General features: G+C 40.9%; 3 protein-coding genes across 5 annotated transcripts in view; 1 reads left to right on the forward strand and 2 right to left on the reverse strand.

Annotated features, from left to right (window-relative positions):
* Positions 1–8510: 8510 nt before the first annotated feature.
* Positions 8511–47111, reverse strand: LOC124121741 (macrophage mannose receptor 1-like). Of its 3 annotated transcripts, none has more exons than XM_048402606.1 (21): positions 47060–47111; positions 43026–43204; positions 41371–41513; positions 38246–38376; positions 36980–37149; positions 36452–36582; positions 34164–34294; positions 32046–32219; positions 27010–27182; positions 24993–25135; positions 23303–23430; positions 22195–22367; positions 21330–21463; positions 20980–21110; positions 18789–18946; positions 17318–17451; positions 16416–16543; positions 15363–15526; positions 14195–14331; positions 12366–12493; positions 8511–8709 (listed from the first exon to the last, which is right to left on the reverse strand). In XM_048402606.1, exons 1-21 carry the CDS (start codon positions 47103–47105, stop codon positions 8621–8623), a joined length of 2925 nt encoding a protein of 974 aa, XP_048258563.1. In that variant the 5' UTR covers positions 47106–47111; the 3' UTR covers positions 8511–8620. The 3 variants fall into 3 exon arrangements, with proteins under 3 accessions (XP_048258563.1, XP_048258565.1, XP_048258564.1); XM_048402608.1 differs by lacking the exon at positions 47060–47111 and adding an exon at positions 45430–45481; XM_048402607.1 differs by lacking the exon at positions 47060–47111 and adding an exon at positions 44181–44240.
* A 16369-nt stretch (positions 47112–63480) lies between these two features.
* LOC124115925 (palmitoyltransferase AKR1-like) lies at positions 63481–65109 on the forward strand. The gene is made up of 2 exons (XM_046477091.2): positions 63481–63487; positions 64712–65109. Exons 1-2 carry the CDS (start codon positions 63481–63483, stop codon positions 65107–65109), a joined length of 405 nt encoding a protein of 134 aa, XP_046333047.2.
* Positions 65110–67729: 2620 nt separating this feature from the next.
* The window catches only part of LOC124115904 (macrophage mannose receptor 1-like), a 14730-nt gene continuing 10370 nt past the window's right edge, over positions 67730–72089 (reverse strand). The window contains exons 12-14 of the mRNA XM_046477066.2: positions 71347–71480; positions 70272–70408; positions 67730–68194 (exon numbers count right to left, since the gene is read on the reverse strand). Coding sequence (XP_046333022.2) covers positions 68121–68194; positions 70272–70408; positions 71347–71480 — 345 coding nt within the window. The 3' untranslated portion in view covers positions 67730–68120. The remainder of the gene's footprint in view (positions 68195–70271; positions 70409–71346; positions 71481–72089) is intronic.

Raw genomic sequence — 72089 nt, forward strand, 5'->3', positions numbered from 1 at the left:
TCTTACAATGGCCATCTTAAGAAAAGACAGCACGCAACATCTTAATGATTATGCTCTTTGCAATGAATACACGTGGCTATAACACCTAGACTGTCATCCATCATACACCACGATTAACAGTTATTTACGATAGTTTTCATGCGAATTCTGTCGAATTCATTGGTAATTTGCACATAACAAAATGCTGCAAAAGATTTATTGGAGAAAGGATGATTGATACAGTGTTATAAATAAACGTATTGCGTTCTGTAATTAAGCCTTTGGAAATTGTCAAGTTCATTTCATTCATTTTTTCTGCAGTTATAAATCTATTACTGTTGAGGGTTGACATGAAATAGTGACATTTGTAACAGAACGGGGCTATAATTGTCTAGTGCTCACGAAATCGGAATGATTCATTAACACAATGTAGAATTATCTAATGTCGGTACTCAACTGGTGATTGTTCTGACAGGACAATCAGTCATTTTGAATAAGATATATCAAACCGTTTCAAAACGCAACGTAAGAAATAGATATTGCTGACATCATCGTCCCAAATAATCACTAATTGCTTATGTAATATGAAACACTATACGAAATTAAAAGATGGACCTATTATTGGTTGAGTGACATAACACTTTGTTATTTTTCTTTTTCGTCGTGTGTTATTTTATTGATTGATGGTATCCCATTTCTCTGGCATATCTTCAACAGCCGACGTCACTGGGATGGTTTATGGCCCGTGGGGATTCTGGGTTGGAGTTGATGCTAAGCATTTCACCGTACACCGATTATGACTCACAATATCAATTATTGGATTGTCTTGTCCAAAATCGATTATTGACAGGTCATATAACTAGAATATTGCCGAATACTCACTCACTCACTCACTCACTCACTCACTCACTCACTCACCCACGCACTCACTCACTCACTCACGCACTCACTCACTCGCTGCTTATCAACATCTAAATTCCAGTTAGCCTATAATCTCAAATCTGGCTTTAAAGGATGTTTTACTAAAGCTTTAGGTATTACTCCAACAATAAATTCCTTCGATGGGTTTTTCTAATATCCCGGCGAAGGAAACACAGAAGGATGTAAGCTGAACAAAGCACTTCAGGTAATGTCACAGCGAGAGAAACAAGGAAAGGGTAAGCTGAACAAAGCACTTCAGGTAAAACTGGTACCACAGCAAGAGAAACAAGGAAAAGGTAAGCTGAACAAAGCACTTCAGGTAAAACTAGTATCACAGCAAGAGAAACAAGGGAAAGGTAAGCTGAACAAAGCACTTCAGGTAAAACTAGTATCACAGCAAGAGAAACAAGGGAAAGGTTATCTGAACAAAGCACTTCAGGTAAAACTAGTATCACAGCAAGAGAAACAAGGGAAAGGTAAGCTGAACAAAGCACTTCAGGTAAAACTAGTATCATAGCATGAGAAACAAGGGAAAGGTTATCTGAACAAAGCACTTCAGGTAAAACTAGTATCACAGCAAGAGAAACAAGGAAAGGGTAAGCTGAACAAAGCACTTCAGGTAAAACTGGTACCACAGCAACAGAAACAAGGTAAAGGTTATCTGAACAAAGCACTTCAGGTAAAACTAGTATCACAGCAAGAGAAACAAGGGAAAGGTAAGCTGAACAAAGCACTTCAGGTAAAACTAGTATCACAGCAAGAGAAACAACGGAAAGGTAAGCTGAACAAAGCACTTCAGGTAAAACTGGTACCACAGCGAGAGAAACAAAGAAAGGGTAAGCTGAACAAAGCACTTCAGGTAAAACTAGTATCACAGCAAGAGAAACAAGGAAAGGGTAAGCTAAACAAAGCACTTCAGGTAAAACTAGTATCACAGCAAGAGAAACAAGGAAAGGGTAAGCTAATTAAAGCACTTCAGGTTAAACTGGTATCACAGCAAGAGAAACAAGGGAAAGGTAAGCTGAACAAAGCACTTCAGGTAAAACTGGTACCACAGCAACAGAAACAAGGGAAAGGTTATCTGAACAAAGCACTTCAGGTAAAACTAGTATCACAGCAAGGAAAACAAGGAAAAGGTAAGCTGAACAAAGCACTTCAGGTAATATCACAGCAAGAGAAACAAGGAAAAGGTAAGCTGAACAAAGCACTTCAGGTAAAACTGGTACCACAGCAAGAGAAACAAGGAAAAGGTAAGCTGAACAAAGCACTTCAGGTAAAACTAGTATCAAAGCAAGAGAAACAAGGAAAAGGTAAGCTGAACAAAGCACTTCAGGTAAAACTAGTATCAAAGCAAGAGAAACAAGGAAAAGGTAAGCTGAACAAAGCACTTCAGGTAAAACTGGTACCACAGCAAGAGAAAAAAAGAAAAGGTTATCTGAACAAAGCACTTCAGGTAATATCACAGCAAGAGAAACAAAGAAAGATAAGCTGAACAAAGCACTTCAGGTAAAACTTGTATCACAGCAAGAGAAACAAGGGAAAAGTAAGCTGAACAAAGCACTACAGGTAAAACTGGTACCACAGCAAGAGAAACAAGGGAAAGGTAAGCTGAACAAAGCACTTCAGGTAATATCACAGCAAGAGAAACAAGAAAAAGGTAAGCTGAACAAAGCACTTCAGGTAAAACTGGTACCACAGCAAGAGAAACAAGGAAAAGGTAAGCTAAACAAAGCACTTCAGGTAAAACTGGTACCACAGCAAGAGAAAAAAGAAAAGGTTATCTGAACAAAGCACTTCAGGTAATATCACAGCAAGAGAAACAAAGAAAGATAAGTTGAACAAAGCACTTTAGGTAAAAATAGTATCACAGGAAGAGAAACATAGAAAGATAAGTTGAACAAAGCACTTCAGGTAAAACTAGTATCACAGCAAGAGAAACAAGGAAAAGGTAAGCTGAACAAAGCACTTCAGGTAAAACTAGTATCACAGCAAGAGAAACAAGGAAAAGGTAAGCTGAACAAAGCACTTCAGGTAAAACTAGTATCACAGCAAGAGAAACAAGAAAAAGGTAAGTTGAACAAAGCACTTCAGGTAAAACTGGTACCACAGCAAGAGAAAAAAAGAAAAGGTTTTCTGAACAAAGCACTTCAGGTAATATCACAGCAAGAGAAACAAAGAAAGATAAGCCGAACAAAGCACTTCAGGTAAAACTAGTGTCACAGCAAGAGAAACAAGGAAAAGGTAAGCTGAACAAAGCACTTCAGGTAAAACTGGTACCACAGCAACAGAAAAAAAGAAAAGGTTTTCTGAACAAAACACTTCAGGTAATATCACAGCAAGAGAAACAAAGAAAGATAAGCTGAACAAAGCACTTCAGGTAAAACTTGTATCACAGCAAGAGAAACAAGGAAAAGGTAAGCTGAACAAAGTACTTCAGGTAAAACTGGTACCACAGCAAGAGAAAAAAAGAAAAGATTTTCTGAACAAAGCAGTTCAGGTAATATCACAGCAAGAGAAACAAAGAAAGATAAGCTGAACAAAGCACTTCCGGTAAAACTAGTATCACAGCAAGAGAAACAAAGAAAAATAAGCTGAACAAGGCACTTCAGGTAAAACTAGTATCACCGCAAGAGAAACAAGGAAAAGGTAAGCTGAACAAAGCACTTCAGGTTAAACTGGTACCACAGCAAGAGAAAAAAGAAAAGGTTTTCTGAACAAAACACTTCAGGTAATATCACAGCAAGAGAAAAAAAGAAAGATAAGCTGAACAAAGCACTTCAGGTAAAACTAGTATCACAGCAAGAGAAACAAGGGAAAAGTAAGCTGAACAAAGCACTTCAGGTAATATCACAGCAAGAGAAACAAGAGAAAAGTATGCTGAACAAGGCACTTCAGGTAAAACTAGTATCACAGCAAGAGAAACAAGGGAAAGATAAGTTAAACAAAGCACTTCAGGTAAAACTAGTATCACAGCAAGAGAAACACAGAAAGTTGTAAGCTGAACAAAGCACTTCAGGTTATGTCACAGCGAGAGTAGGGGAGTGACCGCTTTTACGCCACTTTAAGCAATATTCCAGCAATATCACGTCGAGGGAAACCAGAAATGGGCTTCACATTGTTCCCATGTGGGGAATCGAACCCGGGTCTTCGGCGTCACGAGCGAACGTTTTCACCACTAGGCTACCCGACCACCCCAACAGCACTTCAAAATTAAAAAAGAGAGCACTTCAGGTAATGTCACAGTGACTATATATTTTGAGAATGCTCAATATATTTAAAGGCATGTCAATATAAGAAACCTTCTTCGAAAGAAGAAGAAATGAAGAAGATGAAATTGTCAGATTTATTATTACTATTCTAATTTTGGATTTTATTGGGTTTGCTTGCGTGATTCAAAACAAGATGAGCTACATGCCTTACGGAGGAATGCTCGAAGCGCCAGTGACAACAAGGTAATAAAGGCAGTCTATCATAAATTGGAGATGCCCTGTCGTCTTTTTCTCTGACAAAGGAAACAGCTGACACAAGAGTACAAATGACCCACGTGCACTTTCGAGACCTCTCAAACGACTAGCTATTACGTATTACAACACTACCACTAAATAGTTTCAGTACTGTATATGTTTTCATCAAAATAACAAGTCAATCTGACACACTTGTATCTTAACTTATTATCAAAACATGTGCCCATCCTTTGCAAGAGTACCAGTGTGCGTGTCAGCCAACAAACACCATACATTTTAGGCCAATTGTGGGAGTAGTGGGTGCTACTGGTAGGGCATGACATCTTTACCCTTACCACGTGATTTTCATGTAATGTAAACATATTTTATTCCCATGAAAAGGATTGGGCACAAGTTATCACCACTTAGAACACCCTATCATCAATTTACTTATCATACCTTCATGTCAGGATGATTAGATCTGATTGGTCCACGTGATTTTGATAAAATAATGTGTAACACGACCTGGAGGGGAATAATTTTTTCAACGGGGGAATAAATCTCTTATACCCCGCCACGAGCACTACAGGTTGCACGTGCATTTGCGGGGATCAGAATAAATTCTTTACATCCCGCTTCAAAGTAAAAAGCCGCACGCTTTTTTCGAGCAAATGGATGTCACGCGACATAGCGCAAGCCAACCTCAGATCAATCGAGCAGCTGTTTTCTATCAATTTTGAATTTATTTGAATTATTTTACAATGTCATATTAAAACATGTCGGTAAGATAAATTCGATGTAGCAGGATCACTCGGGGAAAATGGGGTTTTATGCTCCCTCTTTAGGTTTTATAACACTCGCCTTCGGCTCGTAATATAAGACCTAACGCGGGATGCATAAAACCCCATTTACCCCGAGTGACCCTGCTACAACTTACAGTGTATGTTTAATACAGTTAATACATTAAATGACAGAAAGAAAAGAAGAGGAATAGTGAAACGTGGGTACATTAACATTGCACGCTCAGACCATTTTGATTTGTGAGTTGTGTGTACATTCTTAAAAATGTTTACGTTCACATGACTAAGGAAAACTGCGTTGCCAACAAGCATCAAGTCGGACATATGTTTCGCTTGACATTCGAGACTGGTTACTAGTATTCTCTGGCGTTGACGTTATATTTTCAAAAGAGCTGTATTTGTGCCGGTGGTGGTGTAGCAGAGAGACAGACAGACAATTGTTTATTTGAGTCTCACCCCAGTAATACAGTATAAAATTTACAAACATATATAAAACAACATAAAATTATTACTTATGCCACCCAATACAGATTTGTGAGAGACTAAAAAGTTTAAAATGATGTCCAGCAGACACCTGATCAACCTACCTGTTACCTATGGGCTAACGAGAGGTGAGTGCGTAGGTAAAATATGTCAGGATATTCTGTAAAAAGGTCACAGAAAGAAAAGAAGACTAACACACATCGGCGCCTACGCATACTACCCACTACCATGATGCCAAGGTTGTGAAACAAAACATACATGTTAGCAAGGCAGTCTATTGTACCAGCTGGATCCTTATACCATTTACACCCAAACACCCAAAGTCATTTCTGGAGTGTAGCAATCCACAATGATCCCCCATGGCGTGTCGGCTTACTGTGGGTGTGACAACACGAAGTTTACCAGGTGAAACCTGCGAGAGCGAGCATGCCGCCAGCAAACCAAGATTCATAACCAGGGCGCATCTGGGATTCGACTCGAAGATCCACTGAGTCTGGCACGCCTTGGCGAGTGAGTTGGGTTCAACGCCGCTTTTAACAGTATTTCAGTTATATCACGGCGTGTCAGTGAACTAAAGGAGAAAAGCCCGAAGTGATGCAGATTCAAGCCTTTCACCACTTTCGTGAAACCGTTTGCTGACAAACCAATGAGCACGGGGAAAGTGCTGACAATCGGGTCCAACCAGGACTCGAACCCCCGATCATAGGTTTCTGGCGTGTCCAAGGGATGCAACTCTGCACAGCGAATGCGGCGCCTCAGATGAGTGAGATACCCGTGTCACTTGGTTACGCAACTTTGAACAGCCAATTCCAGTGTTATGGACGACCAGGCTTCCTTGAAACACACGCACACGCACAATATACATACACGTACGCTCTCTCACTCACACACTCTTCGGTGGGCACGGGTGGCCCAGTCGTCTAAGTCGCCGCGATTCGCTGTGCAGAGTTGCGTCCCCTGGGCACGCCAGAAACCTATGATTGTGGGTTCGAATCCAGGCTCGCCCCGATTATGTTTCTAGGTTTGGGTTTCACCGAAGTGGTAAACGTCTGAGACCTGCATCACTTCGGGCTTTCATCCAACATTAAGCTGACACGCCGTGATATAACTGGAATACTGTTAAAAGCGACGTTAAACCCAACTCCACCCACACACTCTTCACCTTTGAGCTTCTATCTATATTAATGCGAACCACAGTGTGCATCTTCTCTTAAACCATGGCGAATGTTTTACCAGGATCTTGTCATGATGAAGTAACAAAGACACAGCGGTCGTAAATGTCAACAACAACGATGTGGGACTGATTCATTGCCCCATGTCACGTGATACGAATATAAAATTCACACGGGCCAAGTGACTGCACTCATGTGGACGTGCCATGACACGTGAAGGGAGACGTTTTTGTGACGCGAGTCACTTTCCATTAAATCGTCCCTCACCCTTGACCAGTCAGCGTGACCTCTACGAGTCTAAGGGTTACGGACATGGACACGTTGACCTGTTACGTAGACTCCAAGTACCCCTATTGTGAACTCCTGGGGTCATGAATCCAATAACAAAAGTTCTGAAGTGCACTTTTTCCGTTTTTGTTGGAGTTCATTTTCCAGTGACGGAGATACGATTATGAGAGGGTCGGTGAGTTAGATAAAGCGCTTTGAACAGTATATCCGGTAACTAAAGGAAAGGCGGAAAGGAGGAAACCCAAAGTCATCCCTTTTCGTAGACGTTTCTCAATTTGGAGAAAACCACGAGAGTATGGTTCCAACAAACAAGGATTATCGGCGGACCCTGGTGCGTCTATTGCCAGAACCCAGTACTGAGTACGACGGCGTCTCAGAGGGTGCCAACCCACTCTTGTGACGCGGGATGCCGAACCCTGATAAGTGGCATCCCGGATCCCCCAGTGGAGCACGCTGGATGCCATGAAATGTTTAACTGATACGCGGATGCCAATATTTTAATGGTGAGATGTATTTTTCGTCTTTTTTTATTGCAAAGAGTGCATGGTGCAAGAGACGATATCACCAGGTAAAACTATTAAAATTGAAACTATTTATTCAAAACAATGAACTGAATGAGCACACAGAGCTAAATACAAACAAACACGAAGCATAGATAGATAGATGTAGATAAATGTAGATAAGTATTATATTTGTCACCATTAGATGCACAAAGAGTGCATGGTTCTGAAGCACATCCTGGCACTATAAGCATAAGCTGATGAAGATAAGAATGAACTCTCTTGAGACCGTGTTCTCGTCCCAGACTTTGGTGTTACTTATATAATCCAACGAACGTCATCGACAGAACTAGCATCACAAAGTAGAGATAATTTATGGATAACAACTTCTTTATTATTGTTAAGGCGACGTTTCGGAATAGATCCGTATAACGTTGTCAAGCTTCTTGTCTTTGTCGCCTATCAACTTCCAAGTAATATCAAACAATTCAGAACTAGCATCGAAAACGTATTTAAGCAAAGGCAAACATGTTCTCTTTAACTGTGATTGTCTTAATTGTTAAGGGAAGCTACTGACCAATGTCTTAGAACAGGTATCGTTGGATTAGAGGTCAGCATGTCTAGACTGAGTATGAGAATCTTACAAGAACATCGGGTTTACTCGATTACTAGTATTCGATTTCCGTCAATATTTACATATTTCGTTTATCAATCTAGGCAATCACAAGCAATATATGGCAAGGCGACCTATGAAGGTAGTTGTCAATGTCCCATGGATAACGTCAAGATGGCCATTAAGATCAAGGTCAGTTTATTGAAGGGCAAGGAAATTAATCCGGCAGTAGAGTAGCCTGCAATAAAAATTATTGTCGTCAATACATATATTAAACAATTCCATCTGATATATCGACAAAATACGAACATCGGGTTTACTCGATTACTAGTATTCGATTTCCGTCAATATTTACATATTTCGTTTATCAATCTAGGCAATCACAAGCAATATATGGCAAGGCGACCTATGAAGGTAGTTGTCAATGTCCCATGGATAACGTCAAGATGGCCATTAAGATCAAGGTCAGTTTATTGAAGGGCAAGGAAATTAATCCGGCAGTAGAGTAGCCTGCAATAAAAATTATTGTCGTCAATACATATATTAAACAATTCCATCTGATATATCGACAAAATACGATTGTGAATGTAAAGCAAACGCAAATCCGTGTGACTTTACTGTAAATTTAAAGTAAATACGCCAGAGAATGACCAGTCTTGATTATCCGACGAAACAGATTCCATTGGGCGTGAAAGGCAAAATAACGGTGAAAATCACATGACCAGATGACTGAACATGACTGATGACACCAGGTGTTCACGAAAAGGGTAAGTATGTCAGGTCATGCCCCAGCTGTCACTGGAGTAGAGAAGGCTTGTCAAAACATATGACCTTTACCCTTTTTGGTAATGGACATGTCCTAATAGATTTAATCCCCATTATTATGAACTATTAAATAAAGACGTTTGAAGTTAATGGGTAAAATATTTGATTTACTCAGATACAAGAATTATGTGTATCGTTTAATTTTCTACCCGTATAAATGTAACAATCGAACCACTTATTCATGAAACAGCTTAAATTTGTAAGATCTGATCTAAGCTTCTTACGAGAATATTGATTTTTTTCAATTCATATGATTTTACTACGTTGTACATATTATCAGAGATATCTGAATGGGTCACAAACATGGCAGGTTTGGAGAAAGTTGACCCAGGTAAACTTTCAACATCACCTTAAATGTCAAATGTCATATCTTAATTAGTTAGAAATAATCTCAGAATTAGTTCTGCTGAAACTTGCAGTCTGGTTATTTAAAGTTTGCTGATATAGAACATGATTACAGACTCAATACCAAAGTGCACACCAAGGTGACTAGGTCACAAATGTGATAATGGTCTAAAGTGTTTGGTTTTACATAAAATAAATTTTAAGATGTGTTTAAAGCAAAATGAACTTTTAACTAATAACATCAAATTCTTTTCATAAAACAAGGGGGCGGTAGGGTAGCCTTGTGGTTAAAGCGTTCGCTCGTAATGTCGAATACTCGGGTTCGATTCCCGGCATGGGTACAATGTGTGAAGCCCATTTCTGGTGTCCCCTGCCGTGATATTGCTGGAATATTGCTAAAAGCGGCGTAAAACCATACTCACCCACTCACTCACTCATAAAACGAGACAATAGCATGTTTTAGTCAGTGACAACTTTAATAAGTCTTATGTTATCATGAGGTATCTGACAGATGGGGTATGATCGGGACTAATCCATTTTACCACTCGGGTAACAAGCATTGGATAGAACTCAACCGTGGCATTTGTGATTTCACAGGTATCTGACAAATTGGGTAGCAATATTGTAATCCTTTTTTCAATATTACTCACTTGTGTGTGAATTACATGTACCTCAGCCTTGTAACATATGTAACATATGTAACATATGTAACAATGTAACATATGTACATGTACACGTTGGTAGAGCTACACGTACATTGTCCCCTTAAGGCATATACGTAACATGTCATATATGTGAATAAATGAGTTAAAAGATTTACTTGTCCTTAAGTGCTGACACTATACGTTTAATACAACACCAAACAAACAACCATATGTGTCCAGATGTACGTGTCAACATTCTTATATTCTATTCTCAACAAATTTTAATTTTCTTTCAAAGTTACCAGTCATTGTATATCTACATACAATGATATAATTATTTTCTGAATATTCTTCCCGCAAACATGCAAAATGGTTACAAATATGACACCCTGTTCGTGTTTAAAGCACACTCTTGTATCCCATAGAATGTTTTAATGAAATGACTCCCGTGGCTTGAGGAATCTTGCAATAAAATTCTGACTTCGCCTCCAGCAGTATGTCTCTGATATTGTGAGCAATAATGATGTCATCGTTATGACAAGAGTCTGAGATCACAAATACCGGGGGCAGGTATAGAAAGAAAAATGAATAAGTGAAAAATGATGGCAGTTGTGTCTCGGGTAATAGATTCGAAATACTATTTCTCACTGAGGAAGTTCTTATGTTAATGTACTTGTTGTTTATGTTGTTTATTGACTGAAACTAACAACTAAGGCACATACCTAAGTGGATTATGGCCACAACTAACCCATCTACAGTGAACTCACTGTTATAAATGAGGACTTGAGTGGCGCTTTAGTGAGTAGAGTGCTACCGGCAGAGCAGGACATGAGTACCGTTTTACACGAACACCTGGTGTCATCACCGATTTTCGGGGATGCATTCATGTAATGTTAACGCCCAAGGGTATCTGTTGGGATAGTCGACTGGGTATCCTCTTGCTTTGAGTGAGTGAGTAGGGTTTTACGCCGCTTTTAGCAATATTCGAGCAACATCACGGCGGGGGACACCTGAAATGGGCTTCACACATTGCATCCATGTCGGGAATCGAACCCGGGTCTTCAGCGTGACGAGCGAACGCTTTAACCACTAGGCTACCCGACCGCCCCTCTCTTGCTTTGACGTAGTATATTTACTTATACTTATCATATATCATAAGGTGTCTCCCGCCGTGATATTGCTGGAATATTGCTAAAAGCGGCGTAAAACCATACTCACTCACTCACTCATATATCATAAATGCAGGTAACCAAATCTGTATAATTAATCAACGCACAATAAATAAGTCATCAGGAAATAAATATCTTCGTCACAACATACAGATTAAACGCAATAATGTCTAGCAATAGGTTGTTCCATTGTGCAAGTAACAAACTAAGGATATTGCGATCTTTAACCACCTTTGGAGTTCATATGACATATACTATGTTTTTCTGTCGATGCATGAAGTCTGACAGCCGATGCTGTTTCCTTTTTAGCGTATCCAGACAAGAGTTACTTAAACAAAGAATGTGATGATGACGAGTTTTTTGAATGTATCCAAACTAAGCATTGAATTCAAGACGCAGCTTGCGTACGCGTAGCCAAACAACACATTACTTCATGACGCAGCTTACGTACATGTAGCCAAACAACACATTACTGCATGACGCAGCTTACGTACGCGTAGCCAAACAACACATTACTTCATGACGCAGCTTACGTACATGTAGCCAAACAACACATTACTGCATGACGCAGCTTACGTACGTGTAGACAAACAGCACATTACTTCATGACGCAGCTTATGTACATGTAGCCAAACAACACATTACTGCATGACGCAGCTTACGTACGTGTAGACAAACAGCACATTACTTCATGACGCAGCTTATGTACATGTAGCCAAACAACACATTACTTCATGACGCAGCTTACGTACGCGTAGCCAAACAACACATTACTTCATGACGCAGCTTACGTACATGTAGCCAAACAACACATTACTGCATGACGCAGCTTACGTACGTGTAGACAAACAGCACATTACTTCATGACGCAGCTTATGTACATGTAGCCAAACAACACATTACTGCATGACGCAGCTTACGTACGTGTAGATAAACAGCACATTACTTCATGATGCAGCATACGTACGTGTAGACAAACAGCACATTACTTCATGATGCAGCATACGTACGTGTAGACAAACAACACATTACTTCATGACGCAGCTTACGTACGTGTAGACAAAAAACACATTACTTCATGACCCCGCGTGCGTACGTGTAGACAAACAACACATTACTTCATGACGCAGCGTGCGTACGTGTAGACAAACAACGCGTCCGTTCATTGTGCAGATGTACGTACCTGTAGCATACTTCTCACAGATGTAGCCCGACTTGTGGGAACACGTGGCGTCGTTGAGGCGGCCACCGAATGCGGTGCTTACGCAGTGCTCGTTGTGGTGCCAGTTGTTTGGCTCCGAGTTCCATTTGCTGAAAAAAACATCAACGCTCTTCATCAGCTCAGGTCCCTTGCCCCCTCTACACGCAGCCCAGACAGCGAATGGGACTTCTCCCAGGAAGCGCTGCCTAGTCGAACCCACCCAGAACTTTTCGGAGAATGTAAAGACTCCCCAACACTGAAGCCTTCTGCATTACCCAGATTGTCAGAAGGGCTGTATTCCTGGTAGCAAACCCGGGTACTCTCTCAATGTCAGTCAACAGATTGGGAGGTACCAAACCTAAGGCACCGAGAACAATGGGGAGTCGAACAATCTGTTACTTGAGATGCAAGCGTGACATTTCGAAAATGAGGTCCGCATATTTGCCATGTATTTTCTCAATCTTGTCAATCATATTACTGTCAAAATGGACAGGAAATTCAATGATATAAAGGATTTCATTGGATTTATCAAAAAGGACAAGATCAGGTTTATTGGCCTTGATATGTCTGAGGCTGTATACGGGCCTATTCCAAAGTAGTTTATATTTATAATTTTCCATAACGCCCTCTACATATTTCGGGTCGTACCATGGATGGACCTCTGTGTCAAAACCACAAGCATGGAGAAGACGGTAATAAAATGATCGAGCCACCCCATCATGTCGTTTAAGATACTGTGTCTGTGCCAAAGCTGGGCATCCACTGACAATGTGTTGGACGGTCTCATTGAATTCATTACATAATCTACATTTCATATTCTCATTTTGATGCAAAATCACACATTGGCGGTTTCGAGTTGGAAGTGACTGGTTCTGAGCAGCAAACAGAAAGCCTTCTGTTTCGTCTCAGGCCAGACGACTTCATCCAAGCAAAGGACTCTGCAGGATTGCTGATCTTCTCAACACACTGCACATAAACTCGATGCAGTGGTCGTTCGTATAGCCTCTCCTTTAAAAACTGAGTCTGGTCCGACTTGATATGGCACTTCGCATGGTTGACACTTATTTCTGCACCATCCAGCGTACAGAACCATCAACAAAATCAACACCGACATACAGATTATGTCCCACATCCTTGGCTCGTTTTAGAAAACTGTGGAATGCCTTCTTTTCATCATGATTCTTGACATGCTTCACAAGAGGATCATCAGACAAATAAATATGTGCAAAACTGCACAAAACAATTCTATCATGAAGAGCCCCAACGTTAATCAAACCACGTGGTAAGTTTCAGCCTCTTCAAGGATATTATTATTATTATTATTATTATTATTATTATTATTATTATTGGGGGCGGTCGGGTAGCCTAGTGGTTAAAGCGTTCGCTCGTCACGCCGAAGACCCGGGTTCGATTCCCGACATGGGTACAATGTGTGAAGCTCATTTCTGGTGTCCCCCGCCGTGATATTGCTGGAATATTGCTAAAAGCGGCGTAAAACCATACTCACTCACTCACTCACTATTATTATTATTATTATTATTATTATTAAGTTAGAATAAGTAAGGAGAAGTGATTGTAGAATTAGTAATAATAGTCCAGCCAGGATCTTTAATGTTCACCACGCCTGCCCTGACAGTTATTTTGCAGTCAAACCATCTAAAGCGGCACCGGGCTTTTTTAAACATCCGGAGCCTTTGTTGTATTCCGGGTTATAAAATTTACTTTAACATAGTGACAGGGCCGAGTGTTGTGTGTGGATTGTCACTGATAAATGTCACTGAGTTCCGTATAGAATGACGAGGTATACTTACATCAGCCCGAGGGATGTTTGTGTGTTGTCAGCGCTGGAGCTGTACTGCCACAGGCCCTCAAGAAGACTGTCCGTTAGACCCGTCCAGAAATAGAAGGGTGCTGTAAACACGATGGCCAGCTGACCCAGGATGAAATCCTATAATTATAACACCGATCAATTGAAGGGACCCACCATTTTTATATAGCTGAGATTTTGAGTGGAGACCAGATATCTTTTCAGATACAGTTCCAAAATCACATACATATACGCTCACCGCCAAAACAAACTCGAATACCATACATTTTGGTTAATGTATAACGAATTACTCCTCTGTCATATTCAAGAGATATTAGATTGGTTCGATGCACAAACGAACATAATGGTATGTAATGTGAACTGACGCTCATAAATGCATCATATGTGACGTCATAGATCCATGACTCGAGATACACCATTTGTCTCGTGCAGGATTAGCGTGTAAAGTTTGAAAATCATGTGCAGCATATCGTGATAAGAATAGACACTGTGGTAACACTTGACTGATTGTTAATTTTGTCATTAATTGGTACACATCTCTTATTAACGTACACTTTTCTCTAAATGTTCCTATGGTTCCCGTTTCTTTTGGCGATGAGTATATTTGCTTAATTGAAACTTCGGGCCTACTTTTTCTCTCTTTTTACAAAAAAACCCGTCTTGCAACAATTTTTCTTCTGGGACTATATATTTTTTCGATGTGGTCATCTGGCGGTACGCGTCGCTCTTCTGGACATCTGAATTCTGACTATTTCACCTGGCTATCGAATTTGACCTGTCTCACATACATCTCCGCTTGTTGATGCTAGTTACGAGTTGAACTTTTTTTAAATCAATCGATATTTTTTCAATCTGCAGTGCCTTGATTGCCCTGACCTGTTTCTCTTGCCGTGGAACTTGACCTGTCCTTGACGAGCAGCTATCAAATATTATTACAACCGATCAATACTTGCTCAATTCCTTAACTAATTACCGGCCAGTTTTAGCCATTCTAATTTGGAGGCACTATTTAAATATCAAATGTGGTGGCCATTCATTCCTGTTTTTAAACAGTTGAGATATAAAAAGCCCGGAGTATACAAACATTGGGAACTGGGGAACAGGCAATCCCCACAGAGGATATTGCGTCAAAAAGGCCCCCAACGACCAACCTTCTCCGCCTGAGTGTCTATAGCGAGTAGGGCGCCAGAGCCATCTCCCGATAAGGTGACACATTTCCCCGAGGCCTCTCGCCAGGTGGTCCAGTTCGATGCCACAAGATAGCACTGACTTTTATCGCTGTTGGCCACCCAGTTTGGAGGACATGTCTGATTTTCTGAAAAATAATGATCTGTGAATGAAGGGATAAATATCTTAAGAATATCTTCCAAACGAAACCCAAACACTGTGCCACACCCACTTCCCCCCTTAACTTTAGCCTCAACCATACGAATGATTTTTTTTGTTTAACGCCGCACTCTGCAATATTCCAGCTATGATCTCAATGAGTGAGTGAATGTTGTTTAATGCCGCAGTCAGCCGTAATCTACCTATGCCATCGTGGTCAGTTCATATTCGAGTTTACACCAGGCTTACAGTAATCTGTAACACTAGTAACTAAAGGATCCACGCCATCAGGGCATGATGACACACTCAGCGAAAACCAAGCGGCCCCTTGCTTAAAGTAATGACTGCGTGGATCTTTTCTGACATGGGTTCCATCGACGGCAGGAACAACGAATTACCGGTTCCGGAAGAAATGAAGAGGATTTTTGGTAGAAATGATATGGTACTCGGCGATGCGTTAGGAATTTCCTTTTTCCTTTTTCCATTTGCACTGACAGATTCAGTTCGTGGGTAAGATAATCCAGACTTAAACTTCGGTGACAGGGTTCCACCAGTGTGTTTGGTGTCATCGTGCTTGCTTGTTACGAATCATAAAACAATATTCACAAACCAACTTCCTTCACATCTGAATAATGATAACGGTGTGGGACTCTACATCGAAACGTCGATAAATTCAATAAACCAGAAGTCGTTATCCATAAAGTTGTACGTTTTCTTATTTACTTAACTTGTAGTATTCCAATGAAACAGTTACTATGAAACATGAAACATGTGGGGAAACGGCGGAATTCGGCGTGATGAATAAACGCTTTATCCCCCATCCCTAAAAAAGGAACGGAAGCAATTTACAAAATATAAAACAGCTGTGGCCTCCTCACTCTTCTGCTTCTCACAGATGAATCCATTGTGGAAATGATCGCAGTTCCAGTCGGTGTAGACGCCATCGGTTCCCATTGCGGCGCAGTCCTCATCACCGTTCAGGTCGTCGGGTTCCTGATTCCACACTCTGGACACACAGGATGAGCGAGACATTAGCTTTAACTACAGCATATCCAAGACACACAGGATGGGCGAAACATTGGCTTTAACTACAGCATACCCAAGACACACAGGATGGGCGAAACATTAGCTTTAACTACAGCATACCCAAGACACACAGGATGGGCGAAACATTGGCTTTAACTACAGCATACCCAAGGCACACAGGATGGGCGAAACATTGGCTTTAACTACATCATACCCAAGACACACAGGATGGGCGAAACATTGGCTTTAACTACAGCATACCCAAGACACACAGGATGGGCGAAACATTAGCTTTAACTACAGCATACCCAAGACACACAGGATGAGCGAAACATTAGCTTTAACTACAGCATACCCAAGTCACACAGGATGGGCGAAACATTGGCTTTAACTACAGCATACCCAAGACACACAGGATGGGCGAAAATTAGCTTTAACTACAGCATAACCCAGACACACAGGATGGGCGAAACATTAGCTTTAACTACAGCATACCCCAGACACACAGGATGAGCGAGACATTAGCATTATCTGCAGCATACCCCAGACACACAAGATGGGAGATACATAAGGTTTAACCACAGCATACCATGGACACGTGGGGTGAGCGAGCCATTTCATATTGAAGTCATAACAAACACATTGTTTAATACAAAACCCACTCCCGGAACATCTTGAACTACCCTATTTCAACCAATCAATCTTGAAACCTCCTATTTTAACCAATCAGCTACAAAAAATAATATCGCCTTACAGGTAGGATGTATCGGCCTTGCTCCCATCCGCCCAGTTCCAGTTCACGTGGTCCATGCTGGACTGGTCATTGAGGCCAATCCAGTAGCCGCCATAAGACATCTTGGCCGTCTTCGACTGGTAGCTCAACCAGTGCTGAAAATATGTTCAGACTTGTGTTTGATTGGTTAAATTGCATGTGTTTCTTACGTGCGCCACCGGTAGGGCAGGGTACGCTTACCTTTTCGCGAACATCTGCTATCTTCATTATTTGATAGTGATTCATAAACACATGTTTATGACATAGTCAAAATCGTACAATCGACTCTGCTTTATGTAAAGATTTCTGTTGAATATGGATAGGATTTTGTCGCTTTTTATTAAAGCGATACCATGGTCAAGGGTCTCAGACCCAGGGGACTCAATGTCTTATATATGTATACCAGGGTAGTTCTTAATTGCGAGAGAGGCGGTCGGGTAGCCTTGTGGTTAAAGCGTTCGCTCGTCACGCCGAAGACCCGACATGGGTACTGTGTATGAAGCCCATTTACCCGCCGTGATATTGCTGGAATATTGCTAAAAGCGGCATAAAACCTCATTCACTCACTCACTTAATTGCGAGATTAATATCATCATACAAACTAAATGTGTGTACAATGACTTGACTATAACTTGCTGGTGACACCTTGGTTTCATACACTAGCTATATAAGTACATGTTACACCGCGTTTTGGGTTGGTGTTTCAACATAGCCCCATTGTGTTTGAACTTCCGGTCAAAGGAAAGATTAAACATGAAAACTGATTTTGACTGAAAAATTCAGACGTTACCAAAATGTTACTAGCCTACTGTGGTCTACAATGGACAATGGATACTATTTCGGGTATCTGTACCCTTTCTCCCAATACCAATTGTCATATCTCGCCCTCTTTTGGATGCGATCGTTCGGCCATTGCGTTTATTTGCGTTGCCCAGTTACATCTATGGGAAGCAACTCACTTCGCGCATGTTCGTATCTCCAGAAATGACGTCATGATAGAACAATGTTTTATCGTGACATAAACCACGCTTCGTTCTTCATTGTTCTTTACGATTTATCGCGTAGCTATCTTATATTTAAGAATTGACTTTCACTTTGTGTGAGTTCATTGGAGTATGAACCTTCATAGAGTGAGGGCCAAACTGTATGAACGTCGGAGCTTGCGACCAAGAATAAAGGTTCTAAATGATCAGAAAGAACGCTTATGCATGTTTTCGTGGTAGGGAATTCCCAGGGGTTTCCCCAGGAATGTGTAAGTAGTCCGTCAGTGTTTACGTCATTTCAAGAACACGGTCTCGTGAAAAACGTATGAACGTCAAATTGTGTCGTTCATACACTTATGAACGTCAATTTCGCGGTCATGTGACCGACCTCTCGTCCTATGGAAAAGCCGTATATCGTAAACTTCAAATCTAAAAATTATTTCACTATAAAGGGGGTGGTGTACACAAACCATTTCATCCTGATTCTCTATCTTCATCAGGTTACCACCTAGCGCCTTGCAGGATGTCTGTGCGTCTGACCAGGACTTGGCGGGCTTGGCGATGGCCTGATAACACTTGTGCCCAGCCCTCTCCCAATCCCCGCAGCCAAAGTTGACCGTATACTGCTCTGGAAACGGGAAATATGTGGGGATATCACTTCCGGTATTACTGGCTGCTGACACGTGATACAGTGAGTGAGTGAGTGAGTATGGTTTTACGCCGCTTTTAGCAATATTCCAGCAATATCACGGCGGGGGACACCAGAAATGGGCTTCACACATTGTACCCATGTCGGGATTCCAACCCGGGTCTTCGGCGTGACGAGCGAACGCTTTAACCACTAGGCTACCCGACCACGTGATACAGTAGTGACCAGAGTTAACACTTGCATAGACGTCCGAAGTTTGACATTGTCAGTCATCACTGTCTTTGCTCACTGCCCTTGCAAAACCATGCCAAACGTATAGACGAAATGTCGCATTGTTGCCCTTACATTTCTTACTGTAGATACAAAAATTTTAACAAATCATGATCTGTTATTACAGATTTGTTTGTTGTTTAACGCCGCACTCCAATATTACAGCTGTATGATGGCGGTCTGTAAATAATCGAGTCTGGACCAGACAATCCAGTCATAGATATCATGAGCATCGATCTCCGCAACTGGGATACGATGGCATGCGTCAACCAAGTCGGCGAGCCTGACCACCCGATCCTGTTAGTCGCCTCTTACGACAAGCATTGTTGCCTTTTCGACCAGAATCATGATGGGTTGCCGAAGACCTATTTAACCCGGATCTTCACGGGTCAATTACAGATAAACTTAATGACAAATGCGCATACATAACAAGAGGCTGTGTGTTACAGGGTTGTCGGTTATTTGGAATTTGATGTACAGTAAACTACGGTTATAACGAACTCATGGGGACTACTAATTGTAGTACGTTACAACCGTAGTTCGTTATAAGCATATATGCAGCATAACTACAGCAAATAGTCGGGACCAAAAAAGTAAGTTCGTATATCCGTCAGTTCCTTATAAGCGTGTTCGTTATAACCGTAGTTTACTGTACTATGTAGAGACAAAACAAAAACATTATTGTGAAAGGTGTCCTTAATGTACCAAGCTGTCAAAGCATCTTTTCACCAAAAGTATATAATGGGTGAGTGAATATCGCTAAACGCCGCTTGGACAGTTTCAGTTATACTACAGTAAACTACGGTTTAAAACGAACACGCGTATACCGAACTGACGGATATAACGAACTGTTTGGGGGTCCTTTCCATTTGCTGTATATAGGCTGTACATGTGCTTATAACGAACTATGGTTATAACGAACTAAGTAGTGGTACTTTTTAGTTCGTTATAACCGTAGTTTACTTACTGAGTGTCAGCTTGAGGTGGGAGGAAAGCCCGAGTTGATGCAAGTCTTAGACTCAACATGGGTCCGCTACGTGGAACCCACGGCTATGGTACAAATACGTGACTCTACTCTGCACAGCGAGAGGCGCCGCCTGAGACGACTTGGCAAACCATGCTCCTTGTATCAAACTGTTCGGGACTGGAATTATGAATCGAAATACCCAGAGTTTGTTTCTCTTTGTAAAAACACGTTATTTTATTAAACGACACAGACAATAAAGCTATATGAAATCATTTCTTAAGGATGAAGAATTCTGTTTTCACTTTGAGAAGGATCCCCATGTTCTCACTGGTACTCTAATAGTTTTAGCATCACTGGAGTAGAAAAATGACCACTGGAGAGTTGACCCATTTCAGCGCATGCGCAATAAAATTCACTTGTTTTCCATATGCACCTATGATGGGAAAGAGTGGCAATGCGGCATAATCAATATGCGGACATTTTAACGCCTATTTTACCCATTTTTAGATGCGGTGGTAATGCAACAACGTTGTGACCTGGAAAAATATCGCAATGTCGTTCGTTGGTAAAAATATATTATTTAAGGCACGACAATGCGACAATTGGTCAAAATGTGGCTCTGTCTTATTATTCCGATGTGGCACTTTGGTTAATTTTGTCTTGTCTTGCTTTTGTTTTTGTACGGGTGACAACGCAACACTGTCCCTTCAAAGGTGTCATAGATTACCAAAAGTGAATTAACAAATTCTGAATGGTGTCTTTTGCGACGGCTTACGAGTGGGTATCTCCTTCCTGCAGATGTAGTTGTTGGTCTGTGTGCAATCCCTGTCGCTGAAGGTGCCTTTCTGTAGCATGGTGGCGCAGTGCTCCCGACCCTTGATGTTGTTAGGCTCTTGAGTCCACCTCCTTAACATATAAAGTATTTATTTATTTATTTATTTATTTATTTATTTATTTATTTATTTATTTATTTTTATTTATTTATTTATTTATTTATTTATTTATTTATTTATTTATTTATTTATTTTAGTTTTTATTTATTTATTGTTGTGTTTTTGTTGTGTTTTTATTTATGTTGTGGCTATGGATTCGCGCATGGTAAAATCAAGGAAGACAATCACTCACACAAGGCTTTGGTTGAAAACATCGCCATTCATCCACTTGTACGACCCCTCTGTTTGCTTGTCCGTCAAGTCTGTCCACCACTTCTGGGTGGTCGTCAAGGACCATGCTGTCGGTATGTATTCAGCGAAGAAGCTCTGGCAATACAAAAGACAATTGTTCTTTTGTTTGTTGATGAACGAACACCACAGTTTGTTTATTGATAATGTATACTCTCTCTCTCTCTCTCTCTCTCTCTCTCTCTCTCTCTCTCTCTCTCTCTCTCATTCAATCTCTCTCCACCTCTCTCACAATATCTTTCCCTCAACCTCTCCCTCTTTCTCAATCTCTCAATCTCTCGCTCAATCTCTCTCTCCCTCAGTCTCAATCTCACAATATCTTTCAATCTCTCTCTCCCTCTCTATCTCCCTCGGTCTTTCTCAATCTCACAATCTCTCTCTCTCTCTCTCGGTCTATCTCAATCTCACCATATCTTTCAATCTCTCTCTCAATCTCTCGCTCAATCTCTCTCTCTCTCCCCCTCGGTCTATCTCAATATACAATCTCTCTCTCAATTTCTATTTCACTCTCTCTCTCTCAATCTCACATTCTCTCTCTCCCTCGGTCTATCTCAATCTCACAATATCTTTCAATCTCTCTCTCAATCTCTCTCTCAATCTCTCTGTCTCCCTCGGTCTATCTCAATCCCACAATCTCTCTCTCTCTCTCTCTCTCTCTCTCTCTCTCTCTCTCTCGGTCTATCTCAATCTCACAATATCTTTCAATCTCTCTCTCAATCTCTCTCTCCCCCTCCCCCTCTCTCTCAATCTCTCTCTCTCTCTCAATCTCTCTCTCTCTCTCTCTCGCTCTCTCTCTCTCTCTCTCTCACCGCTTCCTCCGCCGTGTTCACTGTCAGCAGGTGTGCTTGACCTTTGCCCACGGTATTTGCGTCTTGGCACAGTGAGCTTGCTGCATCCCAGGTTACGAATTTGGTGGGATCACTGGTGTTGCTCACAAAGTAACAATTTGACGCTCCTGGAATCCAGCCGAAGGGACACATATCTACAAGCACAAAACAATCATCATCACCCCTGACGGCGAACAGGCAGCTGTGATGTACACTGCTGTTACTGACAACACCTTCGCATTCACTGACAGATCGGCAAACGTTTTACTTGATGGATAAAGTGTTCACTCGTCATGCCGAACAATAGGGTTCGATTCCCTAATTGGTACAATGTGTCTGTCTAAAGAGCCAAACCAAATACTAACTGATTGACAGGCTGGCTGTTTGGTAGACTTATGATAAAAACGCTCGACGTTACCCCAGGGGAAAAGAAAGTATACACTTAAAATTAGATTTGACCAAAGATTGCAAACGTAAGCAAAACGTTACTAGGCTGAAAACATTCGCCGAAACACTACAAACTTAGGTCCAAAACAGGTATCACCATCGAACTGTTTGTTTCATTTTTAGCCAGCATCAACTCTGGTTTTATACTTTCTACTATCCGGCGGGTTGTCAGTATAAATTCCCGCCGTGGTGCTGCGGAAATTAAACAAAGGATCAAACCGACGTAAACCACACTCACTCACTCACTCACTCACTGTCCAAGTTCAATAAGGGTGCACAAGCGGCCCAGTCGTGTAAGGCGTCGCAATTGTCTGTGCAGAGTTGTCTCCCCGTTCATTCACTCACTTACTGGCACAAGGGGAACGGGTGGCCCAGTTGTCCCAGTTGCGTCCCTTGGGCACACCAGAAACCTACGATTGTGGGTGCGAATCCCGGTTCGCCTCGATTATGTTTCTAGGTTTGTCAGCACCATACCCGTGCTCGTGGGTTTCACCGAAATGGTAAACGTCTCAGACCTGCATCACCTCGGGCTTTTCCCCCACCTTAAGCACACGCCGTGATATAACTGGAATACTGTTAAAAGCGGCGTTAAACCCAACTCACTCACTCACCCAGTGACAAGCTACACCGCGTGGGTACGTACCATTGTTTAGTTCACAAATATAGCCCATCTTCCTGGAACAGTGCTCGTCGCTGAGTGTGTCAGCGAGGTTGATGGCAATGCAGTCTTCGTCGTCGTTGTTATCTGGTTCTTTATCCCAGTTAGACTTTCTGGATAAAAGAGCATGAATTCCTTTAAACCCGGTCGTCCCCGTTCCCAGTGAAATCGTTCAAATTAATACAAGGCCGAGTTATAGGTCATGGATATGGTGTAATGCCCAATGTGTATAAACAGACATCCCAAACACATTCGCCACAAAGGTAGGTTTCAGGACTGACGGGGTTTCAATGTATTTGAAGCTACCTATTATCTCTCTGGTCTTACCAAGCTGACCGCCTCCGTGGTACAGTAGATAATGCGTTTGTCCAGAGAGCGAAAGTTCGGGGTTCGATGCCCGGCCGCGTCATACCAAAAGACGTTAAAAGATGACACTTCTTGTTACCGTGTCTGGCGCCCGGCGTTAATTGTCTAAAACAAGGACTGGTCAGCTCAGAGTCTGTTTCCTGTGTCTGAGTGGGGTATTCGTGTTAAACTGCGGCATGGTATCTCAGTGGGCTAGCACTATAAGATCAGCACTTGTCCGGACTAGTGCACACACGCGCGCGCGCACGCGCATTTTTGTCTCCATATAAGTGCAATAATTTGGACTTTGAACCCTATTTCGGGGACACGGGTAACCTAGTCGTCTAAGGCAGAGTTGCCTCGCTTGGACACGCCAGAAACCTATGATTGTGGGTTCGAATCCCGGTTCGACCCAATTATATTTCTAGGTTTGTCAGCACCATACCCGTGCTCGTGGGTTTCACCGAAGTGGTAAACGTCTCAGACCTGCATCACTTCGGGCTTTATACTGAATACTGTTAAAATCGGGGTTAAACCCAACTCACTCACTCAATCACTGACCCCTATTTCACCTCCCCTCCCCTTACCAAGCTACCGGGGTATCCGAATTTACGTACACCAGATTACACTTTGTCAATTCGTTGGCGCTACCATAATCATCATTGTTGTCACATAAAACAAACGTTCTTCCGAGGTAATGGAGAGAGAAAACCACAAGAATAAGACGGCATGTTGATTATACTGTTACGGGCTCAAACTACTTTTAAAAGCATAGTCTGGAATGGAAGTCGCCAGTTTGAAACTGGTACCGCAATGCTCAAGAAAGCTGCTTTCTTATTGGCTAATGTCGACTTCCTGTTAGTCATTTAATTGGTCCGTCAAAGTTCGGTAATGGTCGTTCTGACGTGACCTGTAATGGGATGTCCTCAGCTGAAGCGAGAACTTGTTTCTGATTTTAATGAAATTGAGGTAATCAAAGGATGTTATTAATCCTGTTTTGTTTATTTAAAGCAGTAATTGTTTATTGTTAAGCAAGTTTATCTCTGCAGCCGTTGTAATATGCAGCTACTCGCATCAAAACACGGGCTGTTTACTCGCGGGCAGATGACCACGGCGTACATTGATCACTGTCTTGGATAAACGAGACTGATTAATGAGTGATTTCAGCAAGTCGTAGCAAATTAGGTGTGTCGGAGTCGGAGTGCGAGACTGTCGAATTAACGGGTCTAAACGGCACTGATTCTATCGGTTGCCATCATTAGTGTCGGATAAAGCCGATTGTCAGATTAACGATTGTCAGATTAACGACTGTAATTTACATTGTACGTACACAATTGCATCAATTGGATATTCATCATTGCCCCACAGCCAGATTCCGGTTCCAGTGCCTGTGCCAGACGGGTCAATGTCATTCAATGCTGTCCAGAAACCGTTGCCACTTTGGTCAAAGGCCATGTTGTTCTTCACAAATGTCTAATTCAAAGGAAAGGGACATATTTATATTAGAGTCTGTATATCAAAATACATTTACTACACATTCCACTAATTTGAATCTTAAGATAAATATCTTAAGGAGCATCCATTTGCTTTCTATGAGGGAGATTATTTATGTACATAATTTGTTCAGAACCATGCCCAAAATGAACTGTTTGTTAGCAGTGGTGAAAAAAGGAAAGGTTTGTTGGAATTTTCAATTTTAGTTTTTATTAACTGTATTTTCGTGAAACTAAATAAAATTTTGTAAAATACCAAACGTCAAAAATATATGTTAATGATGGTGCTCAGTAAATATATACCAGTAGTTTGTTGGTTATAGCTTGAGGGTGGTGGGGTAGCCTAGTGGTTAAAGCGTTCGCTCGTCACGCCAAAGGCCCGGGTTCGATTCCCCACATGGGTACAATGTGTGAAGCCCATTTCTGGTGTCCCCCGCCATGATATTGCTGGAATATTGCTAAAGCGGCGTAAAACCATACTCACTCACTATAGCTGGAACAAAAATAGATTGATCTAAAAACAAATCCCTCGCCACCATACACATCAAATAGATGCTCCCTTACTTCTAATGTTTCGCGGGCATGGGCATAAATCAATGTAACGGGATGTAACATAAACATGCAGTAACAATAGCTCCTATATAATTCTTAAGGGTCCCGGTAGTAACGAGAAAAAAACAGTTTGTAATTATGTGACTGTAACGACGACGGTATCAGGATACGCTGAACTGCAATGCACCAGTCACAGTGAGTCTAACCGGACAATCCCCTGCGTCGAGTTTTATGGGGGGGGGGGGGGGGGGGGGGGCTAGTGGTTAAAGCGTTCACTGGTCACGCCGCCGAAGACCCGGGTTCGAATCCCGACATCGGTACAATGTGTGAAGCCCATTTCTGGTGTCCACCGCCGTGATGTTGCTAAAAGCGGCGTAAAACCATACTCACTCACTCACTCTTACCACTGGGGACCTGTTATACCCAATTTACCCAATTCTACCCTATTCTACCCAACTCCAGCCCGACGCTGCACTGCATACGTATAGCATTATGACAAGGAATCGGGTGGTAAAAATGGCCACTGCATGTCGGGGTAGAAAATTTATGGATGTCAACTTCTATATTATGGGGAGCACACCGTTCAGGAGTATATGCTTACTGCTTCATCATTTCACCTGATGAAGGAGTAAGAAGTAAGTATAAACCCCGAAACGTTGTGTTCCTCGTAATAAAGAAGTTGACATCCTTAAAGTCTCTTCCTTATGTGGACCGCCTCCGTGGTCAAGTGGTAGAGCGTCCGCCCGGAGAGCGGAAGGTCCGGGGTTCGATCCCCGACCGCGTCATACCAAAAGACGTTAAAAGATGGTACTTGTTGTTACCCTGTCTGGCGCTCGGCATTAAGGGGCTAAAACAAGGACTGGTCGGCTCGGAGTCAGTATACTGTGTCTGAGTGGGGTATTCATGTTAAACTGCGGCATGGTATCTCAGTGAGCTAGCACTTTAAATCGGCATCAGTCCGGACTAGTACAAGCAGCCACAAAAACACACACACGTACATGCACGTCGCTATATAAGTGCAATAATCTTGGACGCGACGTTAAACCCAATTTCACCTCACCTCACCTCACCTCACCTCTTCCTTATGTGTATCACTTCTAAATGCCCTTCAAAGTCTTCACTGCATGTTGATTTGAACAGTTCACAAACTGGGAAAAGCAACGGCGCCGGCTATACTCAGTCAGATATGTCTATCACGAGACTCGTTGCTTGGTTGGCCAACCAGGCCTAAACACTGTCTCTCGAAGCTTGCAAGGTAATAGCTACAGATCAACATCTCATATCAAGGAGGTTCCTACGTACCCACTCATCAACACTCTCCAGTCTCAGCAACTTGGCCATCCTCGTACTGCATTCGTCGTTTGCATCGGCCCACGACACGGTGTCTTTGTTGTTGAAGTAGTAGCAGTAGTTCGTCCCCGTCACCCACCCTGGTCCCGTGGGGCAGGGGGAGCTGGTGTCAGCCCCGACATACCCTGGAGTGAGTGAGTTACGTGTTAGTGTTGTATCGGTATTGTTTTAATCATACAGCGGTGAGAACAAGTTATTGGATTCAAAACAAACTATCAGTATGTTAAATTAATATTTACAATCAATATGTGATGTTGATTTTTGTTTAACGCCGCACTCAGCAATATTCCAGCTATATGACGGCGGCCTGTAAATAATCGAATCTGGACCAGACAATCCAGTGATTGACATCATGAGCATCGATCCACACAATTGGGATCGATGGCAGGCATCAACCAAGTCAGCGAGCCTGACCACCCGATCCCTTCAGTTCCCTTTTACGACAAGCATGGATCTTCACAGATCCAATCAATATGTGAAACATATTCATCCATAGAAATAGAGCGGCTTTCAGGGAATGTTTTTGGCATTGAATTTATTTAGTGTTATTTGATTATTAGTTTTGTGAACATACCCAAATGCTTACTTTTCACTCCATGGCATTCTCTTTATTCAAAAGAGCTATATTGTTCCCATTGGAAGCTACAATGCTACTGAATGAAAATGTCCTGTTATCTCAGCATATCTTCATAATACTACTACAACAGATGCATTCACTTTGACATCAACCATTATTACATATGCGCAGTATTGCCCGAATCGCGCGTGGTGTTGAATCAGGTGAGGTGAGGTGAAATTGGGTTTAACGTCGCGTCCAAGATTATTGCACTTATATAGCGACGTGCATGCACGTGTATGTGTGTGTGTGGCTGCTTGTACTAGTCCGGACTGATGCCGATTTATAGTGCTAGCTCACTGAGATACCATGCCGCAGTTTAACATGAATACCCCACTCAGACACAGTCTACTGACTCCGAGCCGACCAGTCCTTGTTTTAGCCCCTTAATGCCGAGCGCCAGACAGGGTAACAACAAGTACAATCTTTTAACGTCTTTTTGTATGACGCGGCCCGGGATCGAACCCCGGACCTTCCGCTCTCCGGGCGGACGCTCTACCACAAGACCACGGAGGCGGTTGTTGAATCAGGACACGGAAGCTTAGATCGTTCACTTTGTCCCAACCAGGACCTATTCTACGCGAGAAAGTACAAATAAGTATGCAGCGCACACTGTAAATGCAGTAATTGGGATACACACTGCCAATTTACACTTACGTCGAAACTACACCTGTGTGGAATACTTGATGTTTCAATTTTTATTGTTAAACCAACCAGAGAGACAAAAAAACGATTGGTGCGCATATTCGTCGATGGGGGATGGGAACTGAGAAAGGATTAGAAGGTTAATGGAGCACAAACTTTCCGTTAGTGATAGATGTAGTGTAATAGTATGTGCACACTAAACAACATGAAGTAGGAGCAGCGACTGACAGAGATAGCGTATGGGACACACACACACCGTCCATGACGTGTCTGTTTGTGTGTGTGTGTGTGGGGGGGGGGGGGGTGTTTATAGTACCAACTATAACGAGCATTCTCTATGTTTCTCTGTCATTTGAGCGTTTATCCTCTGTACTAACGATAAGTCATTCGACCAATCCGTGACAGCGTCGAGACACATTCGTGACCAACTCGTGTTATTCCGGGACAAGCCGAATAGCGACTCGTGCCCCTCTAGATCTCGTGGCCATTTTTGCAACCGGGTTCCGTCTTAGCGCAAACGGGCATACCTAAAACAATTGTCAACTCGTTGCGCAATGATTCACACATATTTCCCCATATATTATTAATATTTCAGATGCAATTTAAAGCACATGCGAAATTGTACAGTATGATTGAACACATGTAACTGCGTCTTGGGTATATTTTTAGATGCAAGACATATGTAAAAACAGAAATTATTTCTGAGGGATTCTTTGACGAAGAACTTGAAATCATACGCGCATTCTGATTGTTTTGTCGTATTTTCGCACATAACATTCATCGATAGGGGGACGAGTCTTCTTGCAGGTTACGGAAAGGGGCGAGTGGTGCCGAATGCGTCGAGACAATGTTCAGTACACATTACAGCAACGGAACCGGAAGTAGTCAGTGTATGTAAGTAATGAATCTCGGCTTAATGAAATATATCACCTAAAGTGACAGTAACAAACAAGTTATCTAGGATCAATACTTGGTGACAATCATACATGTTCTGAAATATATTTATGTGGAAAGTCATCTCTGAAAGATATAAGGTATCTCATAACAGCCGATTCTGAGAAACATTTGACGTACAGGGACACACGCCCATCAGAGGAAATACGGTACTTCGTTCGCCATGCATCCATTCTACCGCTCCATTGTACGGGATGCAGAGGACAACATGGACGCTATATGTTAATTGTTGTTATTTAAACATTAGTTCTGAACATAGAAATTATAGGAAATATAATACATACATTTTATGCCATGTACATCATATTTTTCGAAAGGAATTATACGATTTCAACCATTTTGAAACAGCCGAGTTGTTATCAGTGGAGTAGATAAACAGACTATCACTACCGGCTACAACGCTACAATGTTGTACATGACGAGGCCTGGTTGGCCAATCAAGCATTGCGTTGTAATAATTTGCGTTGCAGACAGTGGAACCTGGGCAACCGAACAGTAATAATACTGACTTATTTCAGACAATTTGTTTTGTCATTATGTTTTAATATTTCAAATGGGAACAACTGTAGATATTTCGTTTCTCTGTAAGTTTGATGTTCCGGTTCATGGAAGCGACTGTGTCACGACTGTAGAGGTTAGGTGGCCTGAATGGCAGCCCTGTGCATGGATTTCTAGATCAGTAGTGGCAGGTGCGAGCAAAAGGCTCTCGTATACGTAAAGTGAGAAGAAAAGGCGACATACTCACCCAGTAGTAGACATACTGATGATATTAACGCCTTCATAGTTTATTAGAATCGGGCAACAGTATCAAGAGGAGGGTGGGAGATTCTGGGGTATCAGTAGCTTATCAGACTTTGCCCGGCGACATGTTATGTTATCTCTATGATAGCGAACATGAATGCATTGTGTACCACTGTACATCACTGTAGGCCGATATATAGAGCAGTTATCTTTTCTGAACACTCACAAACTTTACCTTGTATGGATGACACCATGTCTTGTTATACAAGTCACTAGATCTGGTTAAAATACTTTTGTGTGTGGATGTCAACAGATCTGGATGTACACCTTGGTGTGTGGACGTCACTAGATCTGGTTATACACCTCGGTGTGTGGACGACACTAGATCTAGTTATACACCTTGGTGTGTGGATGTCACAAAACCTAGTTAGACACCTTGGTGTGTGGATGTCACCAGACCTAGTTATACACCTTGGTGTGTGGACGCCACTAGATACAGTTATACACCTTGGTGTGTGGACGTCACTAGATCTAGTTATACACCTTGGTGTGTGGACGCCACTAGATACAGTTATACACCTTGCTATGTGGACGCCACTAGATACGGTTATACACCTCGGTGTGTGGACGACACTAGATCTAGTTATACACCTCGGTGTGTGGACGACACTAGATCTGGTTATACACCTCGGTATGTGGACGTCACTAGATTTAGTTATAGACTTTGATGTGTGGATGCCACTAGATCTAGTTATACACCTCGGTGTGTGGACGAAACTAGATCTAGTTATACACCTCGGTGTGTGGACGTCACTACACCTAGTTATACACCTCGGTGTGTGGACGACACTAGATCTGGTTATACACCTCGGTATGTGGACGTCACTAGATTTAGTTATAGACTTTGATGTGTGGATGCCACTAGATCTAGTTATACACCTCGGTGTGTGGACGACACTAGATCTAGTTATACACCTCGGTGTGTGGACGTCACTACACCTAGTTATACACCTTGGTGGGTGGACGACACTAGATCTAGTTATACACCTTGGTGTGTGGATGTCACTACACCTAGTTATACACCTCGGTGTGTGGACGACACTAGATCTAGTTATACACCTTGGTGTGTGGATGTCACTAGACCTAGTTTTACACCTTGGTGTGTGGACGACACTAGATCTAGTTATACACCTTGGTGTGTGGATGTCACTAGACCTAGTTATACACCTCGGCGTGTGGGCGACATTAGATCTAGTTATACATCTTGGTGTGTGGACGTCACTAAATCTGGTTATACACCTTGGTGAGTGGATGTCACTAGATCTGGTTAAACATACACCTTGGTGTGTGGATGTCACTAGATCTGGTTATACACCTTGGTGTGTGGATGTAACTAGATCTGGTTATACACCTTGATGTGTGGACGTCACTAGATCTGGTTACTCATCTTGGTGTGAGGATGTCACTAGATCTGGTTAAACATACACCTTGGTGTGTGGATGTCACTAGATCTGGTTATACACCTTGATGTGTGGTTGTCACTAGATCTAGTTATACACCTCGGTGTGTGGACGTCACTAGATCTGGTTATACACCTTGGTGTGTTGAATACACTAGATCTAGTTATACCCCTTGGTGTGTGGACGTCACTAGATCTAGTTATACACCTTGATGTGGGGATGCCACTAGATCTAGGTAGACACCTTGGTGGGTGGACGTCACTAGATCTGGTTATACACCTTGGTGTGTGGACGTCAGTGGATCTAGTTAGACACCTTGGTGTGTGGATGTCACTAGATCTGGTTATACACCTTGGTGTGTGGACGTCACTAGATCTGCTTATTCACCATGGTGTGTGGATGTCACTAGATCTAGTTATAATACACATGTGTTATGTAAGCCATGTGTTATGTAAGTTGTTTGGTTATTAAAAGCATTTGTGTATTGTAATAACACACCTCTATTTGACGATATATTTGACGAGCTTTCTGGCTATGTGACAAATGTACCGCTCTTGTGACGTTGTACCTACCTCTGTGGTGTGATGTCATCTTCGGTGACTTGTTCGCTACCTCTGTGACGTGAGATTTGTCTGTTTGACGTATTATCGGCGTCTGTGACGTGATGTTGTCGTTGTGACGTGTTACCGGCCTCTGTGACGTGATATTGTCTCCGTGACGTGATACCGGGCTATGTAACGTGCTACCTTTCACATACAAAAGTCACTAGATCATAGTGGAAGAAGAAATATAATAATAATACTGAAATCACTGGTAAAAGGCTGACCACCGGCAGGGCAGGATACGCTCACCTTTTCGCGAACACCTGGTATCATCATTACCAGTGATTCATAAACACATACTCATGATATAATCGGAATATAAATAGTGTTTTAGGCAGAGATTTCTTATGAATACTGAAAGGTTTTTTTCGCTTTTATTCACCGGATTACCTCTGTTAGGATAGAGCTGGGCCATCTTCATTACAGGTCATCCACATCACCCCCTGCTGAAATATGATATATCGTAGTTCCTCTATTTCGAGCACGTGCCCTTATCAACTTAGATCCAAACTAGAGATGAACTTTTGTCAGAAGTTGAATAGAATCCATGTATTCCAATGCAATGGAAAGAAGTGCCGTCATATCCATACACCTAGACCCAGCGCTATGAAATACGGGTTCCTCATAGAGGAATTACGGTATATCAGTTTTTGTTACGAACGTGAAATGGTTTAGCATGAAAATCGCAGATCGTAAACATACGACATATATATAGTATCGTACCTCTCGTCATGATGATATATATATATATATATATATATATATATATATTTGAAACAAGCATTAGGGAGACCGTATGTAAAAAACAGCTTTAGGGAGACCAGGTGTATATTTTGTTGCATATATACTTTTATTAAGTTTAATGATGTATTTTAACTCTAAATCATCCTGGCAATCGATAGCTATATGATGAAAAAAATATATTAAAAAATAAAAAATATACATGTTTTTGGGTCTCCTTAATTTTCCTACATACAGATTCAGCCTTAGGGAGACCAGCTAATATATATAGGGGATATGTATTCACAGAGACAGGTTGAATATTATGACAAATACAGTGATGACGATGATGACAACATAGTGATAACATGGTGATAACTTAGTGATAACAAGGTGATATCATGTAAATAAACAGGGATCATGACATGGAGATGTGGTGATGACGATTGTTGAAATGTGGCCCACCAGGAGAAAAGAGCCCTGATGGGTGCTTGGAGGCAATTGTGCTTTGACGTCATAAAGAGGGACGTTGACGTCAACTTACTACCGTCAAAAATACCATGTGTGCGGATCGTACAAAAGTATCTTACTTTTCCCTCGTTAGTTCGTTATGTAACAAAACATTATTTCAAAACATCTCAGCATACTCGTCTACGTTCACATAATCTGATATTATATCTAAACACTGCGATCATTACATAAACAGTTATGAGCATGAAAATGGGAGTTTGCACAAAATGAGTCCAAATGTTTGATACCATATATCTCTGTATTAAATATGAATTGAAGCTTATGAATTGATTTTTATGGGTCTAAGATACCGTAGTTTTCAAAATATTAAGAAGTCAAAATCTGATTTTTCACCCATAAGGTCCCTTATCTCAGGTTGGTCACACTAATAAAAAGACAGAACATTCTTACTTTAAACTGGCACAATAATTCAAGTAGAAAATATACAATATTAACAATTAAATACATACATTGTAGCAAAATAAATAATAACATAATATTATATATATATATATATATATATATATATATATATATATATATATATATATATATATATATATATATATATTTAAATATAATATAAAAATAGTTAAACATTAAACATTAATTGCGACAGGATTGAAATAAGAAGACGACCTGTATACCTTTGTTGCGAAGCCTTTTTAAGTGTTAAGACTATTTGAGAACTTTTAATTAGTAAATAAGTCAGTTAATAAATAGTGACTCCAACATGTGAACCCCAATAAGATATGTATTAATTCTAAAGCTAACGTTTGTGAAAGGCTCATTTTTATTATTCGTGATTAAACCGAATTATCCCTTTCACTTATATCACAGAAACATTCAACGTCTTACGTATGAATTGCATCTTCCTGCAGATGTAGTTGTTGGTCTGATTGCAGTCCCTGTCGCTGAAGGTGCCTTTCTGTAGGAGCGTGACGCAGTGTTCATCGCCTCTGATGTTGTCAGGCTCCCGAGTCCAGTTTCTGAATATATTCATCACAGAGAGTTATCTACATACATTAACGTCTTGACCTACGTACGACACTTTGACCTACATACGGACAGCTTGATCTACATACGACACTTTGACAACATACTGTCACCTTGATCCACATACGACACTTTGACCTAGATACGGACACCTTGGCCCACATACGACACTTTGACCTACATACGGACACCTTGACCCACATACGACACTTTGTCCTACATTCGGACACATTGACCCACATACGACACTTTGACCTACATACGGACACCTCGACCCACATACAGACACCTTGACCCACATACGACACTTTGACCTACTTACGGACACCTTGACCCACATACGACACTTTGTCCTACATACGGACACCTTGACCTACATACAGACACCTTGACCCACATACGACCCTTTGTCATGCATACGACACATTGACCTACATACGGACACCTTGACCCACATACGACACTTTGACCTACATATGGACACCTTGACCCACATACGACACTTTGACCTGCATACGACACCTTGACCCACATACGACACTTTGACCTACATACGGACACCTTAACCAAAGTACGACACTTTGACCTACATACGAACACCTTGACCCACATACGACACTTTGACCTAAAACAGACAGCTTGATGTACATACATACACACTGGCCTACATACAGACACACTGACCTACACAGACACACCACACTATATACATATACACTGGCCTACATACAGATACACCACACTATATACATACACACTGGCCTACATACAGACACACCACACTATATACATATACACTGGCCTACATACAGACACACCACACTATATACATACACACTGGCCTACATACAGACACACCACACTATATACATACACACTGGCCTACATACAGACACACCACCCTATATACAGACACACCACACTATATACATACACACCACCCTATATACAGACACACCACCCTATATACATACACACTGGCCTACATACAGACACACCACCCTATATACAGACACACCACACTATATACATACACACCACCCTATATACAGACACACCACCCTACATACAGACACACTGGCCTACATACAGACACACCACCCTATATACAGACACACCACCCTATATACAGACACACCACACTATATACATACACACTGGCCTACATACAGACACACCACACTATATACAGACTCATTGGCCTACATGCAGACACACTGACCTACGTACAGAAACACTGGCCTACATGCAGACACACTGGCCTACATGCAGACACACTGGCCTACATGCAGACACACTGACCTACGTACAGAAACACTGGCCTACATACAGACACACCACACTATATACAGACACACTGGCCTACATACAGACACACTGGCCTACATACAGACACACTGGCCTACATACAGACACACCACACTACATACAGACACACTGGCCTACATACAGAAACACTGGCCTACATACAGACACACCACACTATATACAGACACACTGGCCTACATACAAACACACTGGCCTACATACAGACACACTGGCCTACATACAGACACACCACACTACATACAGACACACTGGCCTACATACAGACACACTGGCCTACAGAACGTCGTCTTCACGACACGTTGCATTTTAGTCACCAGTATATCTGGCAGTCTATTTTTCTCTGACAATAAGTGGTTATTCAGGAATTCGCAGTCTCGCTGCTTCTGTAACAGCTATGGCTTTAACAACCTTAGAACACGGTGCCAATATTACCTCACGTGTTAGAACCATGAACGATCTTTGCACAGAACCCTTGGGTCTAACAATGCCTGAGCCTATTGGCGTGACAAGCAATCGCTTTAAACCACAATACTCAACACTCTAGACTTGCACAAGTCTCTAAGGCAATAATAACTAGTTTAAATTATAATTTCTAGATTATGTAAATATTAGGAACAAGTTGTCCCTTTTAGAGACAGCAGTCCTTACATGTACTGTCCACATATCTAGACTTGCTTAGCAGAAGGATAGAATTACTACACATCCATGAACTTTTCTTTCAGTACAGCCTTGGAGGAAGGCTACCAGCACCCAATGCTTCCAGGAGCTGTTGACAAAGTCTTCACCGAGAGCGAGCTACAGCCGAGGAATCAGACACTCACACATAGCTTCGGTTCAAGGACGACCCACTGCTCCAGCGCCACTCATTCTCTCTCAGTCTGTCCGTCAGACCCGTCCACCATCTGGACGATGCTTGAAACGGCCAAGAACGCATGTCCTGAATTAACTTGGCCTATAACATACAAATACTGTCTGAGCAGTTCTATTAAACAGCATATATATAGCAGGGATAGTCGGTAGAATCAGTTAGGGTTGACAGTATTACAGTTATAGAAGCTTGTTGTAGGGGGAATGGTGGGGCTGGGAGTAGCATCCTTGCACTTTTGGCTTATTCAGCTTGTTTTGAAAGGTCGAGGGACGAGAATGTCCTTAACATTACTTGATGAAGGTGATGTGAGCCGACCAGTCCTTGTTTTAACCCCGTAATTCCGAGCGTCAGGCAGGGTAAAACAAGTACCATCTTTTAACGTAACTTGGTCTACCACTAGACCACGGAGGCAGGTCATAGGCGTTTAGCAGCGTGGTGAAACCTACGGGAATAGTGGTGGCACATAATGATAAGACTTTACCGAGTCGGGGTTGTCGATATCTATCAGACCACCACTCCGGTCGTGAGGCCTCGATTTGTTTCTGCAGTTAGTCCTAGCGCTGGTCCATGACACGATGTGAGTGGGCTCCGTGAGGTCACTGAAGAAATAACAGTGCGCTGTCCCAATGGACCAGGCAAAGGGGCACGCCCCTAGGAATAACATAAACGTTGCACTTTAGGTTTCTAAAACACATCGACTGAGAATGTTTAAGGTCCCTTATCCCAAAATTGTCCTAAGGTGCCAAATAGACCGGAAGGTCAAGCCATTTAACCTGACTGAATACATGCCCCCATGGCGCTGGACGGTCTTCCACACACTAGTTTGTCGAGCTTAGATTCGTTTATTGACTGGCGACTGAGATGGAGCTGAATTATCACTGACTGGAGGTAAGGAAGTACATAAAAGAATGATGTACAAATATCGGCGCCCATGTAAGAGACAATTAATGTGTATCAACAATTGTGTTGTTATACTATGTAAATAATATTTATTATGTTGGTATAATATGTACATTGAATACATTGTGTGAGTATAATCGAGCGAGCGAGTATGATTTTACGCAGCTTTTAGCAATATTGCGGCAATACCACTGCTGGGGACACCAGAAATGGGCTTCACACCTTTTACCCATGTGGCGAATCGAACCCGGGTTTTCGGCGTGACGAGCGAACACTTTAACCACTAGGCTACCCCATCACCGATCTTGGTATAATATATGTATGTCATAGTATTTATTGCGTTGGTATAATATGCACAAGATATTTGCAAATTAACACAATTTGTCATACAAATATGTAATAAATCATGTATAAAAACAACCGAAAACATGGAAAATGTACTTTCAAGTAGCTATTGAGTCGCTGAAATGTGAAGCGAAAATGTCAAAAACTAAAATGGAAATGTCAAAAACCAAAACGAAAATGTCAAAAACCAAAACGAAAATATCAAAAACTAAAATGAAACCACAGAAAACCATTTATAATAGTTTTCTGCATTTTCATTTTAGTTTTTGACATTTTCGTTTTTGTTTTTTGACATTTTCTTTTTAGTTTTTGACATTTTCGTTTCACTTTTCTTCGATTCAATATCTTCTTTAAACATGATTTATCACATTTTTGAAGACAAATCGTGTGAATTTACAAAAGGTAACGACAAAAGTAAGTGAAATATCAAAATATGGAAAAACAGACTCCATGTCCCTTATGGGCCACCGTAGCATCCACCCCGGGTACACGGTGTACTGACCGTCCAGGATATTCATCTGACAGATATAACCAAGCTTGTGAGCGCATCGCTCGGCACTCAGCGTCGAGGCGGCGTTGAGGGAGGCGCAGTTGGACCTAAAGTCACTGGTTTCCTTGTCCCAATTGGCGGATCTGGACAGACAATAGGTGGGGAGGTCATGACTGCATTCTGACAGTAGTAAACGTAGTCTTGTTGATCTATAACACTCTAGGGTAAGTGAGTTATGCTTCGCTTTGAGTACTTACAGAATTATTATTATATAATGAAGAATAGGTCCCAAGAAACAACTAAAGAGGCTTGAGTTGTCAAATTCTGACATGGCTGAGTCATGGGGCCCCTGGCTTGGAGCTCATGTTTTCAGTCACCGGTATTTATTTACAAGCCACCGTGATATAGCGGGTATGTTGCTGGATATGACTACAGCATTCACTTGCTCACCGAGTCTTCACCGTATACCTTATACGTTGAACCAAATACATACGTAAGGTGTAGGCCAGCTACAAGTAGTCTAACCCTGATTTAGGCCTAGATGTTCGAGGTCTACGGTTGGCAATAGAATGGCAAGAGTTGTGGAGGCTTTGGAATCTCTAAAGGGGGATCATCGTTCGAACGAGAAAGTCAGAAGATGCCGTTAGGTACTGGCGGCGTGAATGCCATGAGACGTCAGAAGTAACTCTTCAACGGGAATGACAGGTACAAAAGCCATCAGTGAAACCCCTGGATTGGAGCTCATGTTTTCAGTCACCGGTATTGTTTTACAAGCCACTGTGATATAGCGGGTATGTTGCTGGATATGACTACAGCATTCACTCGCTCACCGAGTCTTCACCGTATACCTTATACGTTGAACCTAATACATACGTAAGGCGTAGGCCAGCAATGCTTGGCGGACTCGCTATGCCCGTCGGCTACAAGTAGTCTAACCCTGATTTAGGCCTTGATGTTCGACCAAAGAGGTCTACGGTTGGCAATAGAATGGCAAGAGGCTTTGGAATCTCTAAAGGGGGGTCATCGTTCGAACGAGAAAGTCCGAAGATGCCGTTAGGTACTGGCGGCGTGAATGCCATGAGACGTCAGAACTAACTCTTCAACGGGAATGACAAGTACAGAAGCCATCAGTGAAACCGAAATTTTAGGGGCAGAATTTATTGAGCTAATTTACTGGCGTGTTTGAAATTAGAGCAGCGAAGGACTTGGAATTAGAAATTGAGAGGCTGAAGATGGAAGTTTTGGAGCCACACGACCTTGCGAGCGCCAAGAGTTCACAGCATGCGACCTAAGATTTCAGAGATTTCTTGTTGACACACAAAGACAGAAAGTAGAAATAAGTAATGATATTACACTAGATTTTGTCCGTAAGATAACTAAAATGTCCACAATAGAAATGTTGACCTATGCTAATCTTGGAGTTATGCTTTATTGGTCGAAATTGGGGAAGGCTGGATGATTAGCTTAAATACACGCAGGACATTGCAGGACATTGCAGATACGGCGCTGAATACATATCGTCCACTGTCTTGTGATATGATCAGGAAGAGAGCCAGAATCTAAGAGAAAAGGATTTCGATGGAGCACACCTTCCAAAGACATCAGACCCGTGAAGTTCCGGGGAAGAATTGGTCTTCAGCAACCCATTCTTGCTCTAAATGGCGACTAAGCTTGTCGTTAAAGGCGACTAACGAGATCTGATAGTCAGACTCGCTGACTTGGTTGATGCATTTCATCTATCCCAAGTGCGTGGATCGATGCTCATGACTGGGTTGTCTGGTCCAGACTCGATTATTTACAGACCGCCGTCTTATAGCTGGAATATAGCTGAGTGCGGCGTTGAACAACAAACAAAACCCCGACATCAGGGATTATTGGTCGTGACTATGCCCAACACACCAACAACAATGGCACTATCTGATGGGAGCCCGGAGGTACCAATCAACAAAGAAATGATTATGAGTCGAGATCATTCTCTCCAGGTGACAGTGGGTCAATACTGGGTATTATAAACAGGCTCTGTGTAGGATGGCCCCTGTTTGTTCTATATAGTCTATTAAATGTATACGGCAAAGAATATCATTACCCAGCAATATTTGCTGATAGTTATTTTTATTCAAATCACTTGAAAAAGTTTTTCAAGAAACTATCATATGTTATGTTTTGACATCTTGAACGGAGGGGGGCACAGTGGTTGGAAGAACAGAGGAACCACGTACTGCACGTGCTTCATAACATTACTGGGAATGACAGCATAAGAGGGGGCGTCTCATGATAATTGTAATAGCAATATAACTCGTTCATTTCACAGCCCTCTTCGCTCAGACCTGAGATATCGCAATATATACAGTAGTCAATAAGGTTTCAGGCTATGCAAACGTTTGGTTACTCCCTACATTAGGTCTCATAACTGTTCTTCAGGTTTTACAATTTTGTAACTTCTTCTCTTTTAACATGTTTTAATCTTTGTGGTCATAGCTTTTATTATCTGGCCTGGGACATGTTATAATATCCTTTATAAACCTCCAGTGACGGTAGGACAAAAGACCATTTTTTTTCTTTATATTGCCGTAGATCGAACACGCAACCTTCGTTTATAAATCACAATACTTTCAAGAATGTCTTTTTCAAGTACCGTACGCCAGCAACATATATTTTACGCCTGTTTCCATAGGTTCATGGAAAGTTATGTTTGCAACATAAAAATGTTGATAAATTCTGTTTTAAGTTTCTTTTTTGGTTCATAAGTTAGATAAAACACTCCCCCTCATGTTTTTTAGGATTTATAAAATCATCGGGGCTCGGTAACATCCCAAAGTGGTGTCCAATATGCCTACCTAAGGCTAGCTAGCAGTTACATTCAAACGGCTTCAAGACTCTAATACCCAATTGGTTGTTTATTGTTCAAGTTGCATTATATATGCATTACGACTGTTCACAATTTCTGTAGTTAAGGTCAGGTTTATTTCCGAACACACGTGCTCATATTTAACATACGTTGGTAAACCATTTGTGTTTATTTATGTGTTTTCTGCAACAGAATATGATGTTAAATAACAGTAGAAATGTAAAGAAAAGTATCACACTCAGAAATTAATCACGTCATATCTAGTCAGTGAAGCGCAAGAGCTACTTACACCACGTCGTGTACTGGAAGTTGCCCGTTGCCCCACCGGAACTGCCTTGTGCTTGTGTTGGTAACATTGGCGTGAAGGTCATTCAGCGAGGTCCAGTAAGCAGTGTCACTCGGGTATTTAGCCATGTTTTTCTTGGTCAAATCCTGAATAAGACATTTCCTATGTACTCAATGACAAGCGTACCCGCAATTGCGTGTTATTTCAGTGTGTGTAATGTTGTAGATCTTAGGTGTACTGATCTAACTAGGTGTTGGATTGACCCGGTAGGCTTTCTAAACATTTAAATGGAAATTGAATGCGTATTCATTCATTCACCTCTTCTACCATGGAAACCGTTATCTTCTATACGACTGAATCATTACTACATTCATATCGTTCTATTCTAATTATAGGCCAACACAGATATTGATAGTGATAACAATCTCCACATTGAGATGGGGTGAAATGTGGTTTATTTCACTCATATAGCGACATGCATGCACGTGTGTGTGTGTGGCTGCTTGTAGTAGTCGTATGGTGCTGGCCATTGGTGATTCCACAACGGAGTTAAACATGAATAAACTACTGTGACACGTTTTCTGACTCCCAGCTGACCAGTACTTGTTTTTACCCTATATGCTGAGCGCAGTAGATTTAACAACCGACTTTCGGCTCTCCAGCAGACACTCTATCCACTACACCACTGAGGTGGCTTGTATGATATATGTCTTAACGAACACCTGCTGTCCTCTAGATCAGGAACCACATGTTCTCAACTACTCTGGTGATACTTGTTTGACTACCTTTGGGATACTTGTTTGACTACCTTGGGTGTTCTTGTTTGACTTTCTTGGGGACACTTGTTTAACTACCTTGGGTGTACTTGTTTGACTACCTTGGGGATACATGTTTGATTACCTTGGGTGTACTTGTTTGACTACCTTGGGATTACTGGTAAGACTACCTTGGGTGTACTTGTTTGACTTTCCTGGGGATACTTGTTTGACTACCTTAGGGGTACTTGATTGACTACAATGGGAGTATCCTTTTTACTGCCTTTGGGGATACATGTTTGACTACCGTGGGTGTACTTGTTTGACTACCTTAGGGATACTTGTTTGACTACCTTGGTTGTGCCTGTTTGGCTACCTTGGGTGTACTTGTTTGACTACTTTGGGGGTACTTGTTTAACTACCTTGGGTGTACTTGTTTGACTAACTTGGGGATACATGTTTGACTACCTTGGGTGTACTTGTTTGACTACCTTGGGATTACTGGTTAGACTACCTTGGGTGTACTTGTTTGACTAACTTGGGGATACATGTTTGACTACCTTTGGTGTACTTGTTTAACTTTCTTTGGGATACTTGTTTGACTACCTTGGGGATACCTGTTTGATTTTCTTTGGGGTACTTGTTTGACTACCTTGGCGGTACTTGTTTGACTACCTTGGGGATACTTGTTTGATTACCTTTGGGGTAGTTGTTTGATTACCTTGGGTGTACTTGTTTGACTACCTTGGGGATACTTGTTTGACTACCTTGGGGGTACTCGTTGTGGTGTATTGTTATATAGAGACAATAATTGTTAAGTGCAGGTATCTTGGACATGCTACCCGATACACAGATACTATTTCCAATATGTTTGAGGGTTCATCAAAGCATGGTATATCTTACCAACTCAGCTACACTGTCTAGTGTCAACAACTTGGCCATCCTCTTGTCACACTGCTGAGTAGCCTCGCTCCACGACACGGTGTCTTTGTTGTTGAAGTAGTAGCAGTAGTTCGTCCCCGTCACCCACCCTGGTCCCGTGGGGCAGGGGGAGCTGGTGTCACCCCCGACATACCCTGCAACTGAGAAGATTTATGCTCTCTGGAGTTTACGATATTTGAGCTGATTTAAATGAATTAACAGCAACGTGAAACATATGTTGACGAATCAAATAAATAAATAACCCAATCATTCTCTGAATAGAGAAACACATTTATTCACATGGTATACTGTGTCTTCGTGGGGTATTCATGTTAAACTGATGTATGGTATTTCAGTAGGATTAAAATCGGCATTTGCCCCAGCTCCACACACACACGTGCATGCACGTCGCTATAAAAGTTCAATAATCTCGGACGCGACGTTAAACCCCATTTCAGCTCACCTCACCCAGTGTGTAAGTCATAGTTTGCATGGAACGAAATAACTGAAATGCCATTGAAAACGGCGTATCACTCACTCGCTCGCCCATACATCCACCCACCCACCCACCCACTCACTCACTCACTCACTATGAGGAGAAGCCATACTTCTTTGGGGAGGTTCCCGCCTTATCACCACAACAAGTGTTGTTATTAGCCTAAAATATATATGTTTTGACAGAAAGGCAAAGACAATTTCATTTGTATTCACCTGATAACTTTTAAATATTTTTTAAAAGATTTGCTTATAATGTTAAAGTTGACAGCAAAAGGTGTTTAAGGTCCCGCTGTGCTCGATGTATCAGGTGTTGCTAACATCATGCTTATCGTGATCCAGTTTCTACCCTGTGTAGCAGAATAATACAACCCCGTTTATCAGTGACATAGTCCATGCTTCCAAATACCAAGGATGCGGGGTAATGTCCGGTTGTGTGTAAGTGAGAATGTTTTAACGCCGCTTACAGCAATATTCCAGCACCATCACGGCGGGGGACACCAAAAATGGGCTTCACACTCGCGTTCATCTATGTATACAAAAACGACCACAACAGTATTCTCCAAAGGTGGCCTGCGCAGAATAGAGGTGTCCGAACTGACGAGGTCCCACTGTATAGGTATCAACATACATTACACTTACCTAACAGCAGAACCGTCAAGATTGTTAAGCTCGCCATGTCTTTCATGTCTTGATTAACAGTCGTAGTTGGAGCGGGGGAAATGATGCAACACGTGATTTTAGCCACGTGGTATATTGCAACATGTACGGAGATAATGCATGTCACAATTTCCGATTTATAAATAAGTATTCAGTGACGTCACGTGGGCAGATTGTTCGAGTAGCCCAGTGCAAAGGTCAGAGAAGCTGTAAAACTGCCGGGGAAAATAAATTATACGTCCAAGTTTTGAAAGTGGATATGAATGAAACAAACAAGAAATGGTTATTCGATGGTGATGTATTTGATACGTACGGAAGCCTTTTAGGGCCGTTTGTTATTTCAGTTTTTTCGATACTATCTTGAAATTTCAAGATACAGAAGTTGAAATTTCAATATAATGATCTTGGGATTTCAAGATACTAAGTTGAAATTTCAAGATACTAAGTTGAAATTTCCAAACACTAAGTTGAAATTTCAAGATACAGAAGTTGAAATTTCAAGATTATGATCTTGAGGTTTCAAGATACAGAAGTTGAAATTTCAAGATACTAAGTTGAAATTTCAAGATACAGAAGTTGAAATTTCAATATAATAATCTTGAGATTTCAAGATACTAAGTCGAAATTTCAAGATACTATCATCAAATTTCAAGATACAGAAGTTGAAATTTCAAGATAATAAGTTGAAATTTCAAAATACTAAGTTGAAATTTCAAGAAGGTAACTTCTTTCAGTGGCATTCAGAAGTTGGTGTGATGAAGTAAGACGAGTTCTATGGATGAACAACTTCTTTATTACAATTAGTGCAACGTTTTGGTGTAGATCCTAACACCTAACACTTGCTTGATGAAGGTGTTAGGATCTACACCGAACCGTCGCTCTAATTGTAATAAAGAAGTTGTTCATCCATAGAACTCGTCTTACTTCAAGATAGTATCTTGAAATTTCAACTTAGTATCTTGAAATTTCAAGATAGTATCGGGTTTTTTTTAACAAACAAATGGCCCTAAAAGGCTTCCGTCGATACGAGTATCACAGTTGTGTTTCGGACCTTAGGTTTGCAGTGTTTCGCCGACTGTTTTCAGCCTTGTAACGTTTTGATGACGTTTATAACGTTCGTATGTATACAAAAACGACCACAACAGTATTCTCCAAAGGTGGCCTGCGTAGAATAAAGGTGTCCGAACTGACGAGGTCCCACTGTATAGGTATCAACATACATTACACTTACCTAACAGCAGAACCGTCAAGATTGTTAAGCTCGTCATGTCTTTCATGTCTTGATTAACAGTCGTAGTTGGAGCGGGGGAAATAATGCAACACGTGACTTTTCCCACGTGGTATGTTGCAACATGTACGGAGATAATGCATGTCACAATTTCCGATTTATAAATAAGTATTAAGTGACGTCACTAGGGCAGATTGTTCGAGTCAGAGAAGCTGTAAAACTGCCGGGGAAAATAAAGTATTCGTCCAAGTTTTGAATGTGGATATGAATGAAACAAACAAGAAATGGTTAATCGATGGTGATGTATTTGATGCGTACGGAAGCCTTTTAGGGCCGTTTGTTATTTTTTCCGATACTATCTTGAAATTTCAAGATACAGAAGTTGAAATTTCAAGATAATGACCTTGAGATTTCAAGATACTCAGTTGAAATTTCAAGATACTATCATCAAATTTCAAGATAATAAGTTGAAATTTCAAAAAAATGAGGGAAAATTTCAAGATAATATCATCAAATTTCAAGATACTAAGTTGAAATTTCAAGATACTAAGTTGAAATGTCAAGATAGTATCGAATTTCTTTTTAACAAACAAATGGCCCTAAAAGGCTTCCGTCGATACGAGTATCACAGCTGTGTTTCGGACCATGTACTGTTTGCTATACAGAGAATCGAAGGCGAACGTCTTTTGATATGAAATATATCAACACAAGTCGACACAAGGTTAAAACTCTATGCGAGTATTGATATATTTGATATCAGAGAACACGAGGAATAGATTGCATTTATCACCAAAGTTTGCATGGCACGAAATACTGAAATGCCATTGAAAACGGCGTTTCACTCACTCGAGGGCGGTCGGGTAGCCTAGTGGTTAAAGCGTTCGCTCGTCACGCCGAAGACCCGGGTTCGATTCCCGACATGGGTACAATGTGTGAAGCCCATTTCTGGTGTCCCCCGCCATGATATTGCTGGAATATTGCTGAAAGCGGCGTAAAACCATACTCACTCACTCACTCACTCACTCGCTCGCCCAAACACCCACCCACCCTAACGCTCGCCTAGCCACTCACCCACTCACTCACTCACTATGAGGAGAAGCCATACTTCTTTGGGGAGGTTCCCGCCTTATCCCCACAACAAGTGTTCTTATTAGTCTAAAATATATGTTTTGACAGAAAGGCAAAGACAATTTCATTTGTATTCACCTGATAACTTTTAAATATTTTTTAAAAGATCTGCTTATAATGTTAAAGTGGACGACAGCAAAAGGTGTTTAAGATCCCACTGTGTTCGATGTATCAGGCGTTGCTAACATCATGCTTATCGTGATCCAGTTTCTACCCTGTGTAGCAGAACAATACGACCTCGTTTATCAGTGACATAGTCCATGCTCCAAATACCAAGGATGCGGAGTAATGTCCGGCTGTGTGTAAGTGAAAATGCTTTAACGCGCTTACAGCAATATTCCAGCACCATCACGGCGGGGGACACCAAAAATGGACTCTACACTCGCGTTCATCTATGTATACAAAAACGACAACAACAGTATTCTCCAAAGGTGGCCTGCGTAGAATAATGGTGTCCGAACTGACGAGGTCCCACTGTATAGGTATCAACATACATTACACTTACCTAACAGCAGAACCGTCAAGATTGTTAAGCTCGTCATGTCTTTCATGTCTTCAACAACAATCGTAGTTGGAGCGGGGGAAATAATGCAACACGTGACTTTTCCCACGTGGTATGTTGCAACATGTACGGAGATAATGCATATCACAGTTTCCGATTTATAAATAAGTATCACGTGACGTCACTAGGGCAGATTGTTCGAGTAGCCCAGTGCAAAGGTCAGAGAAGCTGTAAAACTGCCGGGGATAATAAATTATACGTCCAAGTTTTGAAAGTGGATGTGGATGAAACAAACAAGAAATGGTTATTCGATGGTGATGTATTTGATACGTACGGAAGCCTTTTAGTGCCGTTTGTAATTTTATTTTTTTCGATACTATCTTGAAATTACAAAATACAGAAGTTGAAATTTCAATATAATGATCTTGAGATTTCAAGATACTATCATCAAATTTCAAAATACTAATTTAGGGCCGTTTGTTATTTTTTCCTATACTATCTTGAAATTTCAAGATACAGCAGTTGAAATTTCAATATAATGATCTTGAGATTTCAAGATACTAAGTTGAAATTTCAAGATACTATCATGAAATTTCAAAATACTAAGTTAAAATTTCAAGATAATATCATCAAATTTCAAGATACTAAGTTGAAATTTAAAGATAGTATCTTTGAAATTTCAAGGTACTAACTTAAAATTTCATAAACTAAGTTAAAATTTCAAGATACTAAGTTGAAATTTCAAGATAGTATCGATTTTCTTTTTAACAAACAAATGGCCCTTAAAGGCTTCCGTCGATACGAGTATCACAGTTGTGTTTCGGATCTTAGGTTTGCAGTGTTTCGCCGACTGTTTTCAGCCTTGTAACGTATTGATGACGTTTGTAATGTTATGTCCAAATCTAGTTTTCAAGTGTATGCAGTGGCTGACAATACATGCGAAGCCATGTACTGTTTACGTTATACAGAGAATCTAAGACGAACGTCTTTTGATATGAAATATATCAACACAAGTCGACACAAGGTTAAAACGCTATGCGAGTATTGATATATTTGATATCAGAGAACACGAGGATGAGATTGCATTTATTACCAAAGTTTGCATGGCACGAAATAACTGAAATGCCATTGAAAACGGCGTTTCACTCACTCGCTCGCCCATACACCCACCTCCTCACTCACTCACTCACTCACTCACTCACTCACTCACTCACTCACTATGAGGAGAAGCCATACTTCTTTGGCGAGGTTCCCGCCTTATCCCCACAACAAGTGTTCTTATTAGTCTAACATATATGTTTTGACAGAAAGGCAAAGACAATTACATTTGTATTCACCTGATAACTTTTAAATATTTTTTTAAAAGATTTGCTTATAATGTTAAAGTGGACGACAGCAAAAGGTGTTTAAGATCCCACTGTGTTCGATGTATCAGGTGTTGCTAACATCATGCTTATCGTGATCCAGTTTCTACCCTGTGTAGCAGAACAATACAACCCCGTTTATCAGTGACATAGTCCATGCTTCCAAATACCAAGGATGCGGGGTAATGTCCGGCTGTGTGTAAGTGAGAATGTTTTAACGCCGCTTACAGCAATATTCCAGCACCATCACGGCGGGGGACACCAATATAAATATATAAATATATCAACACAAGTCGACACAAGGTTAAAACTCTATGCGAGTATTGATATATTTGATATCAGAGAACACGAGGATGAGATTGCATTTATTACCAAAGTTTGCATGGCACGAAATAACTGAAATGCCATTGAAAACGGCGTTTCACTCACTCGCTAGCCCATACACCCACCTCCTCACTCACTCACTCACTCACTCACTCACTCACTCACTCACTCACTATGAGGAGAAGCCATACTTCTTTGGCGAGGTTCCCGCCTTATCCCCACAACAAGTGTTCTTATTAGTCTAACATATATGTTTTGACAGAAAGGCAAAGACAATTACATTTGTATTCACCTGATAACTTTTAAATATTTTTTTAAAAGATTTGCTTATAATGTTAAAGTGGACGACAGCAAAAGGTGTTTAAGATCCCACTGTGTTCGATGTATCAGGTGTTGCTAACATCATGCTTATCGTGATCCAGTTTCTACCCTGTGTAGCAGAACAATACAACCCCGTTTATCAGTGACATAGTCCATGCTTCCAAATACCAAGGATGCGGGGTAATGTCCGGCTGTGTGTAAGTGAGAATGTTTTAACGCCGCTTACAGCAATATTCCAGCACCATCACGGCGGGGGACACCAAAAATGGGCTTCACACTCGCGTTCATCTATGTATACAAAAACGACCACAACAGTATTCTCCAAAGGTGGCCTGCGTAGAATAAAGGTGTCCGAACTGACGAGGTCCCACTGTATAGGTATCAACATACATTACACTTACCTAACAGCAGAACCGTCAAGATTGTTAAGCTCGTCATGTCTTTCTTGTCTTGATTAACAGTCGTAGTTGGAGCGGGGGAAATGATGCAACACGTGACTTTTCCCACGTGGTATATTGCAACATGTACGGAGATAATGCATGTCACAATTTCCGATTTATAAATAAGTATTCAGTGACGTCACGTGGGCAGATTGTTCGAGTAGCCCAGTGCAAAGGTCAGAGAAGCTGTAAAACTGCCGGGGAAAATAAAGTATACGTCCAAGTTTTGAAAGTGGATGTGGATGAAACAAACAAGAAATGGTTATTCGATGGTGATGTATTTGATGCGTACGGAAGCCTTTTAGGGCCGTTTGTAATTTCAGGTTTTTTTATACTATCTTGAAATTTCAAAATACAGAAGTTGAAACTTCAATATAATGATCTTGAGATTTCAAGATACTAAGTTGAAATTTCAAGATAATAAGTTGAAATTTCAAAATACTAAGTTGAAATTTCAAGATACTAAGTTGAAATTTCAAGATACTAAGTTGAAATTTCAAGATACAGAAGTTGAAATTTCAATAGAATTATCTTGATATTTCAAGATACTAAGTCGAAATTTCAAGATACTATCACCAAATTTTAAGATACTAAGTTGAAATTTCAAGATACAGAGGTAGGAAATTTCAAGATCATGATCTTGAGATTTCAAGATACTAAGTTGAGATATCAAGATACTAAGTTGAAATTTCAAGATACAGAAGTTGAAATTTCAATATAATGATCTTGAGATTTCAAGATATTTAGTCGAAATGTCAAGATACTATCATCAAATTTCAAGATACTAAGTTGAAATTTAAAGATACTAAGTTGAAATTTCAAAATACTAAGTTGAAATTTCAAGATACTAAGTTGAAATTTCAAGATACAGTTGTTGAAATTTCAAGATAGTATCTTGAAATTTCAACTTAGTATCTTGAAATTTCAAGATAGTATCGAATTTTTTTTAACAAACAAATGGCCCTAAAAGGCAGTGTTTCGTCGACTGTTTTCAACCTTGTAACGTTTTGATGACGTCTGTAATGTTATGTCCAAATCCAGTTTTCAAGTGTATGCAGTGGCTGACAATACATGCGAAGCCATGTACTGTTTACGTTATACAGAGAATCTAAGACGAACGTCTTTTGATATGAAATATATCAACACAAGTCGACACAAGGTTAAAACTCTATGCGAGTATTGATATATTTGATATCAGAGAAAACGAGGAATAGATTGCATTTATCACCAAAATCATCCTTCTAACTTTTTCAGTTTGTTAACAGTAACAACCAGTGTTTTGAGTGTGAAAGGTCATATCAAGTCATATGACAAAGTGATTGAAAAAGGCCCATCATTTGGCATTTATTTATCAACTTACTCTTACCCGCACTTTGCCTGACAACTTTCCTTTATGGTAATCCTATTACATTAGCTATTGTAAGTAATAACGAATTTTATTCTATTGCTTTAATGGTCACAGGCCGAATGCTGCTTATGATATAATCGGAATGGCATAATGGCTTCTTCTGGTGATTATGGAAAAGATAATATTTTATTCCCTACTTTATACAGGCTGTCAAATACACGATTCAAGTAAAACATGAAGATTTGACCGATGTTTCCAGCGGCATTACGTTGCATCTTTTGTATAATGACAAAAGGCCCATGTTACTGGGGCCTTACATAAACAGTTTGAAACGTATTGATAGAAATTATAGACACTTTGTCCACCAAGGTTCTTTTTATTGCTGTCGGAAGGCCCTGACTGAAACCTCTGCATCCAGGGTCTGCAATCTGACTTCCCGATGTCAGGAGAGTGGATCTGAAAAAGCCGTCGTTGTGCAAGGCATGTGTCTCGTGTAGAGAGGTGTACGGTGTGTGGTATATTCCTGTTTCTATCCATTCAGTCACATCAGAGCTGGAGCGGAGGATCCAAATCATTGAACACTGATCAACCACGCCATTTGAGATAAGGCCTTGCCAGTTTCCATGTATTATCCTGTTGGACTGTATTACTACATTTCAAATCATGATTATGGAACAGCTTCACACTTTCTTATTCTTGCATTCCATAATACACACACCTAAATATATAATAAACTCCATCACTACTAGTATTTGTGCTGTGTACTATCTGCGCCTTGTATTCTGTTTAATCACATGCGAGTGTAACAGAATTCTACTTTGTTTGATATTGAGGTAGTCATGGCGCAGGACAGTTGGCAACGCAACCCTTGATTAACAAAACTGGCTACATTTCGAAATGTACTTAGGTGTATTTCGAAGTCAGGACATATAATATATAAATTCAATGAGAAAATGGAGTACTTTTTAATGTTAATGTTACAAGTTCCCCTTACATTTTATTCCATCTATTTGTGTCATTTTTGGTATATATTAACACCTGCCACCGTTCTAAAGTTATAATATTATATTGTCTTACATATATATCAACAATATCAAGAACAACGTTTTAACTACTGCAACACTCAAACAGCAAGCTGTCGTTAAGGGCGAAAGTAAACATATGACGAATCATGAATACTGTATCGTCGCGATATCGTCAAAAACATTCAACTACGCAATTAGTAAACGCTATTAAAGTCTTAATCACTGTTAGGACGTAGAAAATAATGTTGATGCAAATGCCATATATTTGACCGTTAATACTGAAGATTAGCAGACCTGTATATTCTGATTCAGCCATTGCTTTTTGGGGAAAATGACATCACTTATCCACGTCAAGAATCAGTGACACCTTTTAAGCAATATCCCGTAACTCGGCCTGACTTGTCTGTCACAGAGACAAAACCCATGCAAGTATATTATAGTTTAGCAAGTACAGATTTCTTCTGCTAAAGCTGTCATACAGACACTGAAATAAAAGTATCGAAAACATCCCAAGTCTAGATTTCTCCAGTTAAAAAGGACGAAGAGATTATCGACTCCTTCCGTTGTATTTCAGAAGACAATGAGACAAAGAGAGAATGTCTGGACTCCTTCCAGCAAAAGAGAATTCGTGAATTATTTTCATTTGATAGACCAAAGTTAGGTGGACGACATGACGTTTAAACTAAAAAATGGGTGATTGGTTTAGACAAACTACCATTCCTGAAATGTCAGTGTCGTTGGGCAAATCACTGTGATTATCTCCCGCAGTCCATCCGGCTGAATGGGTACCCCGGAAGGATGGAAAGGTCAACAAACCTAGCGCTGTTGATACAAGCTGCACATAAATGCAGCTCCCCAGGGTAGTAGTTTTGCCTAGAGGCTCATCGGTATATAAATAGATTATCATCATTCCTGAAATAACCATTTCATCATTTTTACCCAATATGATATGTTTTCAGCCATAGCCTTTGACAGTTCCTGATGTTAAATAATATTATAATGTATGTTTGTTACTAGATTGTATCTCGTGAGAAATTTACTATATACATTTCACTATCAAGTTGTATCGATGAAAACATTTGAAACGTCATATCTGTGATATATTCTATACAATGATTTTTTTTTGTGAAATTACCAATGAAACTAAATCAATTTTATACTATTATGTCCATTATATTTATTTCAAAACACCTGAATAACAGTGCTTCTGTAGATAAGAAAAAAGAGCAAATAACTTTCATTCCTTGGACTTGTAATATGATAAAAAACAAATTGAATATTCAATATATAATTCTCATATAATGAAATATTGTATTTCACAAATAGATTGTATAGTTTGAAAATGCAGTTTTAATTATATTTTTGGTATTTTGCATAAGAAATCATAGAAATGCAAATTTGGGCAAGAGTCACCTCCCCTGATTCATTATTTTAGGGGTATGCTGTGTTGATTGATATAATTTGAATATCCTCAGGTAACATGTTGTTTTTTATTTTATAATTTTATTTTACAATGCATAAACATTAGAAATAAGCCAGTTTGAAAAATATCTTGATTTTGTAAAATGCTTTTTTGACTGATGAATCATTTTTGGGGGAAAATGTGCTTTTTCGAAAGTCAAAAGATGTGTGAAATTAAAAATGTTTTGACTTGAATTTTCATTTTTCTGTTTTGTGTCATATCAATACTGTAATATGTCTATTTAAAAACACTCACTTAATAATCAAACTTTCAAATGACTTTAATCATCCGGTGCCTCTAGATGGCGCCACTTATCAAAAAAAATGACGTGGTTATTGCGTAATTTGATTCAGGACATATTTTCCTACAAAATGATACCAAATATACCCATTTCTTTATTTTTTATTTTTTTTGTATGCAACCTCTTTAATAACAAGACAAATGTGGCTGACCCATATGCCATATCAAGCGCCGGTCAGCGTAACACGAAATGCACGTCTTGCCAGCATCTGACTAATTGAACAGCTCTAAAGTCTATAAACAGTTTAAAGGGGAGTTGCACGTTTGACGTTTTCACTTTCAAAGCTGCATCCAACAGTAATGATTATATTTATTATAAAAGGCAATGTATTGCAACCGGGAACAACATTTTGTGTGTTGTGTGTTAGATACTGTGTCTCTCAATGAAGTATAAGTTGATTTAACAGAAGTAGTAAATAGCTTTCAAACAAATGTATAAAGGTTATCTGCTCATGCAAGGTAACAACGGAATGATTATCGTCCTTAGTTTCAAGAAATGACAAATGTATGTATATTTATAAGCACAAGTTCATTGGTGTGTCTAATACTCCACTTGAACAGATTATTTTCACATATACTCAACAACAAAAGTTCCTGTGACACCAATATTTTAGTGTATTTTTCAAACAAGTAAAGTTTGGTTTTCAATATTGTAGTACATTTATGGAATCAAGTCACAAAAACGCAGCTGCTATAGAAAAGCATGCATTTCATGCAAAAGTTGACTTTTATGCAAGCCCAATGCATTTCACTGCCCAAGAAAGGGTATAGAAACATGTGCGTTAACGGGATTCCATATGCATTGTTTAGCATCGTGCTGACAACAACCACTCAGAAAAACAACAAAATTACACAATTATTCAACATTACGAAATGCCACGCCTGTCCGAAAATGAGCGTCTGTGAGCGAGCCATTGGTATGCTGTGTGTCGCGGTATAAAGGGAATTCGATCAAAGCGTGCGAGAGAAAGACCCCGTGCAGCATGCAGCACAAACTGAAGTCATGAAATGTAAAATTGAACAGCTTTTCATCACCTGCGCCGGTGGCTCAGTGGGAGAACAGTGGACAACAAAACTAAACGCGATATGTGAGGTTGCAGGTTCCATTCCCGTCAGTCATAATGGACACTGTCTTCGATTTTAGACGTTTTGGGGCGTTTGGAACACCAAGTACAAATTTCATCTACTAATCAACTCAGCAGGTCTTACTGGGGAAACGTAAAACCACACATCAGGTCCCACTAGGAAAAAGTAAAACCTCCCAAGAGGTTGTTATGAGATAGGAGTGAGTGAGTGAGTTGGGTTTAACGCCGCTTTTAACAGTATTCCAGTAATATCACGGCGTGTCAGCTAAATGTGGGAGGAAAGCCCGAAGTGATGCAGGTCTCAGACGTTTACCACTTCGGTGAAACCCGCGAGCACGGGTATGGTGCTGACGAACCTAGAAACATAATCGGGGCGAACCGGGATTCGAACCCACAATCATAGGTTTCTGGCATGCCCAAGGGACGCAACTCTGCACAGCGAATCGCGGCGCCTTAGACGACTGGGCCACCCGTGCCCCCTTATGAGATAGGAATATACCTACAATACAATAAACAGAAGTGGCTTTTGGATTATAATGTAACCTTGATCAGTTAACCTTTGAGCAAGAGTCGTATGACGCTCTTTAAAATCTTACAAGAAAGGGCTTGCTCGATTTAACATCAAAAGATGTGAATTGTGGACAACACAAGCTGGAGCTGCTGGAATATTGCTCCACAAAAGGGCATGTTTTAAAGTCGTCTTGTGGAGAGTTTTTTTCACTCTGAATCTTGTATGCATGGACCTAAATATATCTCACCGTCTCCTTTTTTCAAGTTCAGGTGGGTAAATACGCAATAAAGGAATTGGCTATGTGCAGACATGCACATAGTGTTGTTACCATAAACAAAGATGATCGATCAATTGTATCCCGTTCTTACCGATTAAGGACATATCAGCTGACGAGTGACATTATCTAGCTACGGCTGTGTTCTAGCTTAAAGTTGTGAAAATAGATGTGTGCTGAATGCCTGAATGATTTGATCACCTTACAAGCAGGAATGTTCGCCAAGGTGCATTAATGTATAATGGAATAGGTTGGAAATAGCATCGGAGAAAGGAAAAGTATCATGTTATAACAAATACAGAATGATGTGAGTAGCGAGACCTGGATCCAAGGACACCGTTAAGACAACTGCCCATACGCATGGTCTCACCGTTGTCTCTTCAGAAACGAAAACAATGAACGAATGTTCTTCATCGTTTTAGCTCACTTAAATAGCCTTAAGGTGTAAATACGTCTGGCCTTATTAAGGAAAGTCAACGGGTACCTTCTGTCAGAGCACTTATAACCAGAGCAAAATCAATTCTGTGGCTCAGTTTGTTTAAGGAAATAATCACTTCCGGTTGCAGTTTCGGAAAACACGTCCTTATTATAAACCTGAAAGTTCCATGCGTGTAGCTCGTTTTGCATCGAAGTTATTAGTGTTTGAATTGTCTAACTTCCGGGTTCAGAAAATATTTTCTGAAGTCACCTGGTTCCATCACAGTTTATGCAAATAGTTATTGGCACTTCTAGTTTGAATTCTTTCACTTTATTCCAAAATTCATTGATACATAATTAAAACTTTAAAACGGAATTATCATAGTTCTAGCTTGGTTCGTTTAGTTCGTGTGTGTTAAATACTTCTGGTCTGGATTATGTCACTTGTTGTTTCGGAAAACATTTGATGACTGTTTGGATTGTGTTTGGTATTGAAATAAAGGTTGTCTACCTAACACCTTTCAACTGAAAAACCTCTAACTTTGGCTTAACTTATTGCAAGGTTTATATTTCTAAATTTAAGTAAACCACTTGTTGTTTCGGAAAACCTATTTATCTCTAATCAAAAGAACCCTCCAAACAGTCAGGAAGATCGAAAATTCTCTGGCTCTAAATGAATAAGGTACAAAGTTCGTTGTAATTCCTGTCATGTGGGTTTACGAACAATAAACAAACGTTTACAATTATGTACTAAATACATAAAAATTACCATGGTTGTATTATTTTACACCAGATAAAGGCAGTTGATTGGAGTGTTTAATTGATGCTTCTAATTTGTGTCGAAAGGGGTGTCAGTAAAATTAGGAAAGAAGCACCATTTACTGCCTTTACACTGACCGAGGAACTGGTGTAAAGTCACCTTTATACCGTTATATACACATGCACAAAAGTTAAGCGCCACCATATTCATAGTCTCTTGTTTTCACGTGTGGGAATCAGAAATACGAAATATGATTATGTATACCTGAATTAGGCTTCCATAGTTTCATGAACCCAGATTTGTCCAGATACCACAAGGAAAGCGTGCTTTACTTGTTGCTGCAGTTCCCCTACGCTATAAATACTGAAATTCAAGTTTCAGACACGTGGTTGCATTTTGCTCCTGTGTGAGATTCCCCTTCCAATAAAGGTTGAAAATCAGCCATGGTGAGGAGAAAGTTAACGAACGCTGAAAGATGGCAAGTGATAGGCATGAAAAATGCTGGCATGTTATGCAGGGCCATTGCAAGACAAATGGGTCCTCATCACAGTGTTATCACTCGTTTGATTGTCAAACATGGTCAAACCAATGATTTCAATGACAGACATAGGTCTGGTAAGCCAAGAAAGACCTCTAACAGAGAGGATAGACGTCTTTTCAGGATAGTCAGACGAAATCCATTTGCCACTTCAACAGATTTAAGACTGCAGTGGATTACCCTTCAGAGGCTCTCGACGATGACCGTAGAAGACCAGTAAAAACGTCCTCAACTGACTGAGAGGCACATGCGGAATCGTCTGATATGGTGTCATGCCCGTAGTCGATGGAACTTGGCCAACTGGAGAAGGATCCATTGGTCTGACGAGTGTCGAATGCTGCTACGAACTGTTGATGGTCGAATACGTGTTTGGAGGCAACGTAACACTCGTTTTGCAACAAGGAACATCCAGAAGACCTTAGCATGTGGCGGGGGGTCTGTAATGATATGGGGTTGTGTTTCCTTCGGCTGCAAACCTCCGCTGGTGACAATTCGTGGGAACCTGAATGGCCAACAATACCAAGATGCCGTTCTTCGTCCAGTGGTAGTCCCTCATTTTGACAACCATCCTCTTCAGACAAGACCTGTTTACATGGACGACAATGCTAGACCACACAGATCTCAGGCAGTTTTGGCTTATTTGCGTCAAGAAGCTATTGCCACTCTTCCTTGGCCGGCCTGTAGTCCGGATCTTAATCCGATTGAGCGTCTCTGGGACATTCTTGGCCGGAAAATCAGACATCGTGATTCGTTCAGACGCTATAGATTCCTTAGATTACCTTTTGGCATCAAAAGTGTAAGAGAGATCCCTCAAAAGAGGGTGGATAGTGCTTTTGATTGTTTGGAACATGCTTATCTGAAAGTCGATGACATTCTCATCACAGGTAGCACCACGGTGTTTTTGTACTCCCGAAAGAAATTCATGACCGCATTTCATAAGCTTATGGGGATAAATGCCCTAGCTACTCCACTGTTAAACATTAGGCAGGTATGTTTTAGGCTGGGAGAACAAGATTTGATGATGGCCTTAGGTCTGGACGTCCCTCAACTTACATCAATAAAGATAAAATCAAGGGGATAGAAAAACTGATACTGTCAGATAGACGTATTACCATGGGTCCATTGAAACTATTATTCATGAACATGTACAGATGAATAAGATATCTGGTCGTTGGGTGCCAAAGTTTCCAAATTCTGGTCCTAAGGAAAAAAGAACTGACATTGCCAGAGAACATTAAGAGCTAATTGAGGAGGATTACGTCAAATTCAAATAGATATTAGTAACGGGTGATGTCAAAACGCCAGTCCATGGAATAGCATCATTCCACTTCTCCGGCACCAAACAAATTCAAGTCTCAAGATCAGCGAAGAAAGTTATGGCCACTGTCGTCTGAGATGTAAAGTGTGCAATCCTTGTTGATTACTTAGAAAGTCAAAAGACGATTACCAGTGATTCGCTTCATCGCCTGAGATATTCTATCAAAGAAAGCGGGGAGGATTGCTGACTGCTGGAGTTCTACCACTTCATGACAATAACTCTTTTTACACCTCTCGACTTGCAAAGGCTGCTGTGCGACAGCGAGGGTTCGAAAGCTTCTCACCCTCCATACTCGTCATACCTGGCACAAGTGATTTCCACCTGTTTCCTAAACTGAAAAAAACACCTTCTTGGAAAGCGCTATGACGACAACGATGACTTCAAAGCTGCCGTGAATGGGTTTTTCATGATGACTTAAGAAAACATCTTCCTGACTGAAACTGAAAAGCTTGACTATCGATATGAATGAGAAGTGTACGGAAAAGCCGGGAGATTACGTTGAAAATTATCATAAATTCTTTTTACAATTTTTGAACTTTTTGACCAGCCCTCGTATCAGTTATATTCAAATGATACAACGAGAGATTATGAGATGCTCAAGTTGCACTCATCAAATATTTAATGTCTTGATGTCAAGTGATAAATGTAATATCATAAGAAATTTGGATATGTATATCTACAAGTCAATTAAGGACAAAACTGCTGATGTAAATTCCAATAATAATAATGGCTGCTGTATAGCTTCTGCGACATGGGCCGATGGCCTACCTAACCTTGCCGAATAAACAACAACAACAAGATGGCTGGATAAAGGCATAGCAGATTTAGAGGTTGTGACAGTCAGAATCGAACCAAGGTACTACCATTATTTTTTAACCAAATCTAGATCATCGGAACAGTTAGGAAATCGCAAAGTTGTCACTGAAACTTTTGAAACAACAACAGTTAGCTGAAGAAATTGATACCATCGGATTGCACATACAAATACAGTACGTACAATGAGCAAAGGTTATCGTGTCAAAGATTAAAATTGTCTTACTAAATGCTATTAGCTCTCTCCTGTCAGTAACAAACACATCAGTATAATCGAAGCGTGAATTGTGACAATTGTATTTGATCACATTGAGGACGATACTTGCCTTAAGGTAAAACGATAGGTGACCACTCAAAAGTAATGCTTACATTACCTGCCTGAAGCACTACATATGTACCCCGCTGACCTGGTGTACCTTACCTGTTCATAGCTCTAAATATGTACCTAGCTCACCTGGTGTACATTACCTGTTAATAGCTCTACATATGTACCTACAAGAACAAAGACACCGTGTTGCGTGGGTGGCGTCTGTCTGGACTTGCAGGTGTAATCAGTGATGACATAAGTGGGTAGAACTCTTGTCTTGACCCACACAGTGACAATTCACAGGATGTAATTAGTGTTTGAATGACATTGTTTATATACTTGTTACACGTGCTGCTCAATAAACAGTGATGTGTTACATAGTTGTTTGTTTTCAGCGTATGTCTAAGTTGGTATTTCTGTTATCCAAAATGTCTAATTGTTGATATAAATGCGATGTTTAATAATGCGAGCAAAGACCACTCGCATTTAATTCACGCTCGCGTTAATTTCAAGATTTACAGTATCTTGCTGACCTTGTGTACATTACCTGTCTATAGCTCTACATATACATCTAGCTGACATGGTGATGTTGTTTTGACATAATGAGTAATTTGTCATTCACAAAGGGACCTTACATTTTTAAGGAAGAGATATCTGTCAGAATGAGGATTTCAATCTAAGACACTTTTCTTTACAAAATGAAAATATGTTTTGGTAGAGAAGGAAATAAAATAACACTTCACTACCGAGATGTAAGCAATTTGACGGCTTCTACAAGACCCAGTGCCAGCCTACGCTGTGCAAGTAGGTTATTGTATTGATCCTTCAAGCCAGGTACATGCAGTATCACGTGATGTCTCAAGCTGCTTGAAAGCAGGTCCCCAGCCTACCTGGTATTTTGTGAACATTCGTGTAGATAGTCTTGTCATCGTCATCTACTTAGTGACAGTCTCTGGTACCGGGAGTACTCTCATCAGTCTGTGAATCCTGAGATCCTCTGTGAACGCTTTAAGATGACGTCGATGTGGTCAAGCGACGGTGGAAATTTGTGCCTGGTAGTTTACTTCATGTTAGTATTTTCCACATGCAGCAGCAAGGTGGAGAAGTTGGCGCCTAGTTTCGCCACTAGCAGGAACATTGGCATGAAATTGTGCCAAGTAAGATGTCATGAAAAGGGTGGATGTTTGAGTTTCGAATACAACTACGAAACTTTAACCTGTCGACTATCAAGTGATGAAGCAAAGAATATTAAGAAGAGGGAAGGGTACATCGTAAAATCTATGGATCATTCTTATGTAAGTTAAAGATACAGCTAGCTGAATAAAATTTAAATTCGTATACATATCATGGCGTCTTCTCAATTATCATAGAACGCCATGTGTAAACTTCATTTGTAGTAATGCAATTCTGTACTTGATGCTGTCGTTCTGCCTCGGAGTTTCGGCAGAATGTAATTTGTGTTTTATAGCCATACAAATTGATGACAGTGAGAAGAGAAACACACATGTTTGCAGCGAAAAGGTTTTCAGCTTTAATTTCATTATTACATCCCATCCGTTTTACCATCAATCCTGGTATACAAACCGCCTACAGTTCATAGTAAAGGCAATAAATACGTATGAAAATAATCCCTTTCGTTGGCGTTTAAAGGTTCAGACTGGGCCCTGTGCAACCAAGACCTGCAGCCTGAATTCCCGATGTTTGGAGACTAGATCTGGAAAAGCTGCCTGTGTAGACGGTAAGAGCCACACCCAGAGCATTTTACAATATTGAGCTTGAAAGGGAGCTTTCGAGAGGTTTTTTTTATCAATACACATTTATCTTTTGAGGTATATTTCTATTTCTTATACTTCAAACACACTGTAAAATACTTATATCGAAAAGTTGATTTCATCCTAAATCAATCATATGTCTACAAATACATTCACTGAACTATGTATTTCTTGTCGAATGCCTACCAGCATATCTTCGTTGCTAATGTGGTAGCATTATACTTTTATAATTAAATCTATCGGAATGACCATGCCATGCCTACTGCTTTGTAGTGCTACATAATGTTTCCTTTGTGTTCAATTAACAATATAACCACGGGATGGATTGTAACTAAGTCAGGGGTCAGTCTTGATCTACATATTTTGTTACGTTGTAGACCGCCTCCGTGGTCTAATGGTAGAGCGTCCGCCCGGAGAGCGGAAGGTCCGGGGTTCGATCCCCAGCCGCGTCATACCAAAAGACGTTAAAAGATGGTACTTGTTGTTACCCTGTCTGGCGCTCGGCATTAAGGGGCTAAAACAAGGACTGGTCGGCTCGGAGTCAGTATACTGTGTCTGAGTGGGGTATTCATGTTAAACTGCGGCATGGTATCTCAGTGGGCTACCACTATAAATTGGCATCAGTCCGGACTAGTACAAGCAGCCACACACATACACGCGCATGTACGTCACTATATACGTGCAATAATCTTGGACGCGACGTTAAACCCCATTTCACCTCACCTGTTACGTTGTAACCTGTTGGTTGCCTACACTATTATTTTTAAGTTTTCAGTGCTGTATCAGACCAAATGTACCGTCTGTACAGAAAGCCTACAGTAGGCATTGATCATAAAATATATAACGTCAACGCCAAAAAAAAATCAGTCTCGATTATCTAGAGAAACAGATTCCATTGGGTACAAAAGACACAACATCGGTGATAACTTTATATAGTGATGACACCAGATGTTCGCGAAAAGGCCAAGGTTAGGCATGTCCTACCCTACTGGGAGCACCTGCCACTCGCACAATTTGAATAAAAAAGTGTTTGTTGCTATTCGTGACCAACTCGTGTTATTCCGGGACAAGCCGAAAAGCGACTCGTGCTCCTCTCGTGTCCATTTATGCGACCGGGTTCCGTCTTAGCGCAAACGGGCATACCCTAAACAATTGTCAACTCGTTGCGTAATGGTTCACATATATTTCCCCATATATTAAATATATTTCAGATGCAATTTAAAGCACATCGGGACATGCGGAATTATACAGTATGAAAGAACACATTTAACTGTGTCTTTGGTATAGTTCTAGATGCAAGACATATGTAAAATCATAAAGTATTTATGAGGGATTCTTTGACGAAGAACGAAGAAATCATACGCGCATTCTGATTGGTTTGTCGTATTTTCGCACATAACATTCATCGATAGGGGGACGAGTCTTCTTGCAGGTTACGGAAAGGGGCGTGTGGTTAAGAATGCTCTTTGATAAAGCTGCAATATGACGTCATTGTTACGATCACAACTGATAGTGTGTCTTGACTAGCCGTGGAAATTATGCAGGATACTCAAATACACTTTAAAAACTGAGCACGTAGATATAAACTGATCTTAAACAAATTAACCACAATTTTACGTACTAATCACTGCCAAAAGACCGTAAAAAAGACATAACTTTAACTCTATCGAATATAGGACAATATGCATTTACAAACCCAAACTGAGTGTTCCGATCAATCAACTGGCCCATCTTTCAACAGGTTGATTGTCCATGATTTGCTTCATCTTCCCCAATCAATGTCCACGTTAATATTATTTCTTTACACATAATGCATTTATCTTTTCACACAAATGTTCACATTATGTACAGCCAGCTATATTATGAATTACAACTAACCCTTGCGCATATAATTTAAACTTTGGCCTTTTTTACGAACTCCGTCATTTAATCCAACAAAATTGAGTTTTAATTAAAAAACAACATATATTATGCACGACGATGAGGTTATTTGCTTAAACCAATGTAGTGGGCTTTAATTACACCGTAGCATGAATTGTGTAACGATGAAAGGTCGGTTTCTATTAAACTGTCACCAAATGACGCTCCTGTAATGTGTGACATAATACAATTAATTACTGAGCCCTTTTCACTTAATTATCATTCTTTGTGATATTTGAATTTAAGGATTCAATCGTTTTCTTTTAAATCAATGTGGCTTCCGTCTAGAAAAAAACATTACTGTCTAGACATTTATAAACATAGTGGATATTTAATGTACATGTATACTATATACATATATTTATTAGTTAGTATACAGTATATCACTCCACACGCCATTCATCTCAGAGCGGTGGCTGGATGGATGGTAAGGTTTAGGCCACTGCAGCTATATATACAGTAGGCCTAGCGTCATTGGAAGTTGACGCGTGAAGATCCGGGCCGGAATAGGCCTTCAGAAACCCATGCTTGTCGTAAAAGGCGACTATGCTTGTCGTAAGAGGCGACTAACGGGATCGGGTGGTCAGGCTCGCTGACTTGGTTGATGCATGTCATCGTGGATCGATGCTTCATGATGTCAATCACTTGATTGTCTGGACCAGACTCGATTATTTACAGACCATCGTCATATAGCTGGAATATTGCTGAGTGTGCGAAGTAAAACAACAGGCTGATATAAAACCAGTGTTATATGTTATTATCCTGGTAATTTCAAACAGCAATTGTACTGACATTATCATCTTATAAAGCTCAGTCAAAAAAAATACTGGATTTAACAGATAAATTTTATACTTTAAATACATAATCTTATTTGCATGAACCAGCTGTCGTCATTCCCCTTAATCGTTTTGTTGTTGTCAGCCACTTTGGAAGTGTTGAAAGATGTGTCACTGTTAATGTCACATATCAACACTTTGGGGTGTGAATAATACAGATGCATGACAAAGATGTAACCGTATTCATCGTAATAAGCGCCCAGGGCGCTCTCAAAATTAGAAATAGGGGGCTCTTAATAGAATATTATTTTGGTGGAGAAAAAAAGAGTTGAAAGATCAAGTTCGTGGTTTGTGCTGACAGCCTGAAATGTTTATGTGCGACAGATATATGTTTCAAGAAATTAATTGCCAATAATAAGGGGTGCATATAACACACGAGTGCGTATTATACGCGAGTAGGGGAAGGAAGCGATGCGAATTGGGATTGTTTACTAGCCAATATATCAGCAAATCTCGCCGTGAGCGCTTATTAGAGCGGGGCGCTTATTACGTCAAATACGGTATTCATTTTGTGTTACAGCGACTCCATTACCACCAGGCTGTCGCGACCTCTATCGCGCCAGCAACAAGGGGAACGTTGGGAAAGTGAGGCGAATCCTGTCTATGGGGGTTGTCAATGTCAACTGTAGAGTGGTGCGCACGACACCGCTGATGACGGCAGCACGCTCGGGACAGACAGAAGTAGTGAAGTTCCTTGTTAGTAAAGGAGCTGACGTGTCACTGATTGACCTTCACCGTAACAACAGCCTTCACCTCGCCTGTGCGTCAGGGAACGTGCATACGGTGATGTTTGTCCTGTCTCTCAGCGTGGTGGACATCGACGCCAAGAACGTCTTCGGGCGAACAGCAGCCATGCTGGCGAGATACGGAAGACATCAGCGAGTGGTGGATCTCCTGGAGTCCCACGGAGCTCAGTGACATCAGTGTCGTAGACGGTGAAGGAGGAAATGTTGTTACCGACAGGTACGTGGTGTGTCGTTCACATCGTCGTGGTTTGTATTTTAGTTTCAAGATGAAAATGTTTGTTGTTTTTCAAGATAAATAAATCTTGTTGAAAGATTGTGGGACATTTTGTCGAATCCGCCCATCGCTGTGGCTGAGGTGAAACCGAGCCTCGTCAGTGAATAGAACTTGTCCCCACTGCATGGCCGTCCAGCGTAGACGCTGTCTGCACCAATGTAGACGTGCTTGACGGTGGTTTTCTGTCAAAATGGGACGTATGGCGGGTCTTCTGGCGACCATCCCTGCACATCTGAGGCGGCGACGTACGGTTTGTGAAGATATTCGTCGAAGGCCAGGGATGCTTCTTGCAGTCACTGTTGCTGGCTGGAATCGATTTCGTAGGTGTGTTGTTCGAATCCAGTTGTCTTGTCGATTATTGGTTACGCGTGGCCTGCCACTCCGAGGATTGTCTCTGACTGCATTCGTATGTTGCCAACGTTGCCATAAACACCAAATGATGTTTCTGTGGACGTTAAATTGTCTTGCAACATCACGTTGACTCGATCCTGCTTCAAGCAGACCAATGGCTCGCAGACGCTCATTTTCGGACAGGCGTGGCATTTCGTAATGTTGAATAATTGCGTAATTTTGTTGTTTTTCTGAGTGGCTGTTGTCAGCATGATGCTAAACAATGCATATGGAATCCCGTTAACGCACGTTGTTATACCCATTCTTGGGTAGTGAAATGCATGGGGCTTGCATAAAGGTCAACTTTTGCATGGAATGCATGCTTTTCTGTAGCAGTTGCGTTTCTGTGACTTGATTCCATACATGTACTACAATATTGAAAACCAAACTTTACTTGTTTGAAAAATACACTAAAATATTGGTGTCACAGGAACTTTTGTTGTGGAGTATATTATCAAGTTCAACATTAATTTCCGCTATTTCTACATCATTAATGTTTCAGATGAAAAAGCTTGATTTGGATTTATTCCATTTCCTTATTGTTTCAGTGGGAGAACATTCACTACTTTTAATAACTCTATCTACATCAACAAGACCTAGATTATCAAATCTCAAAAATTATCTCAAACATGTCAACATAAAGAACAAACAATGGGTTTCTCACACTTCTATAGCATTGACTCTAACATTGAAAAGTTAAACAGCTCACATGCAATAATCTTCAGATATTAATAACATTATCCAAATATTATCCTTCTTCATCTTGAAAACACTATGATGATTTTATGTCAGCTTCTTTACCATGCTGCTAACTTACGAGGTCACAGGTACAGTTCACGTTTCACTGCATCTTACTGTTACCACTCTTTTCCTTGTTCTCAGCTTATACCATACTAGGGGCGGTCGGGTAGCCTAGTGGTTAAAGAGTTCGCTCGTCACGCCGAAGACCCGGGTTCGATTCCCGACATGGGTACAATGTGTGAAGCCCATTTCCGGTGTCCCCCGTCGTGATATTGCTGGAATATTGCTAAATGCGGCGTAAAACCATACTCACGCACTCACTATACCATACCATATAAGTATATTACAAGTAATAATACCAGCATACCATTTCTGATCTCAAATATGAACGTTCAACTGAAAGGTATTAAAAACATGTATATAAATATATTTTGTACATTCTGGTCACCAATGACAACACCTAACTTTAACAAAAACATTATGCCTCTAATGTTAACGGGAAATCTAAGCTTATCCTCATAAACATGTCAATATCAAGAAACAGCGAAAAAAAGGGCTTTAGCCATTATTGTGATTTTTCACCAAGTGGAGTTCCCTTGTCTCATGCAGTCCTGAAGATTGAGGGCATGTTAAGGGCAGTACTGAATCCAGTTTATGAACAACTTGCCCTCGATAAACCGAACTTTCTTCTTGTCCAGCCAAGCCTCTGACATCACTGGCTGAACAAAACCTGTCGATGATAGGATTAGGTTTAGTTAGAGGTGTTGTTGGTGGCCGTCAGGTCTAGGGCAGTTCTTAATGGTAGGTCTTTTACTCACATTTAAGTTTTCCTGTCACAAAGTTTGACAACACATTGGTCGCGTTTGCATCTGATTCGTCTTTGATCCCCCGAAACAGTAGACTGAATCCCCTTTAATAGCGTTCATACTCCAAAATTTCACTATCAAGGCTGGATAAACGGGTGAGAATATTTGAAACGGTAAGCACTTAATTCTATCACCGTATTGGTCTGCAATGTTATACGCACAACCTCTGGTAACACTGCAATGAAGATTTTGACCTAGATTTTAAACACCATGAAGGAATCTAGATTTCTCCACGAGTGAGTCAGTAAGTGGGGATTAAATGTGCTTTAAAAAGTATAATTTCAACTTGAACACGTCGTGACAGATCTATGTGGAAGGAAAGCCCGAGGTAACACCAGTCATGTACTTATCCCTTCGATGAAATCCTCGAACACGATTATGCTGCTGCTAAACCATGCAATGGTCAAAACAGGGGTGAATCTGGGATTCAAACCTCTAGGATTCCGACCAACGAATCCTGGCACAGCCGAGGGCGCATATTTTTACGTAAAGTACAAACACGTGAGTTATAACAAAACATATTTCATGTTGCAACCATTTATCTCATAATGGTAGTTTATTGAGTACACAACAATGTGGTTGTGACAAAGACAATGGAATTAAGAAGCATAATAGGTAAATACTTGGTATCAGTGTGGAACTATCGCTTGTCTCAAAGTGAGGTGTAAATTACAAACCAGGCGTCTGCCCAGTACCCGTATAATCCTTTGGTTGACTGGTTAATTAACAAAGTTCATGTGGAGTAGGGTTGGGTGAAGATGGACAAAGTCTGGTATGGTTGGGGTGTTGGTCAGTCTGGTGGACGTTGATAGGAACTTGAGTTAATATCAGATATAAGTAAATATTTTCAGATGGACACACATTCTCTCTGAGAAATCCGAAAGATAGTACTCTTTGATATTCTCAATGACGTCATCTAAGATTCCCTATAACCATGATAGCTATAAGCACCAGTAGAACGCCGCTTGTCTGTCTGTCTGCTGCCCCTGAAACAAAGAATAGTTAATACACATACACGTGCACATGATTCATTACAAGTGCACATGATTCATTACAAGTGCACATGATTCATTATCTCCCCAAGGCAAGGATGCCCAGTAGCCTATATCGAAGCCTAGTTTCTGCCTTTGCCATTTCAAGCCTACTTTTCTGGGCTCGATTGTTGAACACGAGACCCGATCGCTGTTCTTATTTCAATGGCTTCACAAAGATGACTACCATAGCAGATGACCTGCTCGATCAGATAACGAAAAGATTTGATATTTCATCACTGACAGAGAAACAAAATGTCAGATTACCACAGTAAAGATACCTATTACTGTCGAATTTCGATTTTACAATAATAGAGGCATACAGACTTGTATGACAAATGACAAATGACTTAATGACAAATGACGGACATCGTCACAAAGGACGGACAGGCCTAGCTGGGACATTTAATTATATAATAGTCTGTATTGTGTGACGTCAGTGCGCTAACTGTGCGAGGCGATACAATTTTACTTTTATATTTCTTTATGCTTATAAGTTATGGAAATCTGTATTCACATTGTAAATATATACTCACCACCATACATATAAGAGATATAAGATTGGTTCGATGTACAAACGGACATAATGGTAGGTTGTGTAAACCAATGTTCATGAACGCAACAAATGTGACGTCATAGATCCATGACTCGAGATGCACTATTTGTCTCGTGCAGGATTAGCATGTAAAGTCACACTCCGGCGCAGTGGTGACTCAGCATAACACCAATGCCACAGCTCATTTGCATATCACGTGACCGGACTTCTCTCTTGTTTGTAAACAAATGTGCTTTTTCATAAATCAGTATAGAACGGACTAATGCAAGTTTTTTGGGGCGCTTAACATATTGTTCTAAAAACAGCACTGCATCACCACCCTATAATTCGCACGCCACCTTACATGATCACCCATCAGACTCAACGTCACCTAACTTGCCCACCCTATACTCCCAACGCCGCCTTCCATTGTCACCTGTAAACCTCAACGTCACCTAACTTGCCCACCCTATACTCCCAACGCCGCCTTCCATTGTCACCTGTAGACCTCAACGTCACCTAACCTGCCCACCCTATACTCCCAACGCCGCCTTCCATTGTCACCTGTAAACCTCAACGTCACCTAACCTGCCCACCCTATACTCCCAACGCCGCCTTCCATTGTCACTTGTAGACCTCAACGTCACCTAACCTGCCCACCCTATACTCCCAACGCCGCCTTCCATTGTCACTTGTAGACCTCAACGTCACCTAACCTGCCCACCCTATACTCCCAACGCCACCTTACACTGTCACCCGTTAACCTCAACGTCACCTAACCTGCCCACCCTATACTCCCAACGCCGCCTTCCATTGTCACTTGTAAACCTCAACGTCACCTAACCTGCCCACCCTATACTCCCAACGCCGCCTTCCATTGTCACCTGTAAACCTCAAAGTTACCTAACCTGCCCACCCTATACTCCCAACGCCGCCTTCCATTGTCACTTGTAAACCTCAACGTCACCTAACCTGCCCACCCTATACTCCCAACGCCACCTTACACTGTCACCCGTTAACCTCAACGTCACCTAACCTGCCCACCCTATACTCCCAACGCCACCTTACATGATCACCCATCAGACTCAACGTCACCTAACCTGCCCACCCTATACTCCCAACGCCGCCTTACATTGTCACCTGTAAACCTCAAAGTTACCTAACCTGCCCACCCTCAAATCCCAACGCCGCCTTATATTGTCACCTGTAAACCTCAAAGTTACCTAACCTGCCCACCCTCAAATCCCAACGCCACCTTGCATTGTCACCTGTAAACTTCAACGTCACCTAACCTGCCCACCCTCAAATCCCAACGCCACCTTACATTGTCACATGTCAGCCTCAACGTCACCTAACCTGCCCACCCAATAATCCCACTTGACCTCAACTACTAAACCACGCCAATCCTCAATCACATTCTCGACCCGGCTTCCGAACCCACCCCTATCTGTCCTACCCATCCTACCCCAACTGATCCCTCTCTCCATCACACCTTACCTCCAATGCCCCAGGCGATCTTCTCACAGGCAACATTGGCTCGGACGTCGCAAGGGACGTCGTTGTATTGGCCGCCGTAGTACATGACGGCGCAGTTCTCGTTACCCCCGTGATTGTTTGGCTCCTGGGCCCAGTTACTACAACAAAAACAAGCATGTATGATAAGAGTCTGACTATGAGACAAGGTACAACGTGATATAAGGATCTGATTCATAAATTCGACATGAACTGACACAGATCGAGATAGCCAGATCACATGATATGAGGTTCTGATTCATAAGGTCGACATGAACTTACACAGATCGAGATAGCCAGATCACATGATATGAGGTTCTGATTCATAAGGTCGACATGAACTTACACAGATCGAGATAGCCAGATCACATGATATCAGGTTCTGATTCATAAGGTCGACATGAACTTACGCAGATCGAGATAGCCAGACCACATGATATAATGTTCTGATTCTTAAGGTCGACATGAACTTACACAGATCGAGATAACCAGATCACTTGATATAAGTTTTGACTCATAAGGTCGACATGAACTTGCACAGTCAGCCAAATCACATGATATGAGGTTCTGATTCATAAGGTCGACATGAACTTGCACAGATCGAGATAGCCAGATCACATGATATAATTTTCTGATTGATATAGTGGACATGATCTTGCACAGACAGCCGGATCACTTGACATAAGGTTTTGACTCATAAGGTCGACATGAACTTGCACAGATAGCAAGAACATCATATGTCGTGAATACATCGACTGCAGAGATAAACAGAACCTTCTTTTTCCTTTTAGTTCGCAGCTTTTGGAAGTAAATAATTTACTTGTGTTTGCATGTGTTTGTGACGGATGCCACCGATGGGGCAGGATACGCTCATCTTTTAGCGAACACCTGGTATCATCACTATTTAATTGTGATTCATAAACAAATGCTCATGATATACTCAGAATCGTACAATAGTCTCAGATTTTGGCAGGGATTTCTTATGATAATGGACAATGTTCAGTCCCTTTTTTGAAACTGTTGACATAAGCTTGTTGTTTACACGGTCCGGCCAACTCACATAGAGCCTGGTTGAGGGGGAGGGTTCCAGGTGTCCGCGAACAGCCACACCCCCTCAGCAGCAGCGTCACTCAGGTCCGTCCACCACCCCACGGGGGACTCGGGGTACGACCCCAGCCGGGTCTCAATGAAGGTCTGGGAGAAACAGCAGGATAGTGGATGTTAAATATTTTGTCTTCATTTTACTCAATGTCACCAACGTCAAACAGTGATTATAGCAATGTATCAACTGTTAATGATTTTTTTTATAAAAAATTGTAAGTAGAAAATGACAGAAAATATTGTTTCTAATTATCTTGCTGTGTCTCCATACACATGGGTATGGATCTCCCTATCATCATCACTATTGTACAGATTGTATATCCTCTTGCACATGAGGATAGCTGGTCCTCATTAGGCCTGGTTCATTGCAACAAAAGGTGTTTCAGCCTTTCCTCGTTATTATCTGACAACTTAGGATTCTGACCGATGAGAGGGAACCCCTAGATAACACTGGTTAATGTTGCAGGAATTGTCTGTGGGTGTCGTGTGAACCGTCATGTACTAACAGAAAGTGGTTGTGTTATAACGACCGTTTGAAAAGTATTTTTTCATTGGTTATTTCTTGGTTGTTTAACGCGCACTGAGCAATATTCCAGCTATATGACCGCGGTATGTAAATCATCGAGTCTTGACCAGACAATCCAGTGATTGAAATCATGAACATCGATCCAGGCAAATGGAATACGATGACATGTATCAACC

Source organism: Haliotis rufescens, unplaced genomic scaffold, assembly GCF_023055435.1.
Source record: "Haliotis rufescens isolate VD_foot unplaced genomic scaffold, xgHalRufe1.0.p SCAF_27, whole genome shotgun sequence".
In the NCBI taxonomy this organism is placed as follows: Eukaryota; Metazoa; Mollusca; class Gastropoda; order Lepetellida; family Haliotidae; genus Haliotis; species Haliotis rufescens.

Bases quoted from the DNA above. Each gene is read 5' to 3' on its own strand.
- LOC124121741 (XM_048402606.1), bottom strand. From the start codon at position 47,105: ATGAAAGACATGACGAGCTTAACAATCTTGACGGTTCTGCTGTTAG. The intron at 41,514-43,025 runs GTAAGATATACC...TGTCTTATTCAG, and splicing joins TAGACAGTGTAGCTGAGTTG to GATTTGACCAAGAAAAACAT. The intron at 21,464-22,194 runs GTGAGAGAGAGA...TTGTATTGCCAG, and splicing joins TGAACACGGCGGAGGAAGCG to AGCTTCTTCGCTGAATACAT.